Source organism: Dendrobates tinctorius, unplaced genomic scaffold (assembly GCF_039654945.1).
Source record: "Dendrobates tinctorius isolate UK_male_01 unplaced genomic scaffold, ASM3965494v1 ptg000016l, whole genome shotgun sequence".
NCBI lineage: Eukaryota > Metazoa > Chordata > Amphibia > Anura > Dendrobatidae > Dendrobates > Dendrobates tinctorius.
Window position 1 is genome coordinate 43,766,632 of NW_027361684.1, and position 67,601 is coordinate 43,834,232.

Below are 67,601 nucleotides of genomic sequence, written 5' to 3' on the forward strand. Positions count from 1 at the left end.
ACTGTAGTTCCTCCACGTGCACCCCCTCCAGCCACTTTCCATCCTCCCCCTCCTATTACATCTGCACCCCCTCCAGCCACTTTCCATCCTCCCCCTCCTATTACATACCAGCAACCTCACCAGTACCAGCAACCTCCCCAGTACCAGACATCTCCCCACTTCCAGCAACCTGCCCCGTACCAAACTCCTTCCCCGTACCAAACTCCTTCCCCGTACCAAACTCCTTCCCCATACAACTTTCCATCAACATCATCTGCTCCTACAGTCCCTGCCCAACCCTCCACTCCACCGCCCACCACCTCTTCTGCCTCCCACATGTCCACCCATTCTGTAGCTTTTTCCACACCTTCACCTCTAACTGTTCCTTCCCCACTACGATCCCAGTCCTCTCTCCACACACCCAGTGTCAAAGTGTCCCGCAGCCCCTCCAGCAGTATTTCCACCCCACAGTACACAGATTTGTAATGTGTGTTTTTTGTAATAAAAATGCCCATTGGGTTTAAAACCTTTATTAAAAAAGTTTTTTGCACTTTAAAAACATTTTACAAAAAAAAAAAAAAATTTAAATAAAAGTTAAATTATCGTTTCACAATGGTTGTCTGTCATTTCTTTCTGCGGCGAACTATGTTTTAAAAAAAGGTTAAATACAGGGTATTTCAAAGGTAAAAAGGTATTCAAAACCAGGTATATAACTGTGGGTAAATTTTAGCTTTTTGCCACAGTTGTGTTCCTGGTTGTGTTTGAAGCAAAGTATTTCACCTAAAAAGTTGTGTTTATTGTTGGTGATTTCCTACCAATGTACACAACTTTTGTTAAAAGGTGAAATACTTTGCATAAAACACAACCAGGTACACACCTGTGGCCTAAAGGTAAAAATAGTAAGACCATGACAAGATAGCCAACTTTGGTTGGCAAAGGTATATACTGTTGGTCCAGAAGGTACACAAGTTTAGGGCACAAATCTTTCACACTCTGTCATCCCAGTGTACTCTGCCTTGAGGTGACATAAAGTATAGTGGAAAATTGTCCCTGAAACCGTCACAGAACTTCTAGTGGTAATATTTCCAATGACAACATCCATCTTCGCCAGTAACTTGCTCTTCTCTCCAACCTTCACTTTCTTCTCTACAACCTGTCAAAGAAGGGCTGTAGGAACATGCTATATCTAGTTTTCCAGTAGCCAATCCCGTTCGGAAGGCCACAAGGGTCAATTTTAAAAACCGGATCCGGCGTAATCCGTCGAAAAACGGATAGAAAAACGGATAGAAAAACGGATGAACCGGATGAGACGGATCCGGTTTTGTCTGTCAAGAACAAGACGGATCCGGCAGAAAACCGGATCCGGCACTTCAGGTTTTACAAAACATTTGCCGGATCCGGCATTCCGGCACGACGCCGGATCGCGCCTGACGCCGAAAACCTGATGTGTGAAAGTAGCCTTACACAATGCCGTAACTTAGTATTTTTTGCAGCATGAATGCTTGCTTTAATTACTGCACCACACCAACGGGGCATTGAAGCCACTAGGGTATTCAAGAAATTCTAAGGGATGTTCCATTCCATTTGCAAATCTGCAAACAATTCATTTTTATTGCTATGGGTACGGGCCCCAACTCGTCACCCTTACTCATCCCAAAGGTATGCTATAGGGTTTAAATCAGGTGATTGCCTTGGCTATTGCAACAGGCATTTTTCTTTGCTAACCAATTTTTTACTAAATTAGATGTGTGCTAGAATCATTGTCTTGCTAGAATTTTCAGACCCTGCCGACTTTGGTTTTACCAAGTGGCAGCATTACATTCTGTAGTATATCCTTGTACATGGTAACGTTCATGTTTCCATCAATTCTATGCAGAGGGCCAATGGCAGACACAGAAAAGCAGCCCCAAATATGACATTGCCACCACCATGTTTCCATGTAGGTGTTTTGTACATTACATCATTACATTTTCCAATTGGGCAGTATATACAGTATAGTGCTTGCATCACTACCAAACAGATTGAACTTGGATTCATCTGACCACAATGCCTTAGACCAAGCTGTCTTTTTTCATTGGTTATGTTCTTTGGCAAACTCAAGTTGAACCTTCTGGTTCTTTGCAGAGATGAAAGACTTCTTGATTGGAACTTGTGCATTCAACCCTACTGCTCTTAGCCGTCGCTCCACAGTTTGGCGATTCACTTTGCCCACATTTTGTTTGCTCATTTTGTGCAAAATCTGTACAGCACTTTTATGGACATCAGATACTGACATTTTCTTAATAATGTGATCAACTTTGGAGGATGTTTTCCGTGGTCGTCCACTTCTAGGTTTGTGAGCTGTTCCATAACCTTCTTTTTCTTTATTATACACTAGCTGAAGAGCCCGGAGCTGCCGGGCATAGTAACTAAGACACCAGAAATGCATTGAGAACGCAAGCATCTATATCTTCTATGCTGGCATTTTAACCTCTACCCTGAATCGATTGAAGTGAATAAAAGAAATTTGTTTTCACTACATCGTGGAGCTGGACAACCTTTTTCCATGTCAGAACCAGAGCGCTGAGTGGAACAGTCCTAACTTCTGTACCAGGGATCCCTTTAAGAGAGGCCTGGGGTGAGAATAAGAGCGCTGAGGGATTTACCCTAACTTCCATACCGGGGATCCCTTTAAGAGAGCCTTGGATCAGAACCAGAGCGCTGAGTGGATTTGCCCTGACTTGCATACAGGAGATCCCTTTAAGAGAACCTGGGGTCAGTACCAGAGCATTTGAAGGCAATTGCCCTGACTTCCATACCGGAGATCCCTTTAAGGGAGGCCTGGGGTGAGAATCAGAGCGCAGAGTGGATTTGCCATGACTTCCATACCGGGGATCCCTTTAAGATAGCCTGGGATCAGAACCAGAGCGCTGACTGGATTTGTCCTGACTTGCATACAAGAGATCCCTTTAAGAGAGCCTGGGGTCAGTACCAGAGCATTTGAAGGCAATTGCCCTGACTTCCATTCCGGGGATCCCTTTAAGAGAGGTCTGGGGTCAGAACCAAAGCACTGGATGGATTTGCCCTGACTTCCATAATGGAGATCCCTTTAAGAAAGGCCTGGGGTCAGTACCAAAGCGCAGAGTGGATTTGCCCTAACTTCCATACCAATGATCCCTTTAAGAGACCCTGGGGTCAGAACCACAGAGCTGAGTGGAACGGTTTTAACTTCCATACCGGGGATCCCTTTAAGAGAGGCCTGGGGTCCAAACCAATGTGCTCTATGATCCTTTCTGTGGGGCAGACAATGGCTGGGAGCTTATGTTCCCAGGGATGACAGATTTCTCCCACCCAGTCAGTGTCTGCTGAGGTCTTGTCAAGTGGGAAAACTTGCTCATAGCAACCAATCACAGCTCAGCTTCTTTTAACCAGCTCTGGTGAAATGACAGATGCTTAGTGATTGGTTTCAAGGAAAACTGTTGCTCATAGCAACCAATCACAGCTCAGCTTCTTTTGAACAGCTCTGGCGAAAGATGCTTCATGATTGGTTGGTGATACACACATACTGTACATACATTCAGTTTTATATATATAGATGACACTTGACTCTGAGAGCAGTTGAATTCCATAGCTGCTCTTTTTGACTTTTGTCTGACTTCAATCTCAGAATAATAAACTTCCTGACATCTGGTGATAAATTTGCCTTTGCCATGTTTTAACTGAAAAACACATAAACAAAAAAATAAAAATGTAGGCAAAATTCGACCACGCATTACAAAATATGCAAAGCATTTGGTTCAGCAAATGTTGAAAACTAACACATAAAGGGATAAAACAATGTCAAACACAATTTCCATCCTTATAGCTGACACCATTTGCTTCCGGTTTACTAGAATCACCAGGAAAATGGCATCACAACAACCAGATAGAAGTAATCACACTTTAAAAAAAAATCGAAAACTTTTAGTCTCCACTGTATATCAGGAGTGTTGGAGAATGACATATATTTGTGGGTGACCTAATCAGTTGGAGGATCGTTCTGACCTAAATATAGACCCTCAAGGAGAGACTGTAAACCTTGCGTTTGTATGCCTCAAATTGCAGTAAAATCAGTTTTAGTGTCCACCATTGGATCCTCATGTGAGTAGATTTGGTTGTGGCCAGGGGCCATAAAAAATGACCCTCTTACTGTAGGTGCATTTCTTTGTTGACAGTTCAACCAATTCTTCCAGGAAGAGTTAAATAACGTACGTTGTTCCGTAATACTTTCAAAACACCTGAGGACTTTGCACCATTTAATTCTTTAGGCAGCAGGAGAATTTTCTTTAGCTGATAGAGAAGTAAGGAAATTGGAAAGATCTTCATGAGCGTGTAGTGCAGAAGAAGCAAGACAAGATGGGTAAGTGGAGGAAACCCTGATTACAGGCTGCAGTATTAGTACAGAGAAGACCACCAGCATACTGAAAAGGGGGGCAGAAAAAATGTGGAAAGATCTGATTATAAGTACACTTCCATTACCAGCACGTATGAATTCACCTTAAGGCATCTGTATCATAAAGGTTGGTCAAGACAATAATTAATGTCCATGGTGTATGTAATTTACTATTTCAAACTCCAGATACTCAGCCAAAATAAAAATGACATAATCAATTCATTGATGTTGAACTTGAAAAAGCTCATATCCTCTCTGCCATACTGCATGGGCAATACTAGGGGGACTGGAAAGGTATGTGTCCCAAGTTCTGGGGGTGGGAGGTGGGGGTCTGACATACTACTCTGCCATGAGTAGAGTATTTAGTATAGACGGGGATTCAGGCAAGAAAATTAACTATTCACCCTAAGGAAAGACTAACAGAAAATCTGCCATGATGTGTGGCTGCTTTCATCTTATAACGGCAGTATGTTCATAAATGTGAAATTTTGATATTATGAATGTCTTCATTGTTTATTTTTTTTTTTTAGATATGTTGGAATTTGATTTGCCTTTTATAATAGAACCAATGCCTTGTCCCTACCGTTGTTTACCAGGCACATCCCCTAATTTACTAGAAAAGGACTGAGCTGCAGACGTCTGTAGCACCAGGCACTACTAAATGGACATACAGTTGTGGCCAAAAGTATTGATACCCCTGCAATTCTGTCAGATAATACTCAGTTTCTTCCTGAAAATGATTGCAAACACAAATTCTTTGTTATTATTATCTTCATTTAATTTGTCCTAAATGAAAAAACACAAAAGAGAATGAAGCAAAAAGCAAAACATTGATCATTTCACATAAAACGCCAAAAATGGGCCAGACAAAAGTATTGGCACCCTCAGCCTAATACTTGGTTGCACAACCTTTAGCCAAAATAACTGCGACCAACCGCTTCCGGTAACCATCAATGAGTTTCTCACAATGCTCTGCTGGAATTTTAGACCATTCTTCTTTGGCAAACTGCTCCAGGTCCCTGATATTTGAAGGGTGCCTTCTCCAAACTGCCATTTTTAGATCTCTCCACAGGTGTTCTATGGGATTCAGGTCTGGACTCATTGCTGGCCACCTTAGAAGTCTCCAGTGCTTTCTCTCAAACCATTTTCTAGTGCTTTTTGAAGTGTGTGTTAGGGTCATTGTCCTGCTGGAAGACCCATGACCTCTGAGGGAGACCCAGCTTTCTCACACTGGGCCCTACATTATGCTGCAAAATTTGTTGGTAGTCTTCAGACTTCATAATGCCATGCACACAGTCAAGCAATCCAGTGCCAGAGGCAGCAAAGCAACCCCAAAACATCAGGGAACCTCCGCCATGTTTGACTGTAGGGACTGTGTTCTTTTCTTTGAATGCCTCTTTTTTTCTCCTGTAAACTCTATGTTGATGCCTTTGCCCAAAAAGCTCTACTTTTGTCTCATCTTACCAGAGAACATTCTTCCAAAACATTTTATGCTTTTTCTGGTAAGTTTTGGCAAACTCCAGCCTGGCTTTTTTATGTCTCGGGGTATGAAGTGGGGTCTTCCTGGGTCTCCTACCATACAGTCCCTTTTCATTCAGACGCCGACGGATAGTACGGGTTGACACTGTTGTACCCTCGGACTGCAGGGCAGCTTGAACTTGTTTGGATGTTAGTCGAGGTTCTTTATCCAACATCCGCACAATCTTGCTTTGAAATCTCTTGTCAATTTTTCTTTTCCGTCCACATCTAGGGAGGTTAGCCACAGTGCCATGGGCTTTAAACTTCTTGATGACACTGCGCACAGTAGACACAGGAACATTCAGGTCTTTGGAGATGGACTTGTAGCCTTGAGATTGCTCATGCTTACTCACAATTTGGTTTCTGAAGTCCTCAGACAGTTCTTTGGTCTTCTTTCTTTTCTCCATGCTCAATGTGGTACACTCAAGGACACAGGACAGAGGTTGAGTCAACTTTAATCCATGTCAACTGGCTGCAAGTGTGATTTAGTTATTGCCAACACCTGTTAGGTGCCACAGGTAAGTTACAGGTGCTGTTAATTCCACAAATTAGAGAAGCATCACATGATTTTTCGAACAGTGCCAATACTTTTGTCCACCCTCTTTTTTATGTTTGGTGCAGAATTATATCCAATTTGGCTTTAGGACAATTCTTTTTGTGTTCTTTCATTTAAGACAAATTAAATGTAGATAATAATACCAAAGAATTTGTGTTTGCAATCATTTTCAGGAAGAAACTGAGTATTATCTGACAGAATTGCAGGGGTGTCAATACTTTTGGCCACAACTGTAGCTATGCTTTAGTATAAGAACTGGGATTGATGTGAGTTTATCTCCACGCAATCTAATATTGATGGCCTATCTAAATCTTCATTAATTTTAAACAACTAGATAACCCCTTTAATTTTTTCTTGCTCTTGTCATTTACATTGCTTCCCTCTTTCCTCTGAGGTGCCTTGAATAGCATAGGTGAGCCATTCAGTTGTGTCAACCATGCTTTCTTTTCTTATAGTTATCTCCATTAATTATTCACAAGAAAAAACACATTAATTCTATTGGGCAGCGTGTTTATATATTTCATCTGTAATGTTTTTAGGTATTTTTTACTGCCTCTGGATTTTGGCCCTCGTGTGCACAGTAGCAACTCGTCATCGTAGAAATCCAAAACGTGGAGACAACTTTGCCAAGAATAGTATGTATTATAGTAGTATAAATTGTTGATGCAATTAAGTCAGCATGATGTTCAAATCATCAACAGTTAGTTACAGTATTAATAACATTTTATTGGACAAACCTCCCAATGATAACAAGATTTTTTTCAAAACTCTAAAAACTCAAAATGTGCGGTTCCAAATTATTATGCACAACGGAGTTTGCAAACAATTTATAGATTGGAAAGAACTGAAAATGTTAATTTGTTGAATTTGCAGCATTAAAGAGGTGGGCCGAAGGCAAAGCGTTTTTCCTAACTCCATATCTATTTAGTTCCGTAATTCTAAGCAATTTTCTAATATACTTCCTCACCAACTAATTTGTACCAACAAAAAGTATATCGTATTTAGAGCAATTCACAGAAAAAACACGTAGAAAATAATAACATTATTTGTTATTCTTTATATATCTTGTCTGGCTAAAAACCATTAAATACCTACTGTCACACATCAATATCTCTCTAGATTATTTCAGAACACTATAGATGGAACTAGAGTTGAGCGAAACGGGTCGAAAAATTTCAAAAGTCGCCGACTTTTGGCAAAGTCGGGTTTCATGAAACGAAACCCGACCCTAGGATGAGGTCGGCCACGAGGTCGGCGACTTACGCGCCAAAGTCGCGTTTCAAAAGTTTGTTTAGCGCTCTTTTTCAGCCAATCAGGATCCACGGACACTGTGGGCAACGTGATGACATAGGCAGGGGTCACCACCATCTTTCAGAAGGGCATGCAAGTGATTGGCTTGCTTTGGTGGGCGTCACAGGGGGTATAAAAGGGCGTGCATGCCGACCGCCATCTTACTTCTGCCGATCTCAGTATAGGGAGAGGTTGCTGCTGATTCTGTAGGGAGAGCGTTAGGCAGGGAAGAAGACAAAAAACTGCTTCTGCTGCTAGCGATTTGGCCTGCACAACACACCAGTCACTGTGTGTGCAGTGCAAGGGGAGGCTATATAGTGGTGTATCAGTGGTGTTGGTTGTTGGGCTGCCTTCTAAGGCTTCCTGACATTCCTGCATTGCTGTTTACCCACTGCTCCGCAAACTGCTTTTTTAAAAGCAATCCCAATTTTTTTTTTTTGTCCTGCTGAGAAGAAAAAAAAACTGCTTCTGCTGCTAGCGATTTGGCCTGTACAACACACCAGTCACTGTGTGTGCAGTGCAAGGGGAGGCTATATAGTGGTGTATCAGTGGTGTTGGTTGTTGGGCTGCCTTCTAAGGCTTCCTGACATTCCTGCATTGCTGTTTACCCACTGCTCCGCAAACTGCTTTTTTAAAAGCAATCCCAATTTTTTTTTTTTGTCCTGCTGAGAAGAAAAAAAAACTGCTTCTGCTGCTAGCGATTTGGCCTGCACAACACACCAGTCACTGTGTGTGCAGTGCAAGGGGAGGCTATATTGTGGTGTGTCAGTGGTGTTGGTTGTTGGGCTGCCTTTTAAGGCTTCCTGACAGGCTGGCATTGCTGTTTACCCACTGCTCTGCAAACTGCTTTTTTAAAAGCAATCCAATCTCCCTTATCCTCTAGTCACTTTTGTCACAGCTGTGCCATCGAGCCTGTGACATAGCGCTCAGATATCAGTGGGCCTCACACAATCCAAAAGTGTCCAGTGTCCACAAGTGTCTGCAGAAATTCAAAATCTCCCTTATCCTCTCGTCACTTTTGTCACAGCTGTGCCATCGAGCCTGTGACATAGCGCTCAGATATCAGTGGCCCTCACACAATCCAAAAGTGTCCAGTGTCCACAAGTGTGTGCAGAAATTCAAAATCTCCCTTATCCTCTAGTCACTTTGGTCACAGCTGTGCCATCGAGCCTGTCACATAGCGCTCAGATATTCATTGGGCCTCACACAATCCAAAAGTGTCCAGTGTCCACAAGTGTGTGCAGAAATTCAAAATCTCCCTTATCCTCTAGTCACTTTGGTCACAGCTGTGCCATCGAGCCTGTCACATAGCGCTCAGATATTCATTGGGCCTCACACAATCCAAAAGTGTCCAGTGTCCACAAGTGTGTGCAGAAATTCAAAATCTCCCTTATCCTCTAGTCACTTTTGTCACAGCTGTGCCATCGAGCCTGTCACATAGCGCTCAGATATTCATTGGGCCTCACACAATCCAAAAGTGTCCAGTGTCCACAAGTGTGTGCAGAAATTCAAAATCTCCCTTATCCTCTAGTCACTTTGGTCACAGCTGTGCCATCGAGCCTGTCACATAGCGCTCAGATATTCATTGGGCCTCACACAATCCAAAAGTGTCCAGTGTCCACAAGTGTGTGCAGAAATTCAAAATCTCCCTTATCCTCTAGTCACTTTGGTCACAGCTGTGCCATCGAGCCTGTCACATAGCACTCAGATATTCATTGGGCCTCACACAATCCAAAAGTGTCAAGTGTCCACAAGTGTGTGCAGAAATTCAAAATCTCCCTTATCCTCTAGTCACTTTGGTCACAGCTGTGCCATCGAGCCTGTCACATAGCGCTCAGATATCCATTGGGCCTCACACAATCCAAAAGTGTCCAGTGTCCACAAGTGTGTGCAGAAATTCAAAATCTCCCTTATCCTCTAGTCACTTTGGTCACAGCTGTGCCATCGAGCCTGTCACATAGCACTCAGATATTCATTGGGCCTCACACAATCCAAAAGTGTCCAGTGTCCACAAGTGTGTGCAGAAATTTAAAATCTCCCTTATCCTCTAGTCACTTTGGTCACAGCTGTGCCATCGAGCCTGTCACATAGCGCTCAGATATTCATTGGGCCTCACACAATCCAAAAGTGTCCAGTGTCCACAAGTGTGTGCAGAAATTCAAAATCTCCCTTATCCTCTAGTCACTTTGGTCACAGCTGTGCCATCGAGCCTGTCACATAGCGCTCAGATATTCATTGGGCCTCACACAATCCAAAAGTGTCCAGTATCCACAAGTGTGTGCAGAAATTCAAAATCTCCCTTATCCTCTAGTCACTTTGGTCACAGCTGTGCCATCGAGCCTGTCACATAGCGCTCAGATATTCATTGGGCCTCACACAATCCAAAAGTGTCCAGTGTCCACAAGTGTGTGCAGAAATTCAAAATCTCCCTTATCCTCTAGTCACTTTGGTCTCAGCTGTGCCATCGAGCCTGTCACATAGCGCTCAGATATTCATTGGGCCTCACACAATCCAAAAGTGTCCAGTGTCCACAAGTGTGTGCAGAAATTCAAAATCTCCCTTATCCTCTCGTCACTTTTGTCACAGCTGTGCCATCGAGCCTGTGACATAGCGCTCAGATATCAGTGGGCCTCACACAATCCAAAAGTGTCCAGTGTCCACAAGTGTCTGCAGAAATTCAAAATCTCCCCTGTCCTATAGACACCTTGTACCTTGTTTTACATTACTATATAGTTTGTTGGATTTTGTCTACATTTCTACCAAAAATGAGGAAGGCTGGTGGAAGAGGCCGTGGAATTGGGCGGGGGTTGGCAGCTGGTAATGATGGTGTTGGTGGTGGATCTGATGGTAGTGGCAAGAGCAAAATAGGACCGAATGCAGGAGGTGTTGAGCCTGCGTCATCGTCTGGCTACATAAGGCCTCGAACGCTTAGTTTTCTAGGAGTTGGCAAACCGCTTTTAAAGCCAGAGCATCAGGAAAAAGTTTTGTCTTACATTGCTGACTCAGCCTCCAGCTCTATCGCCTCCTCTTCTTCAGTTGTAAAAAGTAAAAGCACTGAGTCGTCATTGGAGGCTCATGTTCATGAACCACACCTTTCCTTGTGTCCTTCACCCCAACCAAGATTGAAGGATGACGCAGGCCATACTACTGATTACTCCATGGAGCTGTTTTCACATACCATGCCTGGATTATCAAGTCAAATGGTGAATTACCCAGGCCAAGATGAATCTGACATGGAGTGCACTGATGCACAGCCGCTGATGGATGATTCTGCTGGTACATTCACTGAGAGCACTACATTGTTCTCGCAGTGTACAGAGCCAGATTCTGACCCTGATGAGACTCAGGTGCCCCTTCCCGCACACTATACCACCATACACGGTGACACAGAGGAAGGTGCACATGACATAGAAGAGGAGGTGATGGATGACCCAGTTGTTGACCCAGATTGGCATCCATTGGGGGAAGAGGATGCTGCTTCCAATAGCTCAGATGAGGAGCATCCACAGCAGACATCGACATCGCAACAGCTGTTATCTGGCAGGCCCGGAGCACTCCAAAGACAGGTTCCAAAAATCAAAAGAGTTGCTGGACAGCTTGTCCAGAGGGTCAAAACATCACAGCGTGCTAGGCCGCAAAATGTCTGCCAAAGTAGGAAGAGTGCAGTGTGGCACTTTTTTGACCAAAATCCTCATGATCAGGCCAAGGTTATCTGTAAGAAGTGCGCAAAGACCTTTAGCCGAGGGAAAAATCTGAAAAATTTGAATACCAGTTGCATGCTTAGACATTTAACCAGCATGCACTTGCAAGCGTGGACACAACACCCAACCTCAAGTGCCACATGTGCAACTGATCACAACAAAGGTAGTCAGCAATGCTACATTGTTTCCCCCACTGTAAGCCCACCGGTTAGCACAGCAGCAAATGTTGAGGTGTCATTGCAAGGCCACAGCAGTCAGGGAATCCCACTGTTATATCAACGAAAGACTGATTCTAGGCCATCAGAAAGAACACCAACTCCATCACCATCATCAACCCTCTCTCAGTCCGCCCTGTCCACCGCTACTTCCACCATATGCAGCTCTCAAGTCCAGCTCACCCTCCCAGACACTATGAGTAGGTCAAGAAAGTACTCAGTCTCTCATCCGCGTACACTGGGTTTGAACGCCCACATTGCCAAACTAATCTCGTTTGAGATGATGCCCTTTCGGTTGGTGGAAAGCACAGCTTTCCGCGAACTCATGGCCTATGCAGTACCACGCTATGACCTACCCAGTCGCCACTTCTTCTCTCGCAAAGCCATCCCAGCCCTCCACCATCATGTGAAAGACCGCATTGTCCATGCACTCAAGCAGTCAGTGAGCGGAAAGGTGCACCTCACAACTGATGTATGGTCCAGTCGGCATGGCCAGGGCCGTTACGTGTCCATCACTGCGCACTGGGTTAATGTGGTGGATGCAGGGTCCACAGGGGACAGCGGTGGTGGGACAGTGCTGCCTAGCCCACGGTATAGGAAACAGTTGGCTGTAGGCGTTCGACCCTCCTCCTCCTCCAGAAGCGAAAGCTCGTCCACAGAGCGCAGTCGTACGAGCACTCCATCTGCAGCTGCCACTGTTGCACACGATGTGTCCCCCTATCGAGCAGCTAGTGGAAAGCGTCAGCAGGCTGTGCTGCAGATGATGTGTTTGGGCAACAGACACACCGCCGAGGTGCTGGCCGAGTACTTGAAGCGACAAACTGAGTCATGGCTGGGCAGTGTACATCTTGAGGCAGGCAAGGTAGTTAGTGATAACGGCCGTAATTTTGTGGCAGCCATAGCCCTTTCAAAACTCAGCCATATACCTTGCTTGGCTCACACCTTGAACCTGGTGGTGCAGTGCTTCCTCAAAAATTATCCGGAGTTAACAGCCCTGCTCCAGAAGGTGCGAAGACTGTGCGCGCACATCTGCTGGTCGCCTGTACACTCCGTTCGTATGCAGAAGCTGCAGCGATTGCTCCACCTTCCCAACCACCGCCTCATTATCGACATTGCAACAAGGTGGAACTCCACCCTGCACATGGTGGAACGGCTGTGCGAGCAGAGGCAGGCCATAATGCATTTGTGGGAGGATACACGGCCAGGCACTTTGAGAGCAGACATGGAGTTGACAGGTGTGCAGTGGTCGAAGCTGAAAGACCTCTGTAAAGTCCTTCAGTGTTTTGAGGAATGCACACGGCTGGTAAGCGCAGACGACGCCATCCTAAGCATGAGCATCCCACTTATGCGTCTGCTCATGCAAACTTTGACGCACCTTAAGGAGCAGGCGTCTGCAGCCAATATTGATGAGGAGGAAGAGGAGGAGGGAATCCTTGATGACATTCAGCCATTGTCTGCTCAGGGACCTCTCCTGGACGAGGTGGAGGAAGAAGAGGAGGAGGAGGAGGATGATGGGGATGATTACTTAGGGGAGGAGGATGCATCTCGTGGGGCAAGTGAAAATGTTGGCGTGGCAAGGTCTGGTACAGGGTTTGTGCGTGACTGGAGGGATGTGGATTTGCCAGAAAGTGCTCCTCCAACCAGCACTCGCAGTGCATCATTGACACCGGGAACATTGGCCCACATGTCAGATTATGCCTTGCAGATCCTAAAAAGGGACCCACGCATTGCCAAAATGATGAACGATGACGACTACTGGTTGGCCAGCATCCTGGATCCACGCTATAAAGGCAAATTACAAAACATCATGCCACAGGAGAACCTTGACCTAATATTGGCTAATAAACAAGCAACTCTGGTAAATCGGTTGCTTGAGGCATTCCCAGCACACAGCAGCGGTGATGGTTCTCACACGAGCCGTACGGGCCGGGGGCAGCTTGGCAGAGGTGTTCGTGGTGCACACAGCAGAAGTGGCGTTGGAGACAGGGGTTTCATGACAATGTTGTGGACTGATTTTTCAAGTACCGCTCACACAACTGGTAATACTGCATCGATGGAAAGTGACAGGAGACAGCAGTTGTCAACTATGGTTACAAACTACTTTTCCTCCCATATCGATGTTCTCCCACACAGGTCATTTCCCTTTGACTATTGGGCCGCTAAACTGGACACCTGGCCTGAATTGGCACAATATGCCTTACAGGAGCTCGCTTGCCCAGCTGCAAGTGTGCTATCGGAAAGAGTCTTCAGTGCAGCTGGATCAATCCTGACAGAAAAAAGGACCCGTCTGTCAACCCAAAATGTGGATGATCTAACCTTCATTAAAATGAACCACGCATGGGTTTCCAAGGATTTTGTCCCACCTTCCTCTGATGACACATAGGGTGACAGAAAAATGGCTTGCTTTGGTCCACCTCTTCCTGGGACTTGACCTATTTCACCTTTTGCATCAGCTGAATGTCCAACATCAACATATGCCACTTTCTAAAACTCCCTAACTGTGCTGCCTCCCCCCCCATGGCCGGGGTCACCACCTAGCGCACGACACCGTGCGAGTGCCGTTGCCCTGGACAGGTGGGTAGGCCGACTCTTGGGCGCGGGCACTGGTACAGGGTCCTTCATAGTGCAATCAAGTGTCTCTGACGGTGGTGGTGCACACCCGCCGTCAGACACACCGCCGTACTATGAGGGGCCCAGTGCCAGTACCGACTCCCACGAGTGGGCCCCCCTTGCTTGGGCAGGGCCCCAGCATTTGCAATCTTTACCTCTCCCTGCTCCTCCGCTGTGTAGTCTGGGCCGTCAAATCCATACTGTGCCTGACACCGTCTGAGCCTGCCTCCTGATGTATAGACATATATTTTGAATGTGTATGCTATCCATACATGTTATCCGGGGAAACGGTACCCTTTCTAACCTTTGTGCAATCACGTGCAATCCATACTGGGCCTAACACCGTCTGAGCCTGCCTCCTGATGTATAGACATATATTTTGAATGTGTACGCTATCCATACATGTTATCCGGGGAAACGGTACCCTTTCTAACCTTTGTGCAATCACGTGCAATCCATACTGGGCCTAACACCGTCTGAGCCTGCCTCCTGATGTATAGACATATATTTTGAATGTGTACGCTATCCATACATGTTATCCGGGGAAACGGTACCCTTTCTAACCTTTGTGCAATCACGTGCAATCCATACTGGGCCTAACACCGTCTGAGCCTGCCTCCTGATGTATAGACATATATTTTGAATGTGTACGCTATCCATACATGTTATCTGGGGATACGGTACCCTTTCTAACCTTTGTGCAATCACGTGCAATCCATACTGGGCCTAACACCGTCTGAGCCTGCCTCCTGATGTATAGACATATATTTTGAATGTGTACGCTATCCATACATGTTATCCGGGGAAACGGTACCCTTTCTAACCTTTGTGCAATCACGTGCAATCCATACTGGGCCTAACACCGTCTGAGCCTGCCTCCTGATGTATAGACATATATTTTGAATGTGTACGCTATCCATACATGTTATCTGGGGATACGGTACCCTTTCTAACCTTTGTGCAATCACGTGCAATCCATACTGGGCCTAACACCATCTGAGCCTGCCTCCTGATGTATAGACATATATTTTGAATGTGTACGCTATCCATACATGTTATCTGGGGATACGGTACCCTTTCTAACCTTTGTGCAATCATGTGCAATCCATACTGGGCCTAACACCGTCTGAGCCTGCCTCCTGATGTATAGACATATATTTTGAATGTGTACGCTATCCATACATGTTATCTGGGGATACGGTACCCTTTCTCACCTTTGTGCAATCACGTGTAATCCATACTGGGCGTGAGAACGGCTGGCGAGCTGTTAAGCAAGCTACAGCACCTGTGGTTTGCACACGTAAGTTTTTCATTTTTTCAGGAATGACGGTTAGGCCTAATTCCGGAACTGCGGTTGACCTGCACTTACTGGGAAATCATTGTTTGCGGGTAATAATTGTAATCAGTGATCCCCATCACTAACGTTGTTCAGCGGGTTATCTGCACCTGTAAGCGACAAACGCTGGCCTTTTCAGTGTAGCGCACATGCAGCCACGGACATGTAAGGGCATGACACACCAGTTATTGGCCAATCTCATGTGCCAGAGCCTCACGTGTCCCTCTAGTAAGCCGGACTCGGACCGCGGGGCATGACGGAGTCTCGTTCGTTAACGGAATTAAGCTTGCAATGTGTGCATCTGTTCTATAGCTGTCATGGTTGAGGTTTCCCAGGTGGAGTCGAATTTAACCATAGGCTCCACTCCTGGTGGTGCCCTTCTGGACATTCCTTTAAGGTTCAGCTTTGCAACCATACTGCCCACGTAAAACAAACACTTTGCCTTCATGAACGCTGTTTGGAGGGTCATGACTCGTGGGAATAACGCCGCCCAATCAGTTAACCTGCTAGAGAGATCGTTCGTTGCTCCCAAGCATGACATCACACTCCCTAGGAAGAAGGTAATGCCACTGTGGCGACCGTACTTCTGGGGGCGACACAAGTGCACTGATGCCCAGCCACTGCTCGATGAATCTGCTGGTACATTGACCCAGACCACTACATTCCCCTCGCACGCTACACGACCTGAATCTGACCCTGATGAAACTCAGGTTACCCTTCCCATATACAGTTCCATCTTACACGGTGACAAAGAGGAAGCTGCAGATGAAAGTGCAGGTTCAGCCCACCCGCCATCAGACACACCACCGTACTATCAGGGGCCCTGTGCCAGTGCCGTCGCCAACGAGTGGGCCCCCCCTGCTTGCTCAGGATCACAGCACTTGCAAAGTTGAAATACTGTGCAGTGAGATGGAAGATGGGGACGACGAGGAGTCCAGACAAGTACAGGGATTCCCTAGCGAGGAGACTTATTTGATTGTTTTCAATGTTGGGACAGCAATTTTTGGGGAGCACTATACTCTGGAGAATGATAGATGGGGCCCACCATACACTGGAACATTCCAAAGGTGGACATCAGACACTGGAGCAGCATTTACAGGGCCCATTATACACTAGAGCATTAGAAATGGGGCCCATTATGTTTGGAGCATTATTTGGGTCCATAAGACAGTGGAGCTTCATCCATGGGGACCAACATATACTGTAGCATTATGTGGAGCTCATCATATACTGTTTCAAACATTATATGGGACCAATGATTCTGTATGGAGAAATAGATGGGCCTCGTCATGAGATGTAAAAAGTGAGGTATTTTTCATTGTACTATACCGCTATTTCTCTGCCGTATCGGAGCATGATGAGTTGTGGTATGTGTTAAAGGGGCGCTCTTTCGCCCAGGGCACATGAAAACCTGCAGCCAGCCCTCCCCCCCCACAACTTTAGCCAAATAACCCCCATTTTTCAGTGCGTAACTTGTATTATGAAGTTAATTAAGGTTGACAAGCTTAAGTAAGAAGAATTGATGCTTTTGGCATTCAAATGGGCACTGTAGGTGTGTTTCCTGTCCTCCTCTCACTGCCGACTTTTATTCCCCATTGACTTACATTGGGTTTCGTGTTTCGGGACGACCCCGACTTTTCCCTATAATCGGACGATCTTGCTCGACCCGACTTTTGGAAAAGTCGGGTTTCACGAAACGAAACGCGACCCTAAAAAACCAAAAGTCGCTCAACTCTAGATGGAACCATTGGATATACCATCTAGTTTGTTAAATGTTCTTTATACGATTGGATAGTAGAACACTTTGGAATGTCTTGCATATATCTTCTGGTTACATCACTTACTATTTGTTATATACAGTCATATGTAAAAGTTTGGGCACCCCTATTAATGTTAACCTTTTTTCTTTCTAACAATTTTGGTTTTTGCAACAGCTATTTCAGTTTCATATATCTAATAACTGATGGACTCAGTTATATTTCTGGATTCAAATGAGGTTTATTGTACTAACAGAAAATGTGCAATCTGCATTTTAACAAAATTTGACCGGTGCAAAAGTATGGGCACCTCAACATAAAAGTGACATTAATATTTCGTAGATCCTCCTTTTGCAAAAATAACAGCCTCTAGTCGCTTCCTGTAGCTATTAATGAGTTCCTGGATCCTGGATGAAGGTATTTGTGACCATTCCTGTTTACAAAACAATTCCAGTTCAGTTAAGTTTGATGGTCGCCGAGCATGGACAGCCCGCTTCAAATCATCCCACATATGTTCAATGATATTCAGGTCTGGGGACTGGGATGGCCATTCCAGAACATTGTAATTGTTCCTCTGCATGAATGCCTGAGTAGATTTGGAGCGGTGTTTTGGATCATTGTCTTGCTGAAATATCCATCCCCTGCGTAACTTCAACTTCGTCACTGATTCTTGCACAGTATTGTCAAGAATCTGCTGATACTGAGTTGAATCCATGCGACCCTCAACATTAACAAGATTCCCGGTGCCGGCATTGGCCACACAGCCCCAAAGCATGATGGAACCTCCACCAAATTTTACTGTGGGTAGCAAGTGTTTTTCTTGGAATGCTGTGTTTTTTAGCCTCCAATGTGCATAACGCCTTTTTGTATGACCAAACAACTCAATCTTTGTTTCATCAGTCCACAGGACCTTCTTCCAAAATGTAACTGGCTTGTCCAAATGTGCTTTTGCATACCTCAGGCGACTCTGTTTGTGGCGTGCTTGCAGAAATGGCTTCTTTCGCATCACTCTCCCATACAGCTTCTCCTTGTGCAAAGTGCGCTGTATTGTTGACCGATGCACAGTGACACCATCTGCAGCAAGATGATGCTGCAGGTCTTTGGAGGTGGTCTGTGGATTGTCCTTGACTGTTCTCACCATTCTTCTTCTCTGCCTTTCTGATATTTTTCTTGGCCTGCCACTTCTGGGCTTAACAAGAACTGTACCTGTGTTCTTCCATTTCCTTACTATCTTCCTCACAGTGGAAACTGACAGGTTAAATCTCTGAGACAACTTTTTGTATCCTTCCCCTGAAAAGCTATGTTGAATAATCTTTGTTTTCAGATCATTTGAGAGTTGTTTTGAGGAGCCCATGATGCCACTCTTCATAGGAGAATTAAATAGGAGAACTACTTGCAAGTGGCCACTTTAAATACCTTTTCTCATGATTTGATACACCTGGCTATGAAGTTCAAAGCTCAATGAGGTTACAAAACCAATTTAGTGCTTCAGGAAGTCAGTAAAAAGTAGTTAGGAGTGTTCAAATCAAGAAAATGATAAGGGTGCCCATACTTTTGCACCGGTCAAATTTTGTTTAAATGCAGATTGCACATTTTCTGTTAGTACAATAAACCTCATTTGAATCCAGAAATATAACTGAGTCCATCAGTTATTAGATATATGAAACTGAAATAGCTGTTGCAAAAACCAAAATTGTTATAAAGAAAAAAGGTTAACATTAATAGGGGTGCCCAAACTTTAACATATGACTGTATTTGTCTCTACAATTTGTCCTTAGACCATTTTTTCATATTGGGCTTTTTTCACAGATTACCGGGGTAAGCCATCGTGGATTGGGGCGCCACATGCAAACTTGGGTGCCAATCTCCGTGGCCAGGCAGAACTGAAAATAATTCTTACTAGGGTCATCTTCCCTGAGTATACGTGACAGTCCTGGGTTTGCATTGCTCTTCTTCCAAATCATCTTTTTTTCACCAGAGTGATGTTGATGTGGGACAATAGGTATATAATAGTTTTCAGCCAGACAAGGTTTTAAAATAATAACAAATAAAGTAATTATTTATAAGTGTTTTCTGTGAATATTTCTAATATATTTGCTTTAAAACAAGTGACAGTGACCATAGACTCTGCCCAACTGATGATGGTTTGTTTGATACTGAAACGAATTGTCAATCATCATCACACAGGAAATAGGAAAAAAGAATACAAAAGCGGTTAGATAATGTAGTTTGGAAACGTAAGGGGAATTTTTTAAGCAATTATATTAGAAAATAGCTTAGCATTATGGGGCAAAATAGATAGGGAGTAAGGCGATGTCATATTTACTGAAATAAAAAGCTTTTCCAATCAAAAACGTCATAACAGGTAAAGTTACATGTTAACATAAGACCCATTCTTTGATATCCTGTTCACCATTCTTGCATGCATTGAACTTGTCAGTTTTTGAACCAAAAGAATTTTAGTATTGTGTTTTCCTGTTTTGACCTCGACTTTCATTTTTTGTGGGAAAAATGTGGTTTTTTTTTAATTTTCACGACTCAATGTTATAAACTTCTGTGAAGCACCTAGGGGTTCAAAGTGTTCATCACACATCTAGATAAATTCTGTGAGGAGTCTAGTTTACAAAATGGTGTCACATATGGGGGGTTTCCACTGTTTAGGAGCATCAGGGGCTCCCTAAACACAACATGGCATCCACTAATCATTCCAGCAAATTTGCATTTAAAAAGTCAAATGGCGCTCATTCCCTTTCGAGCCCTGCCATGCGCCCAAACAGTAGTTTTCCCCCACATTTGGGGTATTGGCATGCTCAGAAGAAATTGCACAACAAATTTACTCTTCCATTTTTTCTGTTACCCTTGTGAAAATAAAAAAATGTAGAGCTCAAGTAAAATTTTTGTGAAAAAAAGTTAAATGTTCATTTTTCACTTACACATTCTAAAAATTCTGGCGAAACATCTGAAAGGTTAATAAACTTCTTGAATGCGGTTTTGAGCACCTTGAGGGGTGCAGTTTTTAGAATGGTGTCACTTTTGGATATTTACTCTCATATAGATGCCTCAAACGCACAGTAATGTGGTCCCTAAAAAAAGGTTTTGTAAATTTTGATGAAAAAATGAGAAATCGATGGGCAACTTTTAACTTTTATAAATTCTTAACAAAAAAATTGTTTCAAAAATTGTACTGATGTAAAATAGACATGTGGTAAATGTTATTTGTAGACTGTCTTGCATGACTCTCTGATTTAAGGCCATAAAAATTAAAATTTTGAAAATTGCAAAATTTTAAAATTTTTTACCAAATTTATATATTTTTTATAAATAAATGCAAGTCATATCTAAGAAATGCTACCATTATCATGAAGCATAATATGTCATGAAAAAATCATTTCAGAATCAGTGGGATCCATTGAAGCGTTCCAGAGTTATTACACTGGACAGAATTGTAAAATTTGGCCTGGTCAAGAAGGTGCAAACAACCTTGGGAGGGTAAAAAGGTTAAATAGCCCTGAGACACAATATCATCCTTGAGTTTATTTGAAAAACAAAAAATACATCTTTATGACACTTAAATTTAAATTGCATAATAATTTGGAACTGGGTGTATACATATATGAAGAAATGGCCATACCTGTTGTGAATTCACTTTCTGGCCTACCTCTGGTTGCTGGTGAAGGTAGTGGAGATGGTTGTATTGACAGAGGGGTTGCGAGTTCTCTTTCTGGGCTCCCTCTGGTGGTTACAGGAGGTAATGGAGCTGATCTAATTAACAGAGGCCTGCCACCTGATAATGAGGAGGACGATTGGACATTGGGAGTTTCTGACTGGATTTAAAACAGCTGACTCCCTCTATCCCTGCTGGTGATTTTTTCCTGCCTCCTGAGGTCTTAGTTTCCAGCTCAGTCCCTGCATGCTCAATCTAAGTGTTCTTTTGCTACTGTTCACATTTGATTTGGTTTTGTCTATTTCAGTTTTGTGTGGTCAGCCAGCTCCACCTGATGTTACTGTTTGTGCCAGTTTGTTTTTGTCCCTTATTAGATTGGCCTCTGTTTGCTCTGTTTTCAGAATATACCAGAGTGCTGATATAGTGGACAAAGTCTAGTGACTTCAGTGTTTTTCTATCAGATGTGTTGGGCTTTTTTTGCGGGGTTTTTTGCGTGGGCGGTGTCTTTCCTTTCCTGTCTTGTCTGGTTAGTTTGGGCTGCATCGTTTGCTCGGCCTGTTTTCCTGCCTGCGTTTGTGTTTTCGTCTTGTCTCACTGACGGTGTATGTTTGGGGGCTGTCTATTCCTTTGGGGTCTGCTCTGGGTCAGTTTGGATTTCCCCTTTCTTGCTTTGGGCTTATTTGGTTCTCCGGCTATGTCAAAGCGTCTAGGATCGTCACGGCTACTGCTAGTTGTGTGGATGCAATCAGGGGTCTGCAATCCGCTTAGTTGCCAACCTCTCTGGTTTTCTGTGGCTTAGCTTGGTCTTGATTTCCTCCTCGGTGACCCAATCATAACACATACCACTGGTTCTGCAACTAAATCAATGTAATGTCAAGCTGTTAGTCTAGCTGAAATGAATACTAGAGGAGTTTGGTTACTGTACCCATAATCCTGGGAGTAGGAGCATTGACATGCCCGCTTTAAGGTACCTCTTCAAGGCATCTCACCAAAAAGGACATAAAATTAAAAAAACTCACACAAAAAGGAGGTTATATTTACTAACACCAAGATGAAAATTAACTCATTGAAGGATAGCAACAGGTTTCCATCATAAGGTGGAGGAAGCACAAGTGCAAAATACAATCACTTGACTACTATTCATGGAGGGGGTAGTTGCCTAGTCTTATAAGTGCACATGAAAAGGCTTGTATAGGGTGACAGTCACCCTGCTAAGTGTAGTTTACAATGTCTAGCTTACAGTCTATTAGTGACGTCGATAGTATTTGACCAGGCGGTCTGCCTAGCACTATATTAGTGCACCCCGCAAGAATGGACACCCCATTTCCCCAAGCCAATATTAAAAATCCTGGCTGCACCCTGCAACAGATGAAAAATGTGGAACAAAAAAGATGAAAAAGATGTGTAATATATAAAGGGTATTGTCAATATGTTGACCAAAATATGCAATCATGCAACCCAAGTGAAGGGCTCCTACACTAAAATTCAAAGCAACTCAACGAAAAGGACATAAAATTCAAAAGACATCACAGAAAAAAGCCAGATGGAAACTAGAACAGAGCAAAGTAGGCTGAAATGGAGGTCTATCCCCTTTAATAATGAATCCTCCTTTTGTCTTGAACGCAATGAGATTAATTAGGAGAACATGTTGCCAATGCCTTGAGTAGGTCTTCATGAGGGAACATATTCTTTGTTCTCATCCATTGAGCATATCTGGGACATCAATGAACAACAATTGCAAAGGGAGCTCCCAGCAGCGGATCTTGATAATTTGCCCAACTGCATTCATCTTGGCAAAACATTCCTCAGATAACTATTAATAAACTTATCGATAGCAGCCAAGGCATGTATGTTGCAAGTATTTCTTCTCATGTTGCGCATATCAAATACTGAATAAATCAAGATGTTTTAAGAATTTTGTTTCCAGTTTTTCTATCATTTGAATATCCACAACATATCTGTCAATCCTGGAATTTCCATAATTCTACGAATTTTCATTCTTGATGTTGCAATTTCAATGTTGAATAATGTAGATAGATAGATAGATAGATAGATAGTGTAGCAAAGCTATGTACGCTAAAGTTAAATCCTAGCACTGCAAGTCTGTATGTGTTTACCTAGGAGCTCTCTTTCTGCTGGGGATGTTGTTGAGTAGAGTAGAGTGTGTTGAAGCTGGTACATGCAGAGATGTATCTAGGCTTTCTGGCACCCGGGGCAAGAAGTCGGTTCGGCGAACCCCCCCCCAGTACTTATGCGATTTCCAAACTTAGTCATGTACTGACGAGCTGCTCTCCCTAATGATCTCAATGTTCAATGAAAAACTGAAAGAAGCAGGAAGAGAAGCTCGTTGTCACAGGACCATAACTATGAAAATCGCATATAAGTGAAGTGTCCATGTGATGACTACTGGAACCTGCAGAGCTGAATCCTGACATTGCAGCTTCTGAATTCTCACAACAAATGCACTGCACACTTAGGATTCTCCTGTACCGGTGGCAAGATGGCAAGAGTACACGGTCATGTCAGCACAAGTATGTGATTTCTATACATCTGGCCACATTCCGACTAGACGTACCCGGCCTCGCTCCGTTCATTTTCATTGAGTGAGGCCACACATGTCTTGTCAGCATGTGACCGCATGTATGTAAATTACCAGCACGAGAGAATCCTGACAGCGTGCAGTGAGCACTGTGAGAATTCAGAAGTCTGCAGTCACATAGAATGACTGCAGACTCAGCACAAACCTGGACAACCCCTGTAATGCTCCAGACATAAATAAAAATATAAGAATTAGTCAGTATCACGAATAATATTTACATCCAGGTACCTGATAGATGACGTCGTCTCTGGAGTTGTTCTTCTTTTCTTCTTGTCCAGACCCCATGATGAGTTTTCTCATCCACAGCCATCTCTGCAGACTTCCATATTCTCCGGTCTTCTGCAGCAAATCTCCACACGATCCCCTTAAAGATAGAAGTGTCATTATAATGCTCCTAAATACAAATATCTGCAATATACTGTCACCTCACACTATTCCCCTCATCATACTGTCTCCTCTAACATCCCACCTGTTCACCATACTGTCTCCTCATATATTTACCCCCTCACTCTCTATACTGCCTGCTCACACATACCCCTGACTCCCCATACTGTCTCTGCACACATCTCATCACCCTCACTCCCCATATTGTGTCCACATAGATTTTTTCCATCTCTACTCATACTGTGTCCACATACATTTACCCGTTTGGCTCCCCATACTGTCTGCACTCATCCCCCACTCACCATACTGTGCCTGCACCCATCCCCCATACTGTTTCCTCATACATACACTCTTCATTTGTGTCCTCAAATCTCCCCACACACATAAGTATCCCCCATCCCCACTCCAAATCCTCCCACACATTAAATATCCCTACTCCAAATGCCCTCACACATTATGTTCCCCCATCCCCACTCAAAATCCCCACACACATTATGTTCCCTTATCCCCACTTATCCCTATAATGTCCTCAGGTTTCCCCCATAATGTCCTCAGGTTTCCCCATAATGTCCTCAGGTTCCCCCATAATGTCCTCAGGTTTCCCCATAATGTCCTCAGGTTTCCCCCATCATATTCTCAGGTTCCCCCATAATGTCCTCAGGTTTCCCCATAATGTCCTCAGATTCCCCCCATAATATCCTCAGGTTTCCCCCATAATATCCTCAGGTTTCCCCCATAATATCCTCAGGTTTCCCCCATAATGTCCACAGGTTTCCCCCATAATATCCTCAGGTTTCCCCCATAATATCCTCAGGTTTCCCCCATAATATCCTCAGGTTTCCCCCATAATATCCTCAGGTTTCCCCCCATAATGTCCTCAGGCTTCCCCCATAATGTCCTCAGATTTCCCCCATAATGTCCTCAGGTTTCCCCCCATAAAGTCCTCAGGTTTCCCCCATAATGTCCTCAGGTTCCCCCATTATATCCTCAGGTTTCCCCCATAATGTCCTCAGGTTTCCCCCCCATAATGTCCTCAGGTTCCCCCCCATAATGTCCTCAGGTTTCCCCCTTAATGTCCTCAGGTTTCCCCCTCCACCCCCCATTTGTTCCTCAATCTTTCTCCACCAAATCACATTAATATGTCTGCACCCTGGGCCTGGCCTTGCTCCGAGTCCTCCTCACACACTGTCCTCAGTAAATTAACTCCCCCTGCTCCCTCCCTATCCATTCCATGGGACTCTGCAGGCAGCCATCCCCCTATCTTCCCTTGCACAGTCATCGGTGGTGTCTTCAGCTCCATTACCCGTCTGGACTCGAGCACTTACCGCACCAACCGCTACGCTGCCTCAGTTTGCCTCTGAAGAGCCGGCTTGTGACGTCGCAGTGTGATCATGTGACCTGATCATGCTGCTGGCGCACGGGCGCAGCGGCGCTTACACCTTCACAAGTGAGTCAGAGACAGAGTCTGTCAGACAGTCTGAAGATGCTAGTACACAGACACGCAGCACTTTCTCTGCACCAGCTGTCAGATTGACAGCCGGCTCAGAGAACGGGAGAGTGAGTGTGGGGGTGGCAGAATGCCGCCGACAGGGAGTCTCCTCCTTGGACCGCCGCATCACGCAGCCCGATGGCGCCCCCTGTCGGCTGCGCCCAGGGCACGTGACCAGCCAAAATGTGAGGTGTAGCTGGGAGAGACAAAGCTAGAGTCTCTCTCTCTTTCTGTAAAGTTTGCTCTGGGAGAATGGACTGTATATATCACCTTATTGAATCTGGAAGGAAGAAAACATTTCCGGTGGTGTCAGTCTCAACCAGAAGGTGAGAGGGAGATGACTGCAATCTGTTGAGCCTGCACTTACATATATGTTCCTGTTGAATGAACTGTTTATTTGTTATTATACCTTTGTGCCCAGAAGAGACTGTTTTGGTTTTGAATCCCTTGAAGTTTTATAAAAGAAAAAACTGCACATTTCTACCAAACAGCATTGCCTGTGTGAATGCTACCTAATGCCTGCTTGAGAACATGAAGACCTACAATCGATGTATGCCTAATTAATATTTTTTTTTTTGTTACATCCTAGATGGTGAAAACAACCATGGCAATGAAGGGGGTAAGCTTAATATTTGGCTTTTTACCTTTTATGCAAGCCATATGATTTATTAAAATAAAAAAATCTCTTGATGGAGGCATGGGTGGAGAGGCGACAAATAAGGTTTCATACTTACAGTATGAAAGTATAAGGTCTGCGCTTGGAAAGGTAAAAATACATGTTACTATGCATGCTAAATGAGACAACACATGGTAAACATGACATATTAATAAAGGTTTAGGAATTCTAACGGGATACAAATCTAAATCATGATCCTCTGAAATATAATTATACTTTCTGTAGTGGAGGATCTGGATAATGTAACCGATTTACTGTGCCTTTCCTAGAGAGTATAAATACATACATCTCTCAATTTTAGTCTAACAATAGGATCATTAGAGTGCAGGGGTGCAGGAGAGGTGTATGACTTGATGACTGCTTCAATAATAATTATAATTATTAATGACCGTTCTGCAGATCTTACATTGCAAGATGTAAGATTTTCAGACAGATTTTTAATGACCAGATCCAATCGGACAAGTATTATATTTCAGTATTTGGAATATATCATGAAAGGAAAATATTATTCCTTTTTTAATTGAAATAATTTTATCCTACATTCCTTCTTCTTAGCATTACCAAAAGACTGCGGTGAAATCCCAAGACTCTACAAGAGTGGAATCTATGCAATCCATCCTGATGGTGTGCACCCATTGATTGTATACTGTGATATGACTACAGAGAGTGGCGGCTGGATTGTCATTCAGCGTAATAGCTTCAATTCGGAGATAACTTGGGATGAATCCTGGACCACTTACAAATATGGCTTTGGGAATGTGGAAAAGGACTACTGGCTGGGCATAGAGTATCTCCATCACATTACTAAGCAGAAAGTCTACCAGGTGCGGTTTGTGATTCTGGACAATAATAATGAAGAGAAATATGCCGATTACAACCTCTTCAGTGTAGACGATGAGGCTAATGGCTACAGATTGAGACTGGGAAGCTACACAGGTACAGCTGGAGATGCCATGTCTTCAATTCTAGCTGGAACCACACACGATAACATGAAGTTCACAGCAAAGGACAAAGATCAAGATATCTACTCTGCGAACTGTGCAACCAGCTATGGTGGTGCGTGGTGGTATGCTGCCTGCTTTGCCTCCAAGCTCAACAACAAAAATGGCATTCAGTGGTACGGACTGTGTTCTGGTAACTGTAAAGGATCCACTGTAATGATTCGTCCAGCAGATTACTGCGTATATTAAAATTTCAGAATAAAAAAAAATTATTAAAAAGGAAATTAAAAACAAATCTTTAAAATAAAGACATATGTTGATAATTGAACTACTGTTCATGGAAATCAACACATACCCATCATCTACAATCACTCTTGTAATTACGAGGTCTGTACATTAGTCAATAATACTTAGCATTTAGTGACATAGCGTAGAAGGGTTGGACCACCAAGCTACCAATCAGCCCTAATGTGGATTTCACAACTGGTTTCAATTCAAGGATTCTGGCCAGTGAAACGCCAACATTTTTTGGCAGCAGTGTGACTGTCTCTGTTCAGCTGTAGGATCTCTGTCTGCCACAGCTCTGGGCACAGCTGTATGAGCCATGACAGAGAGCTTCTCTATAAGGGCACAGACAGATGACCTTATAACTCATGCAATGATCACATCATATTGCATGGACTGGCCCGTCACCTCTCCTGACCTGAGCATGACAACATGACAGTGGCTCCAGAATCATCCATATATTACAGGGGTCGCCACTCTTCCCAATGGGCATCATGAAATACTACATTTTCACTGCAATGTCTACTGCAAACATAACATCTGTCAAGCATTTGTTTCCCCCCAGCAAAACCTGCTATTTTCCTGTTGCCAGTGCCAGGAATGGGAACCTCAATCAGCTGATGTTCTAGGCAGCTCCAATGTATAAGGGGTTTTCTGTGATGATACAACCTTTTAAATAATAACGGGAACTGTAAGCTAAGCAATTCAGCACACTCCACTATTAATTAATTCTGACTAAACAATGGTTTTTGATTTCTAATTTTTACATTAAATTTATGATTTCAAAAAAAAACAAAAAAACGAGAATATTCTGATTTCTTTCAATAGTCCTAATGCCTGTGTGATACATGTAAGATGTAAACAAAGGAAATATAAAAGAGAATCAATAAGGTAAAAAAAGTTTCCTCATCTGCACAATCCCTTTTCTGCAGGCTTCCATAAATGGGCTCCTTCAAAGAATATTACGATCAGCCCCCTTTAAGGTTACCTGAGTTCACAGCCACAGGGCTCTAGTGACAGACAGATGAATGCCAGACTGCCGCGTGCTGGACTTGCTATTGTTCAACAGTTCGGCACTGGCACTTGCAAAGAAAAACAGCTGCTGTAAACTCAGGTGACCTTACAGTACTTGCTATTAAAAAAAAAAATGACGTGGGGTCCACCGTAATTTTCATAAGTAGCTGAGGGAAAGCCAATGGCTAGGGGTTGATGTTAATATTCTGGGAACGGGCAAATATCTATAATGGTTCCAAGGCTATTAATATTCAGCTCACAGTTGTTTGCTTTACCTTTACTGGTTATTATAGGGGAGACCCACCAAAAATAGATAGGGTCCCCCCTATATTCAATTACTAGCAAAGGGTAAGCACACATCTGTGGGCTGATACAAATAGCCTAAAAAGGGGCCATGGATATTGACCCCCTCCCAGACATATAACATCAGCTTCTAGCCACCTCAGAAATGGCACATCCATAAGTTTATAAAGTTCTCTCACAGCCATTGCTAACATAATTGAGATAACTGGAGTTCGTCTACTATGAACGCCGCTCACTTATTGACATCACCGCTTGGTGTTGCAGTTTTCAGGCTTAGCTCAGTGTCTCCTGGATTCACAGCTGAGCAGTCACATCATGCCACTGCTCACCCATGAAATCCGGATGTAGCAGATTTAGAGTGCATCGTGGGACGTATGGATTATCTTATTGTCGGACAGGTGAGGAATATGGTGTTTTATTATTTATAATTTTACAATAATAAATACAGCTCTGTGCAAATTAATTGGGACAAAGCATTTGTTTAAGTAAAATCGGAAGTTGGTTACCAGTCAGTGATTCAAACCAGTTTTAACTGCTTTGAACAGGCAATTAATTCATGAAAGAGGGTGGGAAGTGTTTCTTTCAAATAAAAGGAGTATGTGTTTTTATTTCAAATAAAGGACTTTTCTCTGTGCCTGTGTTTTTATTATCTTTGACTATAGGGTTAGCAATGGGAGTGTCTTATAGAAGCCTCTCCATTACTAACCTGTAGGCTTGATGTCAAGCTGTATCACGCTGCTGCAAATGCAGGTAGGAGCTGGCTCTGCTAGAGGGCGAAAGAGTGGAGAGAGGTCCAGCACACAGATGAATCAGACCAGTCATGCAGCAGCGAAGCTACCACCAGGTGGCAGCAGAGAAGTCAAACAAGCCGGGTCAAATCCTAGACTGTAGCGCAGTACCAAAGGAATAAGCAAACTCAGGGTCAGAGACAAGCCAGGGGATCAGTAATGGATATGCCAGAGAAAAGAGACAAAAGCAGGTCAGGGTCCAAGCCGAGTTCAAGTACCAAGAAGTCCAGACACACAGGGGACACAGAGTCGGGACAGGGAGCAGGGAATAACACAGACACGGGTCCAGTCAGGAATAACAGCAGAACAAATCAGGATGTAACAGAGTCAGCTACTCACGCCATAGGCAGAACTATAACTGACATCGCCTGCAGGAAGCAGCAGTGATAAATAGCAAACCTGAACCCAGACAGAGGCTGAGAAAGATTAACTCCTGAAATGACCAGACCGGGAACATGGAAATACAGAACTCAAAACCAGGTCTGGATCATGACAAGCTGACACTAAAAGCTGACATCAACTCCACAAATATTACCCCACTTGCCACCGCACCAGGACAAGGGGGAAGAACCGGGAAAAATGCCAAAATTGGTGTATCTAATAGATGTGGCTTTTCTGGGGCACTGCGGGCTGCTATTTTTAGACTGGGGGCCAATATTTATGGCCCCTTCCCAGTCAGAGAATACCAGCCCCTAGCTGTCTGCTTTACCTTGGCTAGTTGTCAACAATGATAGGGACTAGTGTTGAGCATTCCGATACCGCAAGTATCGGGTATCGGCCGATACTTGCTGTATCGGAATTCCGATACCGACTTCCGATATTTTTTCAATATCGGAATTCGGCATCGGAATCGGAAGCTCAGTTGATTGACGGCCTGACGTCATCATGATGCGCGGTGTGTGCGCATCATGATGCGCCGTCATTTCGGGCCTTCCGGGGGTCTCTGCCGGCCTGCCGGGGGGCTGTGCCGGCCTGCCGGGGGGCTGTGTGGACTGCCCGGGGTCTGTACCGGCCTGCCGGGGGGCTGTGCCGGCCTGCCGGTGGTCTGTGCACCCTGTGGGGGTCTGTACCGGCCTGCCGGGGGGCTGTGCCGGCCTGCCGGGGGGCTGTGCTGATGTCCGGGGGTCTGTGCAAGCATCGTCCGATGGGACTACAAGTCCCATCGGGCGATGCCTGCTACCATGACAGTGATTGACACATTAGCCAATGATGGGACAGTAGTAGTCCCATCATCCGGCTAATGTGTTAAATGTTAAAAAAAAAAAAAAAAAAAAAAATACTACATACATACTACATGCATGCTACATACATACTACATGCATGCTACATACATACTACATGCATGCTACATACATACTACATGCTACATACATACTACATATATACTACATACATACTACATACATGCTACATACATACTACATATATACTACATGCATGCTACATACATACTACATGCTACATACATACCACATACATACTACATACATACTACATACATACTACATGCTACATACATACTACATATATACTACATGCATGCTACATACATACTACATGCTACATACATACCACATACATACTACATACATGCTACATATATACTACATGCATGCTACATACATACTACATATATACTACATGCATGCTACATACATACTACATGCTACATGCATGCTACATACATACTACATACATACTACATGCTACATACATACCACATATATACTACATACATACAATACATTCATACAATACATACATAGACATACAGTACATATAACATAGAGTAACATACTTACCAATACTTGTCACATTGTTCCCCGAAGCCATTGTCTTTTCCGGAATAAATATTAACATAACAAACCACAAAAATACTCACCCACAATCCGAAGCAGTCCACGAGTGTGTCCCACGACGATCTTGGGTAGAGAACGGCAGCATCAGATGATGCTGCCGTTCTCTACGGGCTGCAGGAATCCAATGACGGAAGGTAGGTATCCTTCCGCACTGTATTCCTCCGCCACTTAAAAAAAAAAAAAGTCCCTAGTCTCACTTTATGCCATTGCTGCGTGGGAATTTCCCACACAGCAATGGCATAAAGTGAGACTAGGGACTTTTTTTTTTTTTAAGTGGCGGAGGAATACAGTGCGGAAGGATACCTACCTTCCGTCATTGGATTTCTGCAGCTCGTAGAGAACGGCAGCAACAGCTGATGCTGCAGTTCTCTACCCAAGATCGTCGTGGGACACACTCGTGGACTGCTTCGGATCGTGGGTGAGTATTTTTGTGGTTTGTTATGTTAATATTTATTCCGGAAAAGACAATGGCTTCGGGGAACAATGTGACAAGTATTGGTAAGTATGTTACTCTATGTTATATGTACTGTATGTCTATGTATGTATTGTATGAATGTATTGTATGTATGTAGTATATATGTGGTATGTATGTAGCATGTAGTATGTATGTAGTATGTATGTAGCATGCATGTAGCATGCAGTATGTATGTAGCATGCATGTAGTATATATGTAGTATGTATGTGGTATGTATGTAGCATGTAGTATGTATGTAGCATGCATGTAGTATGTATGTAGCATGCATGTAGTATATATGTAGTATGTATGTAGCATGTAGTATGTATGTAGCATGCATGTAGTATATATGTAGTATGTATGTAGCATGTAGTATGTATGTAGCATGCATGTAGTATGTATGTAGCATGCATGTAGTATGTATATGGTATGTATGTAGCATGTAGTATGTATGTAGCATGCATGTAGTATATATGTGTTATGTATGTGGTATGTATGTAGCATGCATGTAGTATGTATGTAGTATGTATGTAGTATATATGTAGTATGTATGTAGCATGTAGTATGTATGTAGCATGCATGTAGCATGCAGTATGTATGTAGCATGCATGTAGTATATATGTAGTATGTATGTAGCATGTAGTATGTAGCATGCATGTAGTATATATGTAGTATGTAGCATGTAGTATGTATGTAGCATGCATGTAGTATATATGTGTTATGTATGTAGCATGTAGCATGCATGTAGTATGTATGTAGTATATATGTGGTATGTATGTAGCATGCAGTATGTATGTAGCATGCATGTAGTATATATGTAGTATGTATGTTGCATGTAGTATTTATGTAGTATGAATGTAGCATGTATGTAGTATGTAGTATGAATGTAGCATGTATGTAGTATGCATGTTGTATGTATGTAGCATGTAATTTTTTTTTTTTTTTTACATTTAACACATTAGCCGGATGATGGGACTACTACTGTCCCATCATTGGCTAATGTGTCAATCACTGTCATGGTAGCAGGCATCGCCCGATGGGACTTGTAGTCCCATCGGACGATGCCTGCACAGACCCCCGGAGCCTGCACAGCCCCCCGGCAGGCCGGCACAGCCCCCCGGCAGGCCGGCACAGCCCCCCGGAGCCTGCACAGCCCCCCGGCAGGCCGGCACAGCCCCCCGGCAGGCCGGCACAGCCCCCCGGAGCCTGCACAGACCACCGGCAGGCCGGCACAGACCACCGGAGCCTGCACAGACCCCCTGGCAGGCCGGCACAGCCCCCCGAAAGGCCCGTACAGACCCCAGAGAGGCTGTACAAGGGCAGGAAAGGGTTTTTCTTATTCCGATACCGGAAGTCCCATAGACTTGAATGGGACTTCCGGTATCGGAATCGGCGATACCGATACTTTTTTTAAAGATCGGCCGATACCATCCGATACGATACTTTGAAGTATCGGACGGTATCGCTCAACTCTAATAGGGACCAATGCCATTTTTTGTGATAATTTATTTAAATAATAAAAAAACTTATTTGGGACTCCTCTTTTTTTGATAACCAGCCAAGATAACACTGATAGCTGAGGGTTGCAGCTGCAACTGTTGGTTTTATCTGTGCTGGTTAGCAAAAATAGAGGATACCCAATGCCAATTTTTTATTCTATTTATTTATTGCACAGGCACCGGCTGACAAATACGCTCATCATCGTGTCAGCAAGACCGGGAGTACGATGATGAGCGTAGTACTCTCATTAGCCAATGCCTGTGACTGGCGATAACTTTTTTACTGCTGGTCACAGCTGCTAGCTCACACACTGTCATCTGTATGATAGTGTGGGAACCTCAGAGCTTTCACTGGCAGCAACAAACTTATCACCAATCAAAGCCAGTATTTCTTGCACTGTCACACTAATGGCAGCATGGCAAACAACAGATGTTTTGAGCTGCCGAACCCAAACAGTAACACGGACTTCAGTGAGAAGTCTGTGTTCGGAGTCCACGCACGGACACTAGGTGTTTGGTACAGACCCTCAACTTTACCATTCAGGTTCTTCCATCCCTATCCCTGACTCTTAGGCTCATCTGCCTCCGTCTACACCTTTCATCATTGACAGTCAGTTTCCACCAGTTTGTGACCTGATGGATTTCTCCAGTGCTGCATGTAGCGAGCTGAAGGTCATAACTCACAACTCTATACAAGTCTATGAGAGCCTTGATCTGGCTCTCATAGCCTTAATTTGAGAGCTTGTGACATAACTTCTGACTTCATCCCCACCTATAAGACTAAAGCAGTGAGCATTAAGACAAGCCAGCACTTTTCAGTATATATATAAAAATTGTTTTTTCAAGTAATATGCTAAAGTGGTTGGCCTATTAAATGAATCCCTGAATACATTGAAAGCATTTTGAATAAAATATAACTTAGAAATGGTTGTTTTTATAGTTAAAATACTACCAAGAAATTTTGAGAAGTGTTGGCTATATGCATCTCACAGTTTGAATTGATATTCCCTCATCGGAAATATATGACATATCCACAGTGTATAACTAACAAATTAAAGCTGCATTCTGTAACGCTATAGTATGTATTCATGGAGTATGTGAAATTGGAATTGCATTGCTGCTCTAGAAAATAGGTTAAAATGAAGATATTTAGCTCATAAATTGGTCAATTCATGTGTGCCGAATAGCCATTGACAAGGCGACCTTCTTTGCTGGGAACCTAACATAATATGATACCTCTCCTGGGCTGAATAGCCCACAATTACATGGGTAGGTAGGATGAAGTTGTAATTAAAAATGCCATAGGCTGATGGGTAGAGTGCTCAGTTAGAAAGCCTTTGTATACAAATATCAAGACTGTCACTTCCAAACAGAAAATTGGTGTGAACAGGTGCAAGCTAACGGAGCTACTTCCATATGTAACTAACAAATGAAAGCTTCTCTCTGTAACGCTATAGTATGCAAACATAGAATATGCCCCGACGCACGTTTCTTGTTAAGTTTAGGGGGGTTGTCTGAGCTGGTGTGTGCTGTGGTGTAATATATACCTCCTCCCCATGTGTATGGACTTACAACCGCGATGTAATGAACACATGGGAGCTGGTCTCCGGCCATGATCATGTCACTTCCGGCAATCCCGGTGACAGTGTGGGTCAAAGGAAAAGTTTCCTATGACGTCAGTGGCCCGCACTTTACCATATGGATGCCTTGGGAGACGTGAGCCAATCAGGGATCTGTCGCGCATGCGTGCACCACGGTGGCCATTTTGAAGCAGGGACCAAGTGTGGGCAAAACTCTCAGAAAAAACAATGTGAAAATTGCATGGGCAAGTGTGAATAATTGCTAAGAGTAAAAATAAAACAAAATAAGAAGAGTAAAAAGAATGAAGAAAGAGAAAACTGACCAAAGGAAAAAGTAATCAAAAACAGTGTTCCGTGACAAAAATATATAAAGAATAATAAATAAGGTTGATAAAAAAAATAAATAAATAATGGTGACATATTATGCAAAAGACAAGTAGATAATAGAGTCCCTCTTTAATGCATAATGATAATATCCATAGATGATCTAATGGAAGAGCTCTCTTAGCTTGCTTCTTTTCACACCCGTTTTTCTGTTTATGGAAGTGACGGTCATTCTTTAATATTCATATAAACAGTATTTGACAACCACATTTGATAGAGTGAAACCAACATTTATCAGAATTGCCATACTATATCAGACCTCACAGCTCACAGTGCATGTCAGTAGGGTCGGTGTTAGGGGCAGGCAGACCAGGCAGCTGCCTAGGGCCCTCGCTCCCCCAGGGGCCCCCAGCTAACGGCACATGACGCAGCTGCTATGGGGCCCCTGTGAGGCAGGGGGGCGTGCCTGCCCCCAGCGCCGACTCCCCCTGCCACCGCATTGAACTATACTGGCGTCTCATATGTGTGGTGGCATGCTGCAGCCAGGGGCGGGAGACGAAGGAGAGCATAGCGCGCTCTCTCTGCCTACAAAGAACGTTCTTAACCCCTATGTGCAGGGCACCCGGCCACTGACTCACTGATGCTTGCGTGAGCATGCGCACCTGTAAAGCCTCCGTGCCCAAAGATTTAAAGGGCCCGCAGCTGGCAGCAGGAAAAACACGCCGGTGGCCGCATCAGCGGGCAAGTGGCCAGATGAGTAAGCGCTGCCAGCCAACGGCCCCCTCGGGACACAAACCACATTTGCCCAGCGGCGGGAAAATGCCCGGTTGGGCAGATTATCACCCCGGGCCTTCTCAGACAGGTGGCGGTGGCCATCATGATAGGTGCGCGACTGCGCACCCCTGCTTCTGGGGGGGGCAGCTCTCCCCTGCCCCTCGGTGGAGACGCCCAAAGTCTGAATCTATTCTATTATTTCTAAACACTGTTTTTCTGTGATTTCTTTATATCCCCAATCATACTGCACCCACACACAAATGATACACCATTTGAAAGGTAAACTTGCCCCCTTCAGCAAGAAAATAGCCAAATAAACCACACATCCATGATTTGATCACAAAATACAGTTTAAACATTAATTTTCATCAACCTGCAGTAAGGAAAATTGACCTGCAGGTGGCACCACAGTACCCAAAAGCACACTACCAACACATTTGCATACATGCACTGCTTTTTCGGGGATTACTTCGCCCCACACACACACACGATACACCATTTGAAAGGTAAATTTCCTCCCTTCAGCAAGAAAACAGCCAAATAAACCACACATTCACAATTTTATCACTAAATGCAGTTTAAACATTCATTCATAAACCTGCAGAAAGACACAATGACCTGCAGGTGGCACCTCAACCGGAAAACATTTTTTGGCCTCTACTTATCAAAAAAATTTATTGCGTTACCAATCTACATATATAATATAATAAGAGAAAACAAAAAGCAAAAACACAAATATCCTGAACTAAAAGTAAAAAATATACTGCAAATAATGCATAAAGGTAATAATAATAATAAGGGTATTTAGTAAACATAATTTTGATCAAAATAATGTACAAGCCATCCCGCCACGTCACGGCAACCCTTGTGGGACAGTCCCTACTCTAGTATTTAAAACCTTTTCACTTGCCAAGTGGCGTGAATGTGAATAAGGGTCGAGCGGCTGAACCACTAGTAACAGCTTAGGCCAGACAGGATGGCTTTCCCAGCTCAGAAAGAGGGCGGTCACACCCATATATGCACTGAATGCAAAATGGTTTATTCAATTATTTTGATCAAAATTATGTTTACTAAATACCCTTATTATTATTATTACCTTTATGCATTATTTGCAGTATATTTTTTACTTTTAGTTCAGGATATTTGTGTTTTTGCTTTTTGTTTTCTCTGATTAATGGTCATGTGTTAATATGCACTTACATTGTGCATACACATTAACTTACTTTTCTCAGTTCAGATTTGTTTTTTTATTCATTTCATTTTGCATTCAGTGCATATATGGGTGTGACCGCCCTCTTTCTGAGCTGGGAAAGCCATCCTGTCTGGCCTAAGCTGTTACTAGTGGTTCAGCCGCTCGACCCTTATTCACATTCACGCCACTTGGCAAGTGAAAAGGTTTTAAATACTAGAGTAGGGACTGTCCCACAAGGGTTGCCGTGACGTGGCGGGATGGCTTGTACATTATTTTGATCAAAATTATGTTTACTAAATACCCTTATTATTATTATTACCTTTATGCATTATTTGCAGTATATTTTTTACTTTTAGTTCAGGATATTTGTGTTTTTGCTTTTTGTTTTCTCTGATTAATGGTCATGTGTTAATATGCACTTACATTGTGCATACACATTAACTTACTTTTCTCAGTTCAGATTTGTTTTTTTATTCATTTCATTTTGCATTCAGTGCATATATGGGTGTGACCGCCCTCTTTCTGAGCTGGGAAAGCCATCCTGTCTGGCCTAAGCTGTTACTAGTGGTTCAGCCGCTCGACCCTTATTCACATTCACGCCACTTGGCAAGTGAAAAGGTTTTAAATACTAGAGTAGGGACTGTCCCACAAGGGTTGCCGTGACGTGGCGGGATGGCTTGTACATTATTTTGATCAAAATTATGTTTACTAAATACCCTTATTATTATTATTACCTTTATGCATTATTTGCAGTATATTTTTTACTTTTAGTTCAGGATATTTGTGTTTTTGCTTTTTGTTTTCTCTGATTAATGGTCATGTGTTAATATGCACTTACATTGTGCATACACATTAACTTACTTTTCTCAGTTCAGATTTGTTTTTTTATTCATTTCATTTTGCATTCAGTGCATATATGGGTGTGACCGCCCTCTTTCTGAGCTGGGAAAGCCATCCTGTCTGGCCTAAGCTGTTACTAGTGGTTCAGCCGCTCGACCCTTATTCACATTCACGCCACTTGGCAAGTGAAAAGGTTTTAAATACTAGAGTAGGGACTGTCCCACAAGGGTTGCCGTGACGTGGCGGGATGGCTTGTACATTATTTTGATCAAAATTATGTTTACTAAATACCCTTATTATTATTATTACCTTTATGCATTATTTGCAGTATATTTTTTACTTTTAGTTCAGGATATTTGTGTTTTTGCTTTTTGTTTTCTCTGATTAATGGTCATGTGTTAATATGCACTTACATTGTGCATACACATTAACTTACTTTTCTCAGTTCAGATTTGTTTTTTTATTCATTTCATTTTGCATTCAGTGCATATATGGGTGTGACCGCCCTCTTTCTGAGCTGGGAAAGCCATCCTGTCTGGCCTAAGCTGTTACTAGTGGTTCAGCCGCTCGACCCTTATTCACATTCACGCCACTTGGCAAGTGAAAAGGTTTTAAATACTAGAGTAGGGACTGTCCCACAAGGGTTGCCGTGACGTGGCGGGATGGCTTGTACATTATTTTGATCAAAATTATGTTTACTAAATACCCTTATTATTATTATTACCTTTATGCATTATTTGCAGTATATTTTTTACTTTTAGTTCAGGATATTTGTGTTTTTGCTTTTTGTTTTCTCTGATTAATGGTCATGTGTTAATATGCACTTACATTGTGCATACACATTAACTTACTTTTCTCAGTTCAGATTTGTTTTTTTATTCATTTCATTTTGCATTCAGTGCATATATGGGTGTGACCGCCCTCTTTCTGAGCTGGGAAAGCCATCCTGTCTGGCCTAAGCTGTTACTAGTGGTTCAGCCGCTCGACCCTTATTCACATTCACGCCACTTGGCAAGTGAAAAGGTTTTAAATACTAGAGTAGGGACTGTCCCACAAGGGTTGCCGTGACGTGGCGGGATGGCTTGTACATTATTTTGATCAAAATTATGTTTACTAAATACCCTTATTATTATTATTACCTTTATGCATTATTTGCAGTATATTTTTTACTTTTAGTTCAGGATATTTGTGTTTTTGCTTTTTGTTTTCTCTGATTAATGGTCATGTGTTAATATGCACTTACATTGTGTATACACATTAACTTACTTTTCTCAGTTCAGATTTGTTTTTTTATTCATTTCATTTTGCATTCAGTGCATATATGGGTGTGACCGCCCTCTTTCTGAGCTGGGAAAGCCATCCTGTCTGGCCTAAGCTGTTACTAGTGGTTCAGCCGCTCGACCCTTATTCACATTCACGCCACTTGGCAAGTGAAAAGGTTTTAAATACTAGAGTAGGGACTGTCCCACAAGGGTTGCCGTGACGTGGCGGGATGGCTTGTACATTATTTTGATCAAAATTATGTTTACTAAATACCCTTATTATTATTATTACCTTTATGCATTATTTGCAGTATATTTTTTACTTTTAGTTCAGGATATTTGTGTTTTTGCTTTTTGTTTTCTCTGATTAATGGTCATGTGTTAATATGCACTTACATTGTGCATACACATTAACTTACTTTTCTCAGTTCAGATTTGTTTTTTTTTTTATTCATTTCATTTTGCATTCAGTGCATATATGGGTGTGACCGCCCTCTTTCTGAGCTGGGAAAGCCATCCTGTCTGGCCTAAGCTGTTACTAGTGGTTCAGCCGCTCGACCCTTATTCACATTCACGCCACTTGGCAAGTGAAAAGGTTTTAAATACTAGAGTAGGGACTGTCCCACAAGGGTTGCCGTGACGTGGCGGGATGGCTTGTACATTATTTTGATCAAAATTATGTTTACTAAATACCCTTATTATTATTATTACCTTTATGCATTATTTGCAGTATATTTTTTACTTTTAGTTCAGGATATTTGTGTTTTTGCTTTTTGTTTTCTCTGATTAATGGTCATGTGTTAATATGCACTTACATTGTGCATACACATTAACTTACTTTTCTCAGTTCAGATTTGTTTTTTTATTTTTTTTTTTTTATATATAATATAATAATAATAATAAATTTTATTTTTATAGCGCCGACATATTCCACAGCACTTTACATTTCAGAGGGGATTTGTACAGACAATAGACATTACAGCATAACAATAATCACATACAGTAGATTATAACAAATACCAAGAGGAGTGAGGGCCCTGCTCGCAAGCTTACAGTCTATGAGGAAAGAGGTAGACACGAAAGGTGGGTGGTAACAGTTGCCCTGATTGTATGGACCAGCCATAATGTTAAGTGTGTAACAGTACAGACACAGAGGGCTAATGGATGCAAAAAGCATGTGGGAACATGATGCTGGGAACCTGGTTATGGTAAAACTTTTGGCTCTGCCACACAGGGATAGGTTAGGTTAATGTGTTGAGGCGATAGGCCAGTCTGAATAAATGCGTTTTCAGGACATGCTTAAAATTGTGGGGATTGGGGACTAATCGAATTGACCTGGGAAGTGCATTCCAAAGAATTGGCGCGGCACGTGTAAAGTCTTGGAGACGGGAGTGGGAGGTTCTGACTATTGAGGATACTAACCTCAGGTCATCAGCAGAACGGAGGGCGCGGGTAGGGTGGTATACTGAAACAAGGGAGGAGATGTAGGGTGGTGCTGAGCCATTGAGGGCTTTGTGGGTGAGGGTAATAAGTTTATACTGAATTCTGGAGTGGATGGGTAGCCAGTGTAATGACTGGCACAAGGTAGAGGCATCGGTGTAACGATTGGTGAGGAATATGATCCTGGCTGCAGCATTCAAGACAGATTGGAGAGGGGAGAGTTTGGTAAGAGGGAGACCGATTAGAAGAGAGTTACAATAGTCGAGACGAGAATGAATAAGAGAAACAGTAAGAGTTTTTGCAGAGTCAAAAGTAAGAAAAGGTCGAATTCTAGAAATGTTTTTGAGGTGCAGATGACAAGAGCGAGCCAGTGATCGAATGTGGGGGGCAAAGGAAAGCTCGGAATCAAGTATGACCCCAAGACAGCGGGCATGTTGCTGGGGAGTAATAGTGGAACCACACACGGAAATGGCAATGTCGGGTGTAGGTACATTAGTAGCGGGAGAAAACACAAGGAGTTCAGTCTTTGACAGGTTCAGTTTCAGATATAGTGAGGACATGATATTAGACACAGCGTTTAGACAATCGCCAGTGTTTTCTAGAAAGGCTGTCGTGATGTCAGGAGAAGAAGCGTATAATTGGGTGTCATCAGCATAGAAATGGTACTGGAAACCAAATCTACTGATTGTTTGACCAATAGGGGCAGTGTACAAGGAGAAGAGGAGGGGGCCTAGAACCGATCCTTGAGGAACCCCAACAGTAAGGGGAAGGTGAGAGGAGGAGGAACCGGCAAAAGAAACAGTAAAGGAGCGGTCGGAGAGATAGGAGGAGAACCAGGAGAGAACGGTGTCCTTGAGGCCAATGGAATGGAGCATAGTGAGGAGGAGCTGATGATCCACAGTGTCGAATGCTGCAGAGAGATCCAAGAGAATTAGCATGGAGTAATGACCATTTGATTTAGCTGTTAGCAGATCATTAGAGACTTTAGTGAGGGCAGTTTCAGTGGAGTGTAAAGAGCGGAAACCGGATTGGAGAGGGTCGAGAACAGAGTTTTCTGAGAGATAGCGGATAAGACGGGAGTGGACCAGGCGTTCCAGGAGTTTAGAGATGAAGGGAAGATTAGAGACAGGTCTATAGTTAGCGGCACAGTTTTGGTCGAGGGATGGTTTTTTAAGTAGTGGATGTATGATGGCATGCTTAAATGAGGAGGGAAAAATACCAGAAGAGAGAGAGAGGTTAAATATTTTAGTTTGGTGAGGGGTGACAGCAGGGGAAAGGGACTGGAGGAGATGTGACGGAAATGGGTCACTGGTGCAAGTAGTTGGGCGAGAAGATGCAAGGAGCCTGCTTACTTCTTCTTCTGTGACTGATTCAAAATCAGAGAGTGAGTTAGATGCAGTGGGGGAGGGAGGACAGTGCATGGTATGAGGGGATTTGGAGATAATTTCCTGTAGGATCTGGTCAATTTTTTCTTTGAAGTAATTGGCCAGATCGTCAGCTCGGAGCTCCGTGGTTGGGGCCTGTACTCTTGGATTGAGTAGAGAATGAAAAGTGTCAAAGAGACGTTTCGGGTTATTGGACAGTGAGATGATGAGGGTGTTGAAATAGGTTTGTTTGGAGAGGTGAAGGGCAGTGTTGTATGTTCTAAGCATAAACTTAAAATGGATGAAATCTTCGTGTAAATTGGATTTTCTCCACAGACGTTCGGCGCACCTGGAGCACCGCTGCAGGAAATGTGTTTGCACCGTGTGCCAGGGTTGTCGCCATCTGCGTTGTGGTGTTCTATTTATAGGGGGTGCAAATTCATCCAGGGCACTTTGAAGTGTTTCATTGTAATGCTTCAATGCAGAATCAGGACATGAGAGGGAGGAGATAGGGGCCAATGAAGACTGCAAGTTCTTCAGAAGTTTCTGGGTGTTAATGGCCTGTATGTTTCTATAAGTCTGGACAGTGGGGGTGACCTGAGCAGCCTGGCAGTTCTTTATAGAGAATGAAAGAAGATTGTGGTCAGAGAGCGGGAGAGGGGAGTTTGCAAAATCATCCACTGCACAAAGCCGAGAGAAGACCAAGTCGAGGGAGTTTCCGTCTTCATGCGTTGGAGAATTAGTAAGCTGCGAAAGGCCAAATGAGGAGGTTAGAGATAAAAGGTGAGTAGCAGATGGGGAGAGGGGAAGAGCAATGGGGATGTTGAAATCTCCCATGATGAGGGTAGGGATGTCACAGGAGAGAAAATGTGGAAGCCAAGTGGCAAAATGATCCAGGAACTGATGGGAGGGGCCGGGAGGACGATACACCACCGCCACTCGCATGGAGAAGGGGGTGTAGAGTCTGACGGCATGGACCTCAAAAGAAGGGAAGACAAGTGAGGGTACTTGAGGGATAACCTGAAAGGTACATTTTGGTGATAGGAGCAGACCAACGCCTCCACCAGCTCCATTGTCTGATCTTGGGGTATGAGAGAAGTGTAGTCCACCATATGAAAGAGCAGCAGCAGCGGTAGTGTCTGACTGCTGGATCCAGGTTTCAGTAAGAGCCAGGAGGTTAAGAGAATTAGAAAGGAAGAAGTCATGAATGAAGGAGAGTTTGTTACACACTGAGCGAGAATTCCAAAGTGCACAATTAAGAGAGACAGATGGCATGCAGGGAATATTAATAAGATTAGAGGGGTTTCTGAGTGTAGCAGTGGGGGGTTTGACTTTCTATAACATGGGGGACCAGGGTTGGGAGCAATGTCTCCTGCAACTAGGAGAAGGAGGATAGAAAGAGTGAGCAGATGGTTAAGTGATTTGTGAGAGCGTCTCTGGTGTTGAATGGTGGGACTGGCTGGATCTGTGCAATTTAACAATGTGAAAAGAGCATGAGTGCTATACATAGGAGAGGAAAGAAGCGAGGGGCCAATATGGATGGAGTGTGGAGAGTTAATGCCAGGGCGGTGGATGTGTGTGAATGCAGCGGCCAGGATATAAATTACACAAATGCATATGGTATATATTTGTTGCACCCCAAATGTACAGGGAGTAGATGTATATAAATGTCTTACCTGTCTCTTGCCCTGTCTAAGTGCCATGTTATAACTGCCAGAAGTACTTTGATACATGTACTTCGATTACATGTGCATAAATGCCACCCCTGCATAAATGCTCCCCCTAGCTAGGTCTGAATATATAGGAGGTTAAGGCCAAGTTGTTTTTTTTTGTTTTTTTTGTTGTTTTTTTTGTGGCTCTCTCTGCTCGTTAATCAATCACACTAAATTGAGACACCAGGACCCAATAAAATGTTGTGGTCAAATAAACACATGTCCAGCACTACATGGATCATAAAGCACTTTGAAAAGTTTCTTGACCTCACAACATAAGGGGACAAGCAGAGTAAGTTGAAAAAAACTATATACCAGATATAAGCTTGCAGAGTTGAAAACACATAGATAGCATTCAGGATTAACTGCTTGCTGACATTGAATGGAGACACAGGAGTGGATTCAGAGCAGAGATTGGAAAAGCTGGTTACCTGTATGAAGAGAATAGAGATGCGTGTCACATTCATCCATGTTATAACTGCCAGAAGTACTTTGATACATGTACTTAGATTACATGTGCATAAATGCCACCCCTGCATGTAAATACCTGTCTGTGATCATCAGCTCGTGAAATACATTTACATTTGACCAGCTTGCTTTTTCTGAAATTGCCAGTGCCCCCCGACGACCAATGTTCGCAAATTTCGCAAGGCCAAGCTAGTAATTATGAAATGTGATATTTCAGTTTTTCTTATTTAATAAATTTGCAATAATTTCTACATTTCTGGGGGGTCTTTTTTAGTCAAGATGGGGTGCAAAGTGTACATTAATGAGAAAAAAATGAACTTTTTTAAATTTTCCAAATGGCTGCAATGAAACAAACAGTGAAAAATCTATAGGGGTCTGAATACTTTACGCACCCACTGTATGGGAAATACAAATTCAAGCATTTCAAGAGCAATCTATCCACTAACATTTAGTTTCATCTAATTTTTTTGCTCATCATGGAAAATGATGAACAAAAGGTTTGGATGAAAACATGAAAATGCACCATGCATTTTTATGCAACACTTCCCCTTTCTGTAGTAAAAAAAATTAGTAGAATATGTTAAGGAGTTAAAGCAATTCATTTTATATCTCGAAAACATGCAGGGACTTTGTACTCATGCTTATTTCATGGTGTGGCACAATCTGTCCGTCTAGCAATTCAGGACAAGTAAAAAGAAAGTACTGCAGATTAGCATTAGACAGCAGAGCTCAGGGGGTGAGTAGATGAACGAACAGGACGATGGGTGAGTAGACTGATCAGCACTATTAGATGATGTCCATGTAGCATTAGATCTGTTGTCATCCATTTAGGATTTCTATGTGTGCAGGAAAAGCACAGATGTGAGCCTCATTCAATAAGGGTCTGCAGATTTTCCTACTATAGGATAATGTCCACCATGAGACCTGACATACCTTGTAGACGGCTTGTATGTAGGTGTGGTGGCACACGCAGGTATTATATTATGTCAGGTCTGTGTACGAGTAATTAAATATCTGTAATGATACCTGTCACATGTGAGTGAACACTGAGTTGTTCCCTGAGTTCTGTGGCAACATTCAGGCAGTACAGCAACTTGTACGAGTCTTCAATGTTTCCTTATGCGAAAGAAAGTTGCAAGGAACTTTGTAATAATTACAAAAATCTATTAGTTATGTTAACTTATCAAACTAAAACCATAATTTGTGTTCCGTTCCCAGTAGGATTTTTGGGAGCGCATATGGCTGCTTCACTAAGTACAGGCTCCGGAAAGGGATGTGGGGCAGTAGGTTTCTGCTCTCCGTACAGTGAGGAGGTTGGCAGGATGCTGCTCACCCCCTAAAAAGTCCACAGCCGGATCCTGTATTAGGTCAGCAGCCCCTCTGCCGAGGCTCATTGAGATTCATTGCAGCAGCTTGAACTTGATTAGGTCATGCAGTCAGTGCAAGGTCATCGGCGCCAGCATCACCAGATCTGCAGAAAAGTTCAGTCCGCACAAATAAATCACCCCATACCTCAGAGTGAACAAAGACACAATCCTGCACTGGACTGATGGACCCTAAGCCTAGTTATGTAATGTTATGTAATATCTATCCTATCTATCTATTCAATCCTGAATCCAAATTCGGGATTGATCAGTCCAGTGAATATAACCAGTGGCGTAGCTAGGGGTTTGGTTCATGTAGGGGGGTGCGAAACTTCTGAGTACCTGACCAGGTAAACCTGATTACAACTATGGTGGTGATCCCTAAGGGTATGTGCACACGTTGCGGATTCGTGTGCGGAATTTTCCACGCGGAATCTGCTATTTTTGGCAGAATCCACAGGTGAAAATCCGAGCGTTTTTCCTGCAGATTTCCCAAGGATTTATTGCGGATTTCCTGCAGACTTTGTGCGGATTTGGCATGCGTTTTTACACCTGTGGATTCCTATAATGGAATGGGTGTAAAAACGCTGCGGAATCTGCACATAGAATTGACATGCTGCGGAAAATAAACCGCTGCGTTTCCGCAGCATGTGCACAGCGGTTTTTATTTCCCATAGATTTACATTGTACTGTAAATCACTAGGAATTTTGCAGCAGATCCGCAACGGCAAATCGGCTGCGGATCCGCTTCAAATCTGCAACGTGTGCACATACCCTAATAGTGGATGTAGGAGAACCACAGCAGATGACTGCGCTGTTACTAGACAAATCTCTATAAATAAGACCAACACTGATATTCCTGCCATATGGTGACCACAGAATTGTGGTAGATAACAGTCCTGCAGAACATGTAAAAGATTACAGTACAGTTATAGATAGTGATTTACAGCTGACATTATTTCTATTAGGGCTCATACTTGGGAGAGACTCACACGATTCTCGTGCGAGTCTCTTGCATGAAAACCTGGCACTGCTGACGGCACTCGGACTGGAGCGTGCGGCTACATGTATTTCTATGCAGCCGCACGCTCCGGTCTGAGTACCGGTGACTGTGCCAGGTTTTCATGTGAGAGACTCGCGAGTCTATTGCAAGTAAGAGCCCTTAGAGTCATTCACTTTTTACGTCTTTTCTTTCTGGCCCAGACCGCCATAACAACTTGTTCCAGCCAGAGATTACAGTAAATGTGACTTTTCACATTTCCAACACCATCCACATCTATCCCCAAGCTGCACTCCTTAGCTTGCTAATACCCCAATGTTGAGCCGCTGCTGCAATATGTGTCCCTATTACTGCTTGGCAATCCGGAAGTCACAAATCAATGTAAGTCTATGGGAGTCAGAAAGAGGCCACAATGAGGCGCTTATAGACTTACACTGCAAGCTTGTATCCGTAACTCTGACTTCCGGTCAGTCTGCAGCTGCCTTCACAAGATGGCGGTGCGGGATCGGCGAGGTGCCAGGAAGAGCTGAAGACAACGGTTGTTGAGTTTAATGCTAGGGGAAGGGAACTTAGATTAGCAGGAACCCTTCAGCTCTGAAATTAAAAACAAATGCTGGAGTGGTGCTTTAACTGCAGTAAAGTATGCTCAAGAAGCTTTTCTGCAGCATATCACCTATAGCACCATATAAGTAATATAGCATTGAGGAGAAGGCTCATGTTAGACATCAGTATATTATTACATATGTGCTTTCACTGTCATGATTCCAGAAAAGTCCATTTCCTTCAAATAAGAGAACTGACCTTTAGTCCTGTAACATGTAGACCAAAGTAAACCCAGCAAGAACCTTACAATCTAACATTAGCTCTGCAGAATGTGCTGTTTTTATGAAAATGCACAATTATTTATACAAGAATGGATGAAACATATACTATACGATGCTGTAGTATACTGACATGTGTATGAGTTTTCTGTACTTTCCTCTGTTAGGGATTTTGCATTACCTGTGGATACTAGTCTTGGTTTGTGCAGTCTCAACACGTCATGGTCATCGAAGACCAAGAAATGAAGATGAAGAGCTGTTAGAAAGTAAGTTCTGCCTTGATGGAAATATGACACTACAGATGTACATCATACTGTCAGGATGCAAAGCTAAAATATAGTAAAAACTTATTAATCCAATCTCCAGCGCTCTGCCATTTCTCTATGTCATTGTGTTGGCAGCGGATTATTCAGGATACTCTCCAAGTGTGTGACAACAGAGCAGCCTTCTGCTGTCAGGCTAGTGTAAAGTCCTCCCTTCACTTATAATAAGTCCTGATCTGTTGCATATGTCAACACCCTTTCTCAACAGTAAGGACTTATTCAATCAAACCCAACTTTTTTATTAGTCTCCGGTGTTTATCAGCATTCAACGCCTTAGTGAAGATGTCTGCTGTCATTTCTTCAGTAGGACAATATTCTAAATTCAAGACTCCTTGCTCCTGATGATCTCTCAAGAAATGATACTTCACATCAATATTGTTAGGCTGGCGGAATGCACCAAATAATATAGATGTCAATGCAAGAAAGCGGACGGCACCGCTGTTACCGTGCTAAGGTCCGTGGCTGGCAGCAGGCGGAGAGCTCACACCCAGGACTCCCGGGTGCTTGACCTCGTAGCAAGACGAATGTAGTTTCCAAGATAAAAAGGTCGCACTCTGCGGGATAATGATGAATGTTTATTGACACTGAATTACATGTCACGTCGGAGATGTGAAGGAGAGTGTGTCAAATGGCTGACTACGGCAGTTTCACGCTACTCGAGCGCTTCCACGGGTCCGGGTAATATAGATGTTAATGAGGTGCGTTTGCAGCCTGGGGTCCACCGTGCAGCGATGGAAACTGCTGCTAGACAATGGCGGATAGTAGCACGCTCGCGTTACCTCACCCGGAGTGTGCGAGGCGAACCCTGTTACTTCACAACGTCGCACTAATATAATGTGAGCGCAAGCGATGTGGTCACAGAACTCTGTCCAGAGGCATGGAGTCTGAGTCCTTCTAGACCCACTTGCACACAGAGCCGCTGCAGCGGTGCTAGAGAGTGATGCTAGGAAAGTGCTGTGCCCTGTTAGGCCGGTTTCACATTTGCGTTAAAGGCCGCAGCGTCGGCCTGCGCACGGCCGCCGCTAAGCCCCGCCCCTGCCGCACCTCCGCCAGTAGCTCCGCCAACAGGCGCATGACGCTGCATGCGTCATGCGTCCCCTATCTTTATCGCTGAGGACGCAGGGCGTGCGCAGTATGCGTTTTGGCGGCGCCTGCGTCCTCTTGACGGTGCGCTGAGCGCAACCAAATTGCAACAGGTTGCATTTGGCGCTGGTCGGCGCACCGTCAAATGGACGCAGGCGCCGCCAAAACGCATACTGCGCACGGCCTGCGTCCTCAGCGATAAAGATAGGGAACGCAAGCAGCGTCATGCGCCCGGAGGCGGAGCTACTGGCGGAGGCGCGGCAGGGGGCAGAGCTTAGTGGCGGCCGTGCGCAGGCCGACGCTGCGGCCTTTAGCGCAAATGTGAAACCGGCCTTAGCACATGGCCGAGCGGCCACGTGAACTTTTTATAGCAGCGTCCTTCCGGGACCTTCCTGACCTTCCTGATGGTCCAATCCAAGCTGGAGAAGTACCTGAGCATGTGACCTCTTGATCTCCAATGAGAGATCGTCCCATGGGCATGCTCAGTGTCCTCTTTCAATTTTGTCGGTTCCAACTGTGGTTGTCCTAAGTCTGTCAACAATTGTCTTAACCACAGAACTTCTTGACTTGCATGTGCTGCGGCAGCATACTCTGCTTCTGTTGAAGGCAGTGTCACACTTGGCTGTTTCTTACTTGTACAACTTATTGGTCCACCTGAGAGGAAAAAAATGTCCACTGGTAGATCTTCTGTCAGTTGGATCTCCAGCCCAATCTGCATCAACGTATCCTGTTAGAATGCAATTATCACTTGTGGGTAGTTTGAGCTTAACATTGCTCGTTCCTTTCAAATAAGGCATTACTCTCTTCACAGCATTCCAGTCAGCTTTATTTGGTTTTGACACCTTTCTACTCATGAATCTTACTGCTGCTGCGATGTCTGGTCTTGTAACAGACGCTAGATACATTAGCTTTCCTATTGCTGTTCTGTACTCTTCATTATTTGGTACCATATTTTTCTCACTATTCATCTCTTTAAGATGATTAGTTTCCATTGGAGACTTTACTGTTTTTGCATCCTTCAATCCAAATTTTTCTGTTATGTCTTGAATCATGTGATTTTGTTTCAGTATGAAACTTCCATCTTCTTCTCTTTCTACCTGTATTCCTAGGTACTGTTTCACAATTCCCAAGTCTTTGATTTCGAAATGTCACTTCAGGATTTTTAGAATATTTTCTTTATCCCTTTCTTGTCCAGAACAAATCAAAATGTCACCTACATATATGAGTACATAAATCCATCTATTCATCAGCCTTTTTGTGTACAAGCATGTATCAGCTTTGCTTCTTTGAAATTTTTCCTTTGTTAGCACTTCCATGATTTTGTCATTCCACGCTTTAGCTGCTTGCTTTAATCCATATATGCTTTTCTGTAATTTGCAAACCATGTTTGGGTTTCTTTCATCTTTGAATCCTGGAGGTTGTTCCATGTAAATGTCTTCTGTTAAATCTCCATTCAAAAATGCTGTCTTTACATCCAGATGTATCAGTTCCATCTGTTTCATTGCTGCAACTGTAAGTAAAGTTCTTATTGTAGTATGTTTGGCAACTGGAGCAAATGTCTCATCATAGTCTTCTCCATATTTTTGAGAATACCTTTTAGCTACGAGTCTTGCTTGGTATCTTTCAGGTGTGCCATCTGTTTGGTATTTTATTTTAAAAATCCATTAACATCCTATGGCTTTTCTTCCTTTTGGTAAATCTGTCAGTGTCCATGTATTTGAGTCATGCATGGATTTCATATCTGTTGCTTCTATCTATTTATTAACTTCTTCTTTAGGGAGTTTAGATATGTCTTCCCAAGAGGTAGGTTCATAAATTTCACTTGTGCTTGTCTAGTATGAGAGACGTTTTGGTGGTTTACCTTTGTTTTCTCTCATTGAACGTCTTGGTTATGTGTCTGTAGTTGTATTTCTTCATTTTCAGTATTCTGTTCTTCATCAATTTCAACTACTTTCTCATCAGATACCTCTTCAGCTATGTCACTGCTGTTTTACTCATTTTTTGTGTCAATTGAAATCATGACATCTTAATTTAAGTTTTCAATGAATGTCACACTGTTACTCACCGTGACTCTGTCTGTTTTATGATCTAGGATTCTGTGTCCTTGCAGTTTTCACTATATCCAACAAATATTCCCTCCATGGATCTGTTTTGAAGTTTCAAACATTTTTCTGTTGGAATGAATATAAAAACTTTACATCCAAAAACTTTTAAATGATTGACACTTGGTTTCAAACCTTGCCACAGTTCATATGGAGTTTTCTTCAGTTTTCTGGAAAAAAGTCTGTTCTCTAGATATGTAGCTGTCATTGCTGCCTCACTCCAATATTTCTAATATTTCTCTGGTAGTTTGGAATCTTTCAGCATACATCTTATCATTTCTGTCAGAGTTCTGTTTTTCCTTTCTGCTACTACATTTTGTTCAGGTGTGTACGGAACAGTTTTCTGGTGTTCTATTCCATTCTTTCTTAAGTAGTTTTCTGTTTTGTGACCAGTAAATTCACCTCCATTATCACTTCTGATGACAATTGGCTTCCTTTGAAAATTGTTACTCGACCTTGTTACGTAGTCTACAAGTTTATCAAAAACTTCACTTTTATTCTTAATTAAGTATGTGACTGTGTATCTTGAGTAGTCATCTATGAAAGTCACCATGTATCTATTTCCTCCTAATGTAGTCACTTGCATGGGTCCACATACGTCAGTATGCACCAAATCAAGTGGTCTTTTGCTTTTCATCTCACTTTCTTTTGGAATAGATATTCTTGTGGCTTTAGATTTTATACAACATTCACATCTTACGGTAATTGAGCAATCTAATATCTTTAGATCTTTTGTCAATTCTTTTCTTTGTAGTTCCCTTATACTGTCAGGGTGTCTGTGTGCTAGACGTCTATGCCACATGTGAATACAGTTCTTGTGATCATGTGTACATACCTTCATCTGTTCCTTTGGTGTGTCGAGATGATATAATTGTTCATCTGCCTTGAAATTGGTAATAACCTAGTTTCCTGCTTGAATTGCATATTCATTGTCTTTGAATTTTACAGTGAGTCCATTGGCTGTTAAACACTTCACAGATAATAATACGCCTTCCAATTTTGGAAGATACAACACATCTTGTACAAGTATGTTTGAATCTTGTCCGAACTTGTTTGAACAGTTTAGCATACCTTGTCTGATACCTTCTGCGGTTATTTTGCTTCCATCTGCAAGATAAATGGCTTCTTTCTTATCTAAATCAAGATCAGTGAAGAAATTCTTGTCACTTGTCATATGACTCGTTGCTCCTGAATCTTGATGATTTCTTGTCTGTTACTTTAAATGTGCCATGCCAATTATTCTCACATGAATCAGAAATTGTGTTTTTCACTTTCTGTGTATGCTCTTTATGTTGTAATTTTTGTTGTTCTTCTTTTGTTATTTTCTTTAAATGACCTTTTTTCTTATATCTGAAACATTCTCTTTTCTCTTTATTATAGGTTTTTTAAAATTCTGTAGCTTTAAGAGCGTTTCCACTGTCCTTTTCAGTAGAATAATCATTTGTTTGTTCTTTTCTTCTCTGATATTCATCTATTAGTCTTGTTTTCACAAAATCTAATGTAATGTCCGTTCCTGGTCTTGTCTCAAGGGCATTTATCAAGGCTGTATACGAATCTGGTAAACTGCACAATAATATTGCTGCTACATGACTTTCTTTAATGTCTTCACCAATAGACCTTAGCTGTGATATTACTTCCATCATTGAGAATATGTGCTTCTGCATGTCGTCATTTGTACTCAATCTCATACTGTAAAGCTTTCTTAATAGATATAACTTGTGATTTAAACTGGGTCTTTCATGTAATTTTCTTAATGCTTCCCACATTCCGTTTGCTGTTTCTTCATTCCTTATGTGTATTAATTGAGCATTATACACTAATAAGCTAATGGTGGCTCTCGCCTTTCTATTTTTCTTATCCCATATCTGATTATCTTCATCAGGTCTATCTGTAATGATTACTTCCCATAAATCTTCCTTAGATAGCAACATCTCTACTTTGAATTTCCATAACTGATCATTTTCACTGTTCAGCTTAGCTACTGTGAGTTTCAGCTCAGTGCTGCACATCATTTTTATATAGTCTTACTTGTTTTAGAGAGTTGTAGTGAAGATATTCTTCTTTCTTCTTGAGAGTTCCTGTATATCCTGTGTGTGTGCTGATTCTATGTAATTATCTCCAGTGTGCGGCCCTCCAGTTCCTGGGATCATGAATTCCTTTGTCCCTCTGTATCTGGATTTTTTTCAGCCTCCGTTCACTGGGTTTTATCTCCTTCTGTTTACAGAGCTTATCTGAGGTTATTGCCTGGGGCTATTGCCTGGGATTCTCTGTGTGTCTGGGCCCATAATTTGTAACTGAGTGCATCTTCTGAGAATCTCCACCGAAACATAAGAGAATTTCACTGAGCAAGTTATCTTGATTAAACAATATTTACTTCTTATGGGTAAACATGAGATAAGAATTCAGTAGTACACAGTCCATGCTGCTGCCATAACACACTCAAAGCAAAAGTAAAAAGAACAACAACAATAGGGAGCTTCTCTCCCCACAATACAGAAAACATATAACTTTACACTATCGCCATCTGATGTCAGGCTAGTGTAAAGTCCTCCCTTCACTTATAATAAGTCCTGATCTGTTGCATATGTCCACAAAAGTCAGGAGTGAGTGATAAATACTGAAATCGTGACGTGTTTCTATTATACTTTTCCTCCGATTGTTCTTCTCCTGGTTTTGGCTTTGAAATACTGACCAAATACTGAATGTGTGAACGTGGCCTAATGAAAAAAATCAGCTTTCTTTTTCTTTAACTATAAATCTAAAATAAAAATAACATTTAAATGTTAAAGGGAACCTGTCACCAGCAAAAGCTAATTTGAACTTAATCCGCAGGTTAATAGCCTTACTAACCTGCCCGGCATCTGCACTTAGCAGAACACTGTGGGGAGAAAATAAACTTTATTCTCCCCGGCAGTATTCAGTTTCAGTCATGGCAGTGACGCTGGCTCAGGTTCAGTCACCGCTCTTGGTGGCTGTAACCACGCCCCCCAGCCATAACAGACACTAGCTCTGCATTGGGAGCAGCTGTCACCAGTAACCAGTGATCAGCAAAGTGGAAGCCCCCTATATTTTCATTGACAGATGACGGACCTGAGTGGGGACTTACGTTTTTGTGGATTGAGTTAAAGCTTTTATTGGGAACATTTTACATAATATTTTGGATCACATTTATGCTGAAGATTTACATTGGGGGTTTCCATCTAAATCTATGAGTGATGTGATTCAGATGAAACCCCGCAAGAGATCCGTTCACTATAATAAGATAGCAGAGTTACTCCGGACTCTGTCTGGCATCTGTTCAGTGGTGTTCTTTTTCTATTCAGAGGTCCACAAAACTGTGGCTGTCAGTGATTTTATGCATGCTTAAAAAGACAAACACAGGTCAGATAGTGTCTATAGTGTCTCCATCTGCCTTATTATAGGACATCTTCCACCAACGTTTCTGGCCGTATCACATATTTCAGAGATTTACACAGAAACCCCGATGCAAGAGCTCAGCAAGGAGCACAGGATAAATGTGCGCCGAGCCTTACTGCGATCTTTGAGAGGCAGAATGGACAAAGCAACAGCAGGTCAACAGTTGCTTTTATTTTTCTTCACACCTCATGTGGCATAAGTGATTAGATGACTTTATTCTCCGGGTCGGTGCAATTACAACGATACCAGATTATATATTTTTTTATGTTTAGCTGCTGTCACACACTAAAATACTCTTTTTTTCAAAATAAAGTTTTTGTATCGCCACATTTTGAGAGCTATAATTTTTCTATATTTCTGCCAACAGAGACATTTGAGGGCTTGTTTTTTGTGGGACAAGTTGACGTTTTAATTGTTACAATTTTTGGGCACATGACATTTTTGATTGCTTTTTATTCCGATTTTTGGGAAGCAGAATGAACAAAAACCAGCATTTCAGGAATTGTTTCATGGAGTTTTTTTTATGCCTTTAACCACATGGTAAAATTGATAAGACAACTTTATTCCTGGGGTTAGTGATACCACATTTATATCATGTTTAAAAAATATTTAGTTGGTCTTACACAATAAAAACTTTCACAAAAAAAAGAATTGTTTTTGCATTCTGAGAGCTATAACTTTTAGGGTATGTGCACATGTTGTGGATTTGTGTGCGGAATTTTCCACGCGGAATCTCCTTTTTTTGGCAGAATCCGCATTTCAAAATCTGTGCGTTTTTTATGCGGATTTCCTGCGGATTTATTGCGGATTCATTGCGAATTTTGTGCGGATTTGGCATGTGTTTTTACACCTGCGGATTCCTATAATGGAATGGGTGTAAAAATGCTGCGGAATCCGCACAAAGAATTGACATGTTGCGGAAAATAAACCGCTGCGTTTCCGCACGGATTTTTCCGCAGCATGTGCACAGCGGGTTTTTTTCCCCATAGAATACCATTGTACTGTAAATCACTAGCAAATCTGCAGCGGATCCGCAGGGCCAAATCCGCTGCAGATCCGCAGCAAATCCGCAACCTGTGCACATACCCTTATATTTCTCCTCTGATGGAGCTGTATGGTGGCTTCTTTTTTGCAGGAAAAGATGACGTTTTCAGTGATACTATTTTTATTTACATTCGACTTGCTGGCCGTGTCTTAATTTACTTTTTTTGGGCAGTATGATGAAAAAGCAGTTTTTTTGCCAAGTTTTTTCAAAAAACATATTTTACGAAATCCACTGAAGGATTTAATAGCGTGATAGTTTTATAGGTTGGGTCGTGCCAATGCAGCCATACCAAACATGTGTATTTTTTATTTGTGCTTTTTTGTTTATTTTTCTTTTTAAATAAATATACCTATTTATTAGTTTAATTTTTTTTGCTTATTTTATTTTTTACAAATTTATAATTTGTTTTACTTTTCTTTTCAATATTTACTTAGTCCATCTATGGGACTTTAACTTTTATCACTCTGATCACTGATATAATGCATTGCAATGCCCTAGAACTGCAATTCATTATATCTATCAGTGCTACACTGAATGCTTCTTAGATCATGCTCTCAGCTTGCCATAGCTGGGTGACCCCGATGTCATCATGACGACCTCAAGTTGCCGTTGCAATGATTAGGCCCTCGAGATGATGTAGCGGGGGTGCCGATCTGAAGGGAGAGGGCCCCTCCTGCTCCATGCTTTCTAAATGTTGCAATCGTTCGTGGCATTTAGGGGAATAAATGGCCTTGGGTGGTGCTATATCTTACGCCGAGCTCCCGATGACAATCATACGGGCACAGCTCCTGTGCTCACATGATCACTATGACGTATATATACGTCATTTTGCTGGAACCCCTTCCCGACCATTGCGTAAACTTACGTCAAATGTTGTGAATGGGTTAATAATCAAGCTTTATTTTACAATCTGACCAGTGTCACTTTATTTGGTAATAACTTTCGGGTGCTTATATATATGCCGGGGATTCTAAGACTGTTTTTTTTTTATTTCAGTCAATAAGTTTTTTTTGTGAAAATATAAAAAAAAATAGAAAAATTAAGGATTGTCAAACTTTGCATATATCATAAAACCAGATCGTCATGCCACACAAAATAGTTAAAGGGAATCTGTTACCAGTTTTGTCATGTAACAGCTAAAACTATCATCTTATTCAGCACCTGTGCTGAATGTCATATATGCTTATATCACCCCCTGACTCCCTCTGCATAAACCCCCAAAACGGTTTTAAGTTCTCCGGTGTTGTATAGTAATCGTGTTGATCCGGTCCAATGGGCATGTTTGGGATTTCTCCATCCCCCCCCCGGCTGCTGCTCTCTGCCATCCTCCTTCTTTAATTGCGTCCTCCACATTGCCGGGTGAAATCTTGCGCCTGCGCACAGAAATTGCAGCTTGCACCTGTGTACTATGCTTTTTGCTACTGCTGGCGCTTGTGCACTTACGTTTTTGGCTTAACCTGGGTGGCTCAGTGGTTAGCACTGCAGCGCTGGGGTCCTGGGTTCAAATCCCACCAAGGACAACGTCTGCAAGGAGTTGCTATATAAATGAGTAAAATAAAAATAAATAAATAAATAAATACCCTCAGTAGGGCAACGCTTAGTGCGCAGAAATGATGTGATTTCTGTGCACAGACATCATCAATATGAATTAAAGAAAGAGGAATGGTGAGCAGCAGGGGAGGGATGCAGAGGCCCGAAACCATGCCAATCAGATCGGACGACCCGATTACTATACAGCATGGGAGAATTTAAAAGGCTTTTGTAGGTTATGCAGGGGGAGTCAGGGTAACCTATAAGCATTTATGGAATGCAGCACAGACGTTGAATAAGGTGATCATTTTAGTTGACAAAACTGGTGACAGGTTCCCTTTAATAACTATTACATTTCCCATATGTCTACTTTATAGCAGCATCACTTTTCAAACATTCTTTTATTATGCTACAATGTTAGAAGGATTAAAATGTAGCAGCATTGTTTTTTCTTTAAGGAAATTTACAAATCCTATTTTTTACAGATCTGTTCAGCTTTGACGTGACTTTGAGGGGCCAATAATTAAAGGATTGCTCCACTACTTTTAGGCCTGGCTCACAGGAGCGTATAACTTAGATGAATGCAAATCCGATAAAAAAGGGATTGAACTTGGTCCAATGTTATTCAATAAGGCAGTGCAGATCTGCTTATTTTTTTCTCAGCTGTATTCGGTGTGAGAAAAAAAAATCACAGCTGTAATTGGAGGTATAAAAGTTTACCTCCGGTCACTGGTGTCAGCAGATGGGACAACTGCTTCCATCATCCGACACCTGCTGATGCTAATAACAGCAAGAGCAGGAGCAGCTGATGACAGTATTCATTAGCCGGCTCCTGCACTGTAAATAAATAATTAAAAAAAATAACCTGGCATGGGTTCCCCTGTATTTTTGTTGACCAGCAAGGCAAAACTCACAGCTGGGGGCTATGACCTTCAACAAGGCTGGTTATCAAGAATATAGGGGTTTTAAAATAAATAATTTTAAAAAATGACATGGGTCCCCCCATTTTTGACAACCAGCCTTGCTAAAGCTGACAGCTGGGGGTTGGTATTCTCAGGCTGGTAAAGAGCTATGGATATTGGCCCCCCAGCCTAAAAATAACAGCCCGTAGCTGCCCAGAATAGGCAAAGGCACATCTATTAGATGCGCCAATTCTGCCACTTTGCCAGGCTCTTCCCACTTGCCCTATAGTGGTGGCAAGTGAGGTTAATATTTGTGAGGTTGATGTCACCTTTGTATTGTCAGGTGACATCAAGCCCACGGATTACTAATGGAGAGGCGTCTATAAGACACCTATCCATTACTAATCCTATAGTTATATGGTAAATAAAGACACAGCCAGAATAAAATCTTTTAATAGAAATAAAACTAAACACAGTTTTACTATAACAAACACAGTTATACTCACCTAACGCCTAACTCCATCAAAGCACTCATTCTCCTGTAATAAAACAAAAATAAAAAAAAAACAACATCCCTCACCTGTCTGTATTTCTGTCCTACACCGTAATCCATGTCTGGGGGAAAAACAGTTTTCAACCTGGACGGTGCCAAAATTCGACCGTCCAGGCTGAGAACCACTCGTGACAGCTGTGCTCAGTGACCGGCGGTGATGTCATTGAGGTTACCTCCGGTCACGGAGGCTGCGTTCCCGGCCGGGCTGAACTGTGATGACCTTTGTGAGATCTCCACTAGCACCGCGAGAAAAACTATTTCTGATATTATTAACTTTGAAAATCAGAAAATTCAAGTTTATCGAACCACTTGCTCCACCTTGATACCACCTCTGTGGTATTATCTTTGTCTGCAACGATGCAAATAACTTTTTTCTGTGTATTTTTGATCATAGGTTTACCAAAGGACTGCAGTGAAATACCACTATACAAAGAGAGTGGAGTCTACATTATACGTCCCAGAGGATTGCACCCATTGATTGTGTACTGTGATATGACTACCGAGAGCGGAGGCTGGATTGTCATTCAGCGTAATAGCTTCAATTCGGAGATAACTTGGGATGAATCCTGGACCACTTACAAATATGGCTTTGGGAATGTGGAGAAGGACTACTGGCTGGGCTTAGAGTATCTCCATCACATTACTAAGCAGAAAGTCTACCAGGTGCGGTTTGTGATTCATGATAATACCAATGAAGAAAAATATGCCGATTACAACCTCTTCAGTGTAGACGATGAGGCTAATGGCTACAGATTGAGACTGGGAAGCTACACAGGTACAGCTGGAGATGCCATGTCTTCAATTGCAGCAGGAACCACACACGATAACATGAAGTTCACAGCAAAGGACAAAGACCAAGATATCTACACTGCTAACTGTGCAGCCAGCTATGGTGGTGCGTGGTGGTACGCTGCCTGCTTTGCCTCCAAGCTCAACAACAAAAATGGCATTCATTGGCAAGGGCTGTGTAATGGAAATTGCCAAGGATCCACTGTAATGATCCGTCCAGCAGATTACTGTGTCTATCTTTAATAATTACGGAGCTAGTGCTAACAGAAAATATCATAGCTTCTCTTCTGTAGTGTACTGTAATGCAATATTTTTCATTTTTGTGAATTTTTCTAATAATAAGAAATGAGCGCTATTGAAGGTAAATGTTCTTTTCTATGTATGTCAGATTTATATATAAATATATTGTACTTTGATAATAAAGTGCTTGTCCATGAGAACAGTGCCAAGAATACGTAGAGCCACTGTCTCAGCATAACTTAGTGTATATTTCCCAGTATAAAATTTTATAAAATTAGGGGGTAAAAAGGAGTTCACATAAAGTATGTAAATCTACAGTATAGATTTAGATTTGTCGTTCTTTTGTCATAAGATTGATTTCACCTGTTTACATCAGATAATAATAACTGTGTTTTCTGACCTGAATTCTCAATTTAGTCATGATGGAGGTCTTTGGACAAAAATTTGAAGAATCTATGTTCCCCAGTGTCATAAAAATCATGATGTCTTTGCCACTTAGATTTAGATAAATAGCAAGAGATGTCTTCAGGATCTCACAACAATGATGACCTATACGAGGGCTGCCTTTCTGTCCAACAATGTCAGCTGCTGGGGAGGCAAGGGTTGTAATATTGGATCTGAATATGTTTGACTCTCTGTTTAAAGGAGTTGTCCTATTTCATAAATAATTGAGTTTTTACTTACCCTCCCTGGTTCGAGTGCTGTCTCTCCTCTGCTGCTCCTGCCCTTTATTGATTGGCTGCTGTGTTGACGTCACGTTTTCTCTCCTCTGCTGCTCCAGTCTTTTTTTGATTGGCTGCAGTGTTGCCGACATGTTTTACAGTGACTCGGCCAATGAAGATGGCATGAGCTGCTGAGTCCAGCAATTGGCTGCAGGATTCTATATAAGTTTGGTGTTTTGTCAGTGCTGAAGCCTATGGACTATATAAACATGAAACGGTATAACCCTTTTAACTAAAATATGCGACTTGAAGGTATCTCATATTTTCTTTACTTCTTCTGCTAAGGCAAAATACACCAACACTCTCAGGAGACCTTCTAGTTAGCAGAAGGGGCACATGGGACTTCTGTTCTGTATACAGAAACTGAAACTCTAAACTTTCCCAATGAAATACTAGTAAAAGCTGCATATTTATCCCATCTATCACATATTAAGGACTTATATAATAGAGCGCTTTCTCCAAAATTCTCCAGTGGATTTTTAAACTAAAGAGATGTCACCTCTTAGCGCAGTCCCGTACAAAGACCTCTGCTTGATTTGGTGACAATGTCGGAGCTGACAGACTCCCTCCTTCTTTCCTGTTAAAGTGCCCATATACATTAAATATAAGTAAGCCAAAACTATTGACTTTATTGAGACACGTTAACTATCTTATGTGTACAGGTTTCCCCAACTAACCCCATGGCAGATGTGGGGAGAAGAAGGGAAGAAGGGAAGGATGAAACATGTTAGAAGAAGGATCAAACATGTTGATTTTCCATATACCTGATCCTGTTATAAGGAGAGACAAGCTGCTATCAGACGAGTCCTATTTCCATTTTCCCATTTATAAATCCCATCTATGCTTAGTTGAGTGAAAGGCACCAACTATTAGTTCTTCAGAATGTGAGTGGCACTAATGTTGCAGGACACGTGCACCTGGTAGTGGATCTGCTAACATAATGTTATCCGTAAATAAGCAGACTTGGACAACTCTTAACATAGATATATCTTACAAGTGTATTCAAATCTTGATAGGTCATGTTAAATACAGTGTATTTGCAATATACATCTATTAGAAAGTGTTCGGTTTTGTATGTACATTACACTATCACCGGTAAAAATCCCAAAAATAGAGAGAGCATTTCAATTAAAAAATTTTTTTAATTTCAATGTAATTTTTTTTTTTTAATACACCTGATGCAACTGTAAAACCATCGCTGGGGGGTAGGCACTTTCCGTATTCACTGTGCTGTCTGCTGCTTCTTCCCTGGTGCATCCCACGTTCTTCCTGGAGTTCAAATAACTGGAGGCAGAGCCCAGGATAATTTCAAACAATAAAGATTTATTTTCTTCAGGACACAGCACATCCAATACACCTTTAGCACAATTGATACATTACCAGCAATACATATTCTTCAGCTTTCCCTAGCTTCTTCAGCTACACCAGAATGGACCACAGAGTCACTACGGGACGAGGAGCCCGGTGAAAACAGCACTTTCGCACTTTGACCTATCTCCCTGGAACTGATTTCAGTCCTGACACGGAAATAATCATCTACTAGGTCGTCCACCCACTTTTGGTTATTCTGCCCAAGCACTCGCTGGTGGCCCACTTGACTACTTCTTCAGCACCCAGACTTCGGCTGACACTTCCTCAGTGACTTCTTCACTGGCTTCTTTACTACGTTTCTGAAGATACCATACTCCACTTCACACATTGTGTGGCAGCTATGCAGCTCAGGCATCAGACCATCTGAGCAGCACCAGGGGTCTACCCCTGACTGACTATAACCAGGAAAGACTCTCTAGCTTATTCCCAGCTACCACTCCTACAATTAACCTCTAAAGTGTCGTACAACTGTGCTCTATTATGCAGTGTGCTCAGTGCCCCCATCTAGTGTCCTTTTTCCTAACTACACTGTCCCTAACCTACATATAGTAATATGACCATAAACACATATATACAGCTTACACATAAGACAAAGAAACGTAAATACTACACATTCAAATATGGCAATCATATGCAAGTAAACAGCAGTATCAACATTTAAAGGGCTAGGTCCTGACCCTCTTACACAACATTTAGATTAAGACAGCCTTTCCTAAGTTGTGTTAGTTGAAAGTTACATCAGGTGTATTGAATGGAACCTTTTTTCTTTATGCGTGGGGCTGTTGGACCAGGTCTTATTGAGGTTCAGATTAGGATTTATATTTTCTTTACAGTGCTGCCATCTCTATTTGTTTTACTATATTTTCATGAGTGCTAACACCCCATGCTATTTACCTTGAAGCTGAAATATTGGCCCATTTTCATCTCCATTCAATGGTAACTGAGAGATGCGACTGCTTGCTACCCAACAACAAGTGAGAGAGGACTATAGCTGCAGACAATTTATTAAAAAGGCTATCCTCTTGGTGTATATGTAAGGGAAGGCCAGGACTGTAGTCATGACCAGAGACACTGAAGCATCTGTGTCCCAACCTTCCCTCACAGAAAACTGCACTACTCTTCTCAGCATACCTGCATCTCCAAGTTCAGGTCCCCACGGGCACTTCCCAGGCAGCGACGGTCCCTCTTTCAGACGACCCCCAGGAATGGAGACACAGTCCAGGATAACTTGAATATTCTCCTTACTGAATACTTCACACCCACAGTGGACACATCAAGGAATTCACTTGTTTCCTCATCTTTCCCTCCTTTGCTGTCGCTTCTGTGCAGCACACACCCAGACCGTACCATCTTAGACTGATCCCCAGTTCCTTCCTGGCCTAACCTTGCCATGATGACAACTCCTTCTATCTGTTTCGCCCCAGACTCAAAATCATCAGTCACCAGGTTTGGCTGCCTCTGGTCCCTCTGTACCGTTCTCGTTGAAGCTTCAACTTCCTTCATCTCCTCAGTCCAACCGACTCCTGCCCTAAAGGCATCCGCCAAGATGATGAGTCGCCACATCTTTCCTTCTGTGTTCTGGCCCACTGCTATGATGCACAGTGACCGTAGATAACGTGGGCTGCAGCAATTTAACGTTACGTGGCTGCCAAGCTGTCCGGATCTAAGCACCAAACTGAGACGTGGACGGGAGCTGGTGTTCTTCCGCCCGGACAGAACAGGGTACGTCCACTCGCACATTCGTGTCGGCCCCATTTGTGGTCCCCCGCGCTCGGTGAACAAGCGACACATCCCAGGAACCATTTTCAGAAGTAGACAAGGAAGGGATGGGCCAAACCCTGCGGAGTCGGAGCTGGGGTGTACTCACCACCTCCCTGTAGAAAATCTTGCACACTCCAGTCCCACGGCTGTGGTCTTCCACTGCACCGGCGGCCTTATGCCATGACTCCAAGAGACGCAGCACCGTAGCCCTTGGTTCCAGCGGTTGAGAGAGAGACTCCTTGTTCTTCCAAAACAGCTCCGGAGGTTGAAAAAACTCAGACTCCACTGGGGAGAGCTCTTCTCCCCACTGGCTGTTTGACTCCCGCTTCTACATCTCGTCAGCATACTTCAGCCAATCCCGATAGACACGGCCATACACAATTTGTTCCTTCAGTTCCCACCCGCTTCCAGGTGAGACCACCTCCAGCTGCTCCTCCCATCCATTGTTGTTCAGTGGAAGGGGGCAAGGTTTCCTCCTCTTCATCTGCACATACCAGGGTGGACCAAGGCATACTGACAAGTAGGTTTTGGCACCAAGAGATGATGGCAACGACCAACAAGGACACGGTTCTCATTGTTATTTGATTCTTCTCCACCATCTCCCGCCATTCTCACTGCCATCATCTTGGTCACAGTAAAGATGTTAGATTTTCTTTTCCAATCAGTCAAGTTCAATTCAGTAGTCAAGTCCAGTGTTGTCACAAATCTGTAGTAGGCAAATCCACTGTTTCTTTCACAAAATCTTCAGGCACAGCAACTACTTGCTCTTTCTACCGGCCATCTTCCAGGGGCACAGCAGTCACACACATCTTCATCATCATTTCTTTCTGTGGGTTCTTTGCACGGTGAGGTAGTTGCATCCTGCCGACTACGCCAATTGTAAGGGGAATCCAGGACTGTAGTCACGACCAGAGACACTGAAGCATCTGTGTCCCGATCTTCCCTCACAGAAAACTGCACTTCTTTTCTCAGCGTACCTGCATCTCCAAGTTCAGGTCCCCACGGGCACTTCCCAGTCGGCGACGGTCCCTCTTCCAAGCGACCCCCAGGAGCAGAAACACAGTCCAGGATAACTTTGAACATTCTCTTTACTGAATACTTCACACGTTACATCCACAGTTGACACATCATGGAATTCACTTGTTTCCTCATCTTTCCCTGCTTTGCTGTCACTTCTGTGCAGCACACGCCCGAACCGGACCATCCTAGACTGCTTCCCAGTTCCTTCGTGGCCTAACCTTGCCATGCTGACAATTCCTTCTGCCTGTTTCGCCCCAGACTCAAAATTGTCAGTCACCAAGTTTGGCTGCCTCTGGTAAAGCATCCAGCCCGTCCGTACCGTTCTCGTCGAAGCTCCAACTTCCTTAATCTCCTCAGTCCAACTTTTCCTGTCCTGACCCACTGCTATGATGAACAGTGACCATGGATAACGTGGGCTGCAGCGAATTAACGTTACATGGCTGCCAAGCTGTCCAGGCCTATAGCCCATGTGGACACTTCGGGCAACCTGGCCCCGTCTGATCTAACTTCCTAGAAACTCCTGTCTTACCACCTGGCAGCCCCTCTTACACTTAACCCCCTATAACCATACTATAAACTATGCCTACAATGCACACTAGTATGCCCCCATATAGTAGTCAACAAAGGAACTACACCTACCCTTATCTATAAGAACTATAGTACTAAGGTGCCCTCCTCTATTGTCCTAAAAGGATACACTTTACTTTCCCTAAACTGTACATGAGCATTAGTACACATCATCACATTATATTATATACAGTATTAGGCCGGGGTCACACTAGAGAGAAATACGGACAAGTGAGAGGCGTAAAAACCACGCATTGAACATAGACCAATGATTCTCTATGGGGTAGCTCCCATCAGCCGTATATTTCTCATGCGTATTTTACTGTCCGTGCCAATCGCAGCAGCGTATTCTGGCCGAAATACGCCAATGCAAGTCTATGGGTGCGCAAAAAAAACCTCATTACACACAGACCAGAAGTGTGACTTGCGAGAAATACGCACTCGGTGTCCTTTAACAAAAGCCAGCAATTCAGTGCGCGATACAGTAAAATCACACTGACATGTTAAATAAAGAAACAAAAGAGTAGATATATACACATAGAATATATAAATATATATATATACACATACATGTCAATGAGACACATATATATATTTATATTTCATAGAGTTCTACATAGCAGAATAGCTGCTAATTCAATTGCCGGCTTCTGTAAAATCAATTTCAAACCCGACATGAAATGACACATGGTTTACATACAGTAAACCATTTAATTTTATGTATTTTTTTATATGTCCCTGACTAATAATTCGATTAGGGTTTGTGTGTAAAATTTGGGACATCTAGGTGTTAAATTAATGGGTTAATTCATTGGAAAAAAATGTGTGGGCTCCCACGGCTAAATCGCAACCAGAGAGGTAAAGCAGGTGAGTGAGGGCAGATTTTACTAGCCTTGAGAGGGACCATTGTTTTTGTCCCCCCCGGCTACAAAAATCTGCCCCCAGACACCCCAGAAAAAGTGCATCTATATGATGCGCCTTTTCTGGCACTTATCCTCTCTATTCCCATTGTCCTGTAGTGGTGGTTAATGGGTTAATATGAATAGGTTAATGTCACCTTGCAATTGGAAGGTGACATTAAGCCGATTAATAATGGAGAGGTGTCAATAAGACACTTATCCATTATTAACCCTAGACTATTAAACGGTTAAAAAACACACACAGACATTAATTAAAAATTATTTTAATGAAACAAAGACACCTAGTTTTTGACAAAATTTATTCCTCTGCTAATCCAAAAATAAACCATCGACCTGTAACAAAAATAAAGCAAAAAAGCAACCATATCCTTACCTCTCCGCTGCTCAGTAAGGTCCCCCGTTGCAAGGGTTAAGTGGTTTACACAGGGACCGTGTCACGATCCATGCTGGATTGTGACAGATAAAAGCACAGGTAACCTTTTTTTTCCTTTAATCTGTTTGCTTAAAGTTAGTTTTGCTCCCGGTGGCCATTAGGGTCATTGCACAGTGGTGTCTTTAGTTCTAGTTTTGTCCCTGGTTGTGGCTAGTATTATTACACGGGAATCACTAGCAGGTGTGATTGCTCTGGCTCTTGCCTATAAATGAGTCAGGTGGTCTCACTCACTGTTGGTGATATTGGTCATTTCCAATCATCCTTGGTGGAGGAAGGAGCTAGAGAAGAGTTCCTCGCAGCTCAGTCAACAATGAGGAGTTCCTTGCAGCTTTGACAAAGCTTTGGTGAAGTAGCAGCTATTCAGGAGGAAAGCTGCACTCAGGTGCTGGACTCTGTTGCTGGGAGCAGCAGCTATTCAGGAGGAAAGCTGCACTCAGGTGCTGGACTCTGTTGCTGGGAGCAATAGCAACAGAGCAAAGCTAAGTGGTTTTTCCCTGTTTGTAACTTTTCTTATGTGTGTTTTAGTGCAGTGGTGGGATTAGTTTCTGCACCGTCCAATTCATTAGAAAGGGATAGGTGCAGAGCGAGCTAGGGTTTTTAGGTATCCTGCTCATCGCAAGGTGCAGAACCTGCCTAGGGACCGTCAGGAGTGTAGAGACACTGACTCAGGGGAGTGCAGGAGGTCTCCACGTCCCCGTTCCCTATTGCAGGGTCCTCCATTGTATCGGTTTCCCTGGTGTTTCCCTGAACTCTGTAAATTCGCCCTGCTGGAGGTGGTGTATCCAGATACACGTGTAATTATTGAAATTCGCCTGCTGGAGGCGGTGTATCCGGCTGCACGTTACATTGTTTAAATTCCAGGGTCACGGGTGTCATAGAAATTCACCCTGCAGTAGGCAGAGTAATGCGACCAGCCCAATGTAAACCACTGAGATGAATTATTTCATCTCTGCGCAGCCTCCCCGGCTGACCAGAGATGAACTAATAAGAGTGGGAAAGTTTCTGCATTCTTTCCCACGCTCATTAGTTTGCCTAAGGTCAGCCAGTGACATCAGTGAGGCTGCGTGGAGTCCCCTGGCTGACCTGAGGTGAACTAATGAGCGTGGGAAAAAATGCAGAAACTTTCCCATGCTCATTAGTTCATCTCTGGGCAGCCAGGGAAGCTGTGCAGAGATGAAATAATTCATTGTGGCAGTGGTTTACATCGGGCTGGTTGCATTAGCAGCGGTCCCTGTGTAAACCACTTAACCCTTTCTGATGGATTGCAACGGGGGACCTGACTGAGCAGCGGAGAGGTAAGGATATGGTTGCTTTTTTGTTTTATTTTTGTTACAGGTCGATGGTTTATTTTTGG

At 42.9% G+C, this 67,601-nt stretch overlaps 2 protein-coding genes across 2 annotated transcripts; both read left to right on the plus strand.

The window, feature by feature from the left end:
* The first annotated feature begins 4,239 nt into the window (after positions 1–4,239).
* Positions 4,240–27,454, plus strand: LOC141080516 (fibrinogen-like protein 1-like protein). The gene is made up of 4 exons (XM_073565765.1): positions 4,240–4,357; positions 7,004–7,099; positions 26,099–26,128; positions 26,741–27,454. The coding sequence occupies exons 1-4, from the start codon at positions 4,354–4,356 to the stop codon at positions 27,373–27,375; spliced, it is 765 nt and encodes a 254-aa protein (XP_073421866.1). The 5' UTR covers positions 4,240–4,353; the 3' UTR covers positions 27,376–27,454.
* A 17,499-nt stretch (positions 27,455–44,953) lies between these two features.
* Positions 44,954–60,136, plus strand: LOC141080517 (fibrinogen-like protein 1-like protein). Its single transcript, XM_073565766.1, has 3 exons — positions 44,954–45,048; positions 47,637–47,735; positions 58,819–60,136. Exons 1-3 carry the CDS (start codon positions 45,045–45,047, stop codon positions 59,454–59,456), a joined length of 741 nt encoding a protein of 246 aa, XP_073421867.1. The 5' UTR covers positions 44,954–45,044; the 3' UTR covers positions 59,457–60,136.
* Positions 60,137–67,601: the final 7,465 nt, after the last annotated feature.

Bases quoted from the DNA above. Each gene is read 5' to 3' on its own strand.
- LOC141080517 (XM_073565766.1), top strand. The intron at 47,736-58,818 runs GTAAGTTCTGCC...TTTTGATCATAG, and splicing joins AGATGAAGAGCTGTTAGAAA to GTTTACCAAAGGACTGCAGT.
- LOC141080516 (XM_073565765.1), top strand. The intron at 7,100-26,098 runs GTATGTATTATA...GTTACATCCTAG, and splicing joins AGACAACTTTGCCAAGAATA to ATGGTGAAAACAACCATGGC. The intron at 26,129-26,740 runs GTAAGCTTAATA...CCTTCTTCTTAG, and splicing joins CAACCATGGCAATGAAGGGG to CATTACCAAAAGACTGCGGT.